The sequence below is a fragment of the Prunus avium genome, chromosome 1 (genome assembly GCF_965620075.1).
Source record: "Prunus avium chromosome 1, drPruAviu1.hap1.1, whole genome shotgun sequence".
Lineage (NCBI taxonomy): Eukaryota > Viridiplantae > Streptophyta > Magnoliopsida > Rosales > Rosaceae > Prunus > Prunus avium.
The window spans coordinates 15,840,533-15,912,621 of NC_142284.1; the positions used below are offsets into that span (position 1 = coordinate 15,840,533).

General features: G+C 37.2%; 3 protein-coding genes, 1 long non-coding RNA gene and 2 pseudogenes across 10 annotated transcripts in view; 5 read left to right on the plus strand and 1 right to left on the minus strand.

Moving 5' to 3' along the window:
* The first annotated feature begins 15,689 nt into the window (after positions 1-15,689).
* Positions 15,690-20,603, plus strand: LOC148297416 (uncharacterized; annotated as a pseudogene).
* A 4,291-nt stretch (positions 20,604-24,894) lies between these two features.
* Positions 24,895-28,286, plus strand: LOC110749178 (uncharacterized). Of its 3 annotated transcripts, XM_021949230.2 has the most exons (4): positions 24,895-25,147; positions 25,589-25,723; positions 26,263-27,100; positions 27,393-28,286. In XM_021949230.2, exons 2-3 carry the CDS (start codon positions 25,617-25,619, stop codon positions 27,062-27,064), a joined length of 909 nt encoding a protein of 302 aa, XP_021804922.2. In that variant the 5' UTR covers positions 24,895-25,147; positions 25,589-25,616; the 3' UTR covers positions 27,065-27,100; positions 27,393-28,286. The 3 variants fall into 3 exon arrangements, with proteins under 3 accessions (XP_021804922.2, XP_021804931.2, XP_021804906.2); XM_021949239.2 differs by having other exon boundaries at positions 24,895-25,723; positions 27,812-28,286; XM_021949214.2 differs by having other exon boundaries at positions 24,896-25,723; positions 27,467-28,286.
* Positions 28,287-31,054: 2,768 nt separating this feature from the next.
* On the plus strand, positions 31,055-35,223 carry LOC110749334 (protein PUTATIVE RECOMBINATION INITIATION DEFECT 1-like). Its single transcript, XM_088246931.1, is given in 6 exon segments — positions 31,055-31,447; positions 32,240-32,313; positions 33,301-33,352; positions 33,354-33,374; positions 33,376-34,360; positions 34,481-35,223. Coding segments are annotated over 5 exon segments (1,185 nt in total). The 3' UTR covers positions 34,021-34,360; positions 34,481-35,223.
* A 3,007-nt stretch (positions 35,224-38,230) lies between these two features.
* On the plus strand, positions 38,231-42,254 carry LOC110749300 (protein PUTATIVE RECOMBINATION INITIATION DEFECT 1-like; annotated as a pseudogene). The gene is made up of 6 exons (XR_015832888.1): positions 38,231-38,796; positions 38,901-38,956; positions 39,564-39,673; positions 39,776-39,945; positions 40,569-40,844; positions 41,268-42,254. The product of XR_015832888.1 is annotated as a protein PUTATIVE RECOMBINATION INITIATION DEFECT 1-like (transcript).
* A 14,689-nt stretch (positions 42,255-56,943) lies between these two features.
* Positions 56,944-58,794, minus strand: LOC110748902 (uncharacterized). Its single transcript, XM_021948877.2, has one exon. The coding sequence runs from the start codon at positions 58,792-58,794 to the stop codon at positions 56,944-56,946; it is 1,851 nt and encodes a 616-aa protein (XP_021804569.2).
* Positions 58,795-68,528: 9,734 nt separating this feature from the next.
* Positions 68,529-72,089, plus strand: part of LOC110749347 (uncharacterized) — a 4,363-nt gene continuing 802 nt past the window's right edge. For 2 of the 4 annotated variants that reach the window (XR_015836370.1, XR_002525601.2), the window contains exons 1-6: positions 68,529-69,138; positions 69,625-69,731; positions 70,145-70,211; positions 71,214-71,312; positions 71,513-71,620; positions 71,856-72,089. The exon at positions 71,856-72,089 is cut by the window's right edge. This is a non-coding gene — a long non-coding RNA (uncharacterized LOC110749347). The remainder of the gene's footprint in view (positions 69,139-69,624; positions 69,732-70,144; positions 70,212-71,213; positions 71,313-71,512; positions 71,621-71,855) is intronic. The other 2 variants (XR_015836374.1, XR_015836373.1) reach the window with 2 other exon arrangements.

The following is a 72,089-nucleotide window of genomic DNA, read 5'->3' on the forward strand; positions in this document are numbered from 1 at the left end:
GGAAAAAGCAAAAACACAAAGCTCTAGAAAATGAAAGTAACGGGCAAAAACATAAAACACCAGAAAACACGGAAAAAAGAAAAGTAAAGTGAAAGTAAAGGTGCTCCCCCTTGAAGCGATTAGGTCGAGCATGCCCGGGAAATCCGAAATGGTGTTGGCACTCTCTCTCATCAGCGTATGTCTATTTAAACCACACCTCTGCAAGCGGATGATACCCAGCATTTCTTCCTGCAAACTCAAGGATAAACATCAAAAAATTCAGAAGCAAAACAAATGGCATCCTCATGCACTCACCTTGATGATCTCAACCTTGAGCTCTCACTTGCACCACCGAATGCCCAGACAAGGGCTCCTCCAACTCCTGTCTTCCCAAACTCCACATATCATCACGGCACGGCCTCAAACTTTGCTGAGATAATACCAAACTTTTCTGAGGCAATGCCGAACAGAGCAGCGCTACTGGGAGGCATGATTGGCAGCAAGCTCACACCGACAGATCATCTGCATGTGGCACAGAGGTCTGACAAGGCAGCGGTGGAGGAGTCCCACAATTTAACTGTGCTCCACGCGGTCTCCGCTACCAATTTGGGCATGCGCCTACTAGCGAGGACAAGGGAGTGTGCCGCGATGAGCGAGGAAATAGCTTCCTTGAAGGCTATGGTGGCGGACTTGCAGAAGCGGCTCTACTGTGCCAATCAGCACGTGGAAGCACTGCAGAGGAAAAATGAGGACCATGTCGAGCTGCTGCAGATTCTGCAAGTAAGAGAAAATAGAGGCAAGCCATGATGATGATGAAGATGAAGAAGAAGAAGAAGAAGAAGAAGAAGAAGTTTTTTTGTTTTTTTTTGTTTTGTTTTTTGTTTTTTTTGTTTTTAATGCAGCGTTTGAAATAAAAATGTGTTTTAACACTCAGAAATAAACTAACTAACCATACCACGTAAATAAATAAATAAACTAACTTAACAAAACAAAAACAAAGACTATACAGAAAAGAAAACAAAGAAAATAAATAAATAAATAAAACTTAATTTAAAAACACACGAATATACAAGCAACTCACGGATGACCAGTTAAGGGCCTCAGAAAACACAGCCAGGGGATCCGGGAAGGTTGGAGGGGTCACAATGGTCCCGCTTAAAACCCAAACTTCTTAGACACCGAAGGTGTCGCCTAAAGAACTCCTAGACACTGTATTAACGGAAGTGCTCACTGGGGTTACCATAAGTCGGCTCATATGAAAAATAATTTTTTTTTTTTTTCTTTTAAAATTTTTTTAAAAATATATTCTTGTAAGAAAAAGAAACAAAAACAAATTAAGATAACATGAAACAACAAACCATAAACGAAAATGAACTAAGTACTCTAAACAAACTCAAACAAACGATATAAATTATTGTACTAAAAGAAACAAACCAAGAAACCAAAGAAAAAAAAAAAAACAGCACTTTCTATCACCTATTTATCACCATTTGGACAGATTCGTTTCTATGTTTTTCAGCTTCGACCTATGTTCAGTTTTTAGGCTATAACTTTCCAACCGTAAGTCCAAATTTTACGTTCTTTATATGGTTGGATTCAGCATAGAAAAACAAAGAACTCAACGCGGACCAAAAGGCAAAAACAACTACGAAAATAAACAGAATTCAAAGAAGAGAAAGGATTGAAATGCTCCCCCTTGAAGCGATTAGGTCGAGTGTGATGCATTTGGAGGTCGCGACTTCTCCCACTACTCCACACTTCCTATCTTTGAAGTTGCCATCTCTCTCCATTTTTATTAAGCTATCATAAATTGCTAAAACAAACACACAAACTTGAAATGGAATTAAAAGGATTAGGAAATAAAAACTAAAATGAAAAGGAAAATCAACACACATCCAATTCCATGTTTCAAAGCAACAAGCACCAATGGGTTGTGTAAGCTGGGACTTAAACCCAGTTCTCTTGCTTGTTGGGCAATTGTCCTTTTCTGTTGGACTACAAACACAACTGGTCCATTAACGTCATTAACTTTAAAACAAGAAATTGTCTAGAAAAACATGAAAATGAAAAAAATAAAAAATAAAAAATAAAACAAGTAGGGAAAAGAAATAGAACCAAACTATGTTGCCAATCCCCGGCAACGGCGCCAAAAACTTGTTGTGTGGATTTCGCTGCACCAAAATGGATTAAGCTGCATCCTCAACTTGTGATACTCGCAAGTGCACGAACCGTTGGTAGTTTAGCGTATGTAAGTGCGAGGTCGATTCCACAGGGATTGGTGATTGAATGATCCAATTTAGTTTCCCTACACAAAACAGAAATGAAAAAGAAAGGAAATAAATAAAACAAGGAAGAAAGAAATAACTAACTCAAGCAGATAAGTTCCCAAGTGCAATTAGATTAATGGATTGATTCTAGCTAAAGTATGATTAAGCCATGGTGTGTGGTCATAACCTTGTGTTCCTAATTCCCTAATTTGATCATTTGTTGTCTAACCTAAAATTAAGCATTAGGAACCCATTAAGCATAGAAGAACATTTTAAACAACCAAGTATGTATCTAATCCCTGTTGTCGAATGTCCATACATACTCTTCCTATTCATAGTTCAATTCGAATTAAAGCATGGTGTCTACTCTTAATTCAAACCAAGATAGCTAACATGCAAGCCTAAATGGTGATCAATCATTCAAACTAGCATATTAACTTATAAGCATAATGAATAAGAACAAAAACCATAATTGAAACTTGGAAACTAATCAAACTTGAAACTAAAGAAAAGAATTTACATAACAATGAAAATTAAGTAGAACTTGGAAAAACTTAAGGAGAATTTCAGCACAAAGATCTCATTATAACAATTGAAAACTAGAAAGAGAAACTAAGAGAATTTGAGGGAGAGAAGGGAAGGGAGCTCTAGAGAAGTGTTTGAGAGCTCCCCCCCTTGGGGTGTGTTTACAAGCTTGGGAAACCTCACTATATATAGGCCTAAGGAAGCTGAAAATCTGAATTAAGTATGGCTAATGCATACAACACTTGTTTTATAAAATCTGAAATGGTTGATGCACTTCACTAATGCATACAACACTTCCATTATAAAATCTGAAATGGTTGATGCACTTCACTAATAAATCCCACCAGCAGCCCTAGCTCATCTTCATGTCACCATGACCAAGCTTCCAACCAGAAATAATAGCTCATCCTGAGGTCAGCATGACCAGCAACTTCAAGGGCTTACGAATTGGGCTTCCCTTAAGCAAATTAAGACTTTAAGCACTCAAACTTGAAGTTCAGAATGTCTTCTTTCCAGCCATATATCATTTGGGCCAATCCAAGGTCGGAGGAGGAAGTTAAGGCCAAAACAAATTGCTAACTCATTTTGCGCGCTGATAAAATCCATCCTGAGCATGGCTATGTGTTTGCTAGGTAACAGACTCCATATTTATCCAATGGGGCTGAATTTTGGATATGTTATATTACACACCCATTGGAACAACTTTCATGAAGAATGTGGCCTCATCCGAGCTATGTAGGTTGCTGAAACAAAGCTTGCAATATGACCTACGAAACTGGGCTGGCAGGGGACTGTAGCCAAAATTGAGTTTGTCTTTAAGCTTTTCATCCATTCATCCAAATTAGGCCCTAACATGCATGGATTGCATCATTTACTATCCAAAGCCCTCATTATTACCTAAAGCTCAATGAACTGAAAGATAAACACAAAAAGGATTAAAAGCACAAGTTTAACTCAAAAACATAACCAAATCATAAGCTAGAAGGGTACAAAATGATATGTAAATATGCACCGATCATAACTCAAGCAAATAAGTTCCCAAGTTTAATTTAGATTAATGGATTGATTCTAGCTAAAGTATGATTAAGCCATGGTGTGTGGTCATAACCTTGTGTTCCTAATTCCCTAATTTGATCATTTGTTGTCTAACCTAAAATTAAGCATTAGGAACCCATTAAGCATAGAAGAACATTTTAAACAACCAAGCATGTATCTAATCCCTGTTGTCGAATGTCCATACATACTCTTCCTATTCATAGTTCAATTCGAATTAAAGCATGGTGTCTACTCTTAATTCAAACCAAGATAGCTAACATGCAAGCCTAAATGGTGATCAATCATTCAAACTAGCATATTAACTTATAAGCATAATGAATAAGAACAAAAACCATAATTGAAACTTGGAAACTAATTAAACTTGAATACTTAAGAAAGAATGTACATTACAAGAAAAATAAATTACAACTAAGAAAACATTAAAGAAAGCTAGAATTGAGAACTAGAAAGGAAAACTAAGAGAATTTGAGGGAGAGAAGGGAAGGGAGCTCTAGAGAAGTGTTTGAGAGCTCCCCCCCTTGGGGTGTGTTTACAAGCTTAGAGAACCTCCCTATTTATAGGCCTAGGGGAAGTGAAAATCTGAATTCAATATGGCTAATGCATACAACACTTGTTTTATAAAATCTGAAATGGTTGATGCACTTGGATTAGAAAATCTAAATTGGGTGATGCACTTGTATTAGAAAATCTTGAATTGGTTGATGCACTTCACCAATAGATCCCACCAGCAGCCCTAGCTCATCTTCATGTCACCATGACCAAGCTTCCAACCAGAAATGATAGCTCATACCTAGCTCACCATGACCAAGCATCCAACCAGCACATGCTGAGGTCAGCATGACCAGCAACTTCAAGGGCTTACAACTTGGGCTTCCCTTAAGCAAATTAAGACTTTAAGTACTCAAACTTGAAGTTCAGAATGTCTTCTTTCCAGCCATATATCATTTGGGCCAATCCAAGGTCGGAGGAGGAAGTTAAGGCCGAAACAAATTGCTAACTCATTTTCCGCGCTGATAAGATCCATCCTGAGCATGGTTCTGTGTTTGCTAGGTAACGGACTCCAGATTTATCCAATGGGGCTGAATTTTGGATATGTTATAGTACACACCAATTGGAACAACTGTCATGAAGAATGTGGCCTCATTCGAGCTATGTAGGTTGCTGAAACAAAGCTTACAATATGACCTACGAAACTGGACTGGCAGGGGGCTGTAGCCAAAATTGAGTTTGTCTTTAAGCTCTTCTTCCCTTCATCCAAATTAGGCCTTAACATGCTTGAATTGCATGAATTATGCTCTCTTGCTCTATTTGCCTACAAAACACACAAAGGAAGGCAAATAACTTAGAAGTCTAGGAAACTAAGCAAAAGAAGTAAGTAAATAGGGCATGTATATGTATGAAATTATGAGCTTAACACCTTCCCATATGTTATGTTCAATCCATTTCCTTGTTGTACTCTTTTACGGTAAAATTGGCAAGAGGTATAATATTGGGATCATCCATAGAACAAGGAGCTACACCAAAGCAACCTACCGATCTCTGTCCGAATTGTACAAGTAGTGTTACAAGCACACACAATCAGAACAAATTAACACATATACACATATACACATATACACATATACACATATACATATGCAAAGTTGTATGCAAAACCACTAGTCAAATTTGCATTTCTGCAATAAGTTGTTAATACACGGTGACGGATTGTCGACAGGTTTTATTGACATGTAATTGGTGCCTCGTTATAATCCAGAAATTTGAAAAGGAAAAAAAAACATAACATTATCCCTAGACGTGTTGAGTGGCTCTAATATATAGATATTGCAGATAAAAAAATAGGCGGGGGTTTCTTGTGATGGTTGCCAAAAAGAAAATGATGGCAAGATGAATAACCATAAGAAGAATGAGACTTTAAAGTTGAAAACAAGACATCACTATCAATATTGTAGTTGTCGACTACTGCGCTCCTAATTTGAAAATCTCCAACCCTAAACATGTTTGCTGTTATTCTTCCTTCACTGTGATAACGTGAAGAATATTTACTTCCCAACTTTCCAATCGCACACCGAATAACTATTGCCATATGCCTCTCCTTTTCGCCAAAACCCTAACCCCCAAATCCAAACCAAACCAAACCAAATCAAATCAAATTATAAAGAGACATGAATTCATTGATGCATAATAATAGAAAGCATATATTATAGCTCCCTTTCATGACTACATATAGTAAGTCCAACCGCATACAAAATTTCCATAGATCATGTTTTAAGGCACCGCGACGTATCTAATAAGTCCAATAAAACCTGAGAAATTAAATTTGTTACCTCTTCAATCGAATAGTCCTTCATAAGGTAGTGTAGGTCTTTTAAAAATTAGTTTTAACAAGCCCGTGTTATCTACATTAAGAAGACCAAATAATTATAGCTCCTTTTCATGGCTACATACAAAAACCAATGCTTGGTAAATATTAACCACACCCTCATCAACTGCCTCTAAGTTCAGAAAATAATGATGACCACAACGTTTGCGCCATGCCTTTAAAACTCTCACAAGTTACAGTTAGGCATTTTAAAATAGAACGGAGAACATTATGTAAAATTCAAACAATTAAACATTAATACAAACAAAAAAAACCCACTACAATTTGTAAAATATTAATGATTATTTCAAAAAATTGCAACAGTTATGTTATGTTCAAACCATTTCCTTGTTGTACTCTTTCACGGTGAAATTGGCAAGAGGTATAATATTGGGATCATCCATAGAATAAGGAGCTACATCAAAACAACTTACTAATCTCAAATGCCCAGCACATTGTGATCTTACTATCGTCTCTTATTAAAAAAACATAAGTAATAGTAGATAGGTTGACTAGTGTCTAGGAAGTGGACTCCATTCGACATCTCCAATGCCCAGCATTGTATCGTCTCTTATTACAAAAACATAAGTAAAAGTAGATAGGCTGACTAGTATCTAGGAAGTGGAATCCATGCAACATTTCCAATGCCCTACACATTTTTACCCTTGCATATTCTTACAAATCCTTTTTCTCCATAAGTTTCTCATCCAGAATTCAGGGCTCTCCAGTATTGTTTTCCCTTAAATATTCCATGGCTAGTTAGACACATCACGTTGAATCCCTCACCGTATCCACAATTATGGCACCAACTCCAAACATCTTCCCCACATGTCAGGCATGTCTTTCCACAGAATTCTTGGGTGTCCAAGATACCCTGGAGTTAAATAGAATTTGCATAAGCAACCAGAACGAGAACCTATAAGATTCAGGTTTGTATATGAGTTTTGGATATTTTTGGTGTACTTTTTGGGTATATAATTAGTCATTTTTTGTGTTTGGAATATTTATTTTAACTTATTATGTAGGCATAATCATTAACATAACTCACCCCTGTGTAAGACGCAAATGATTCATGGGCGGCTACGCAGCACAACACTGGCAGCTTCTTATCGAGTACCTCTTGGATGGCTTTTTCTTCATGTATGGTTTGAAAACCATTGAGGTAAATCCTCTTTGCAAAATACTGGAAGGAAGAGAAAAAAAGGAAGAAAATGTATGAATTGACACTTTTCATAAGTTACAAAGTAATGGTTTAGTGTTTGAACATTTCTTGGTATTTTGGCTGAAAAAGGCCAATCCTTCTCCAAATAGACCCCATCGCTGCACATAAGTTCTAGGGCCCTCCAAGTAGGATATGGTGTGTTCGGCTCATCACCACTACCAAGAGTTGAATCACGCTATGTGGGGAAAGGATAATCTTTCTCCCCGTGCGACACCTATACAATCCCTCAATAAAAGTTGTTGTTGTCATGGCCCAACATTGAGCCAGTGTTTGGTTTTTTGTTTTACTTCCAAATGGGTACTCGCGAACGGGTGAATAACGGTTACTCTTGGGTGGATAATAGGTATTTGTCCATAGATAACGTAACGACCCGTTAGCTTAAGGGGTGGCTAATGGGTCGACTCGTTTTTAACACAACTCATTAAGTCCGACCCAAATATTTATTTTTGTGTGTGAATTAGTATTGTGTTAACATGCAATGTACAATATTATTAGTTCTATCATTTAAGGGAGTAAAGTAAGATAGTTTAAGTTTCGAGGATCAATGTAAGATTTAATCATAGTTTCATATTGTTTGATGTCTTTACCTTTATAGGAGATTCATGTTCTCTTGTTCATGTGGTATCACATCTTAGTTTGTTCCTTTAAGCTTCCTTACTCGGTTTCTTTGGCTTTTGTATCTCTTAGCCTTCCCATATGTTATGTTCAATTCATTTCCTTGTTGTACTCTTTTACGGTAAAATTGGCAAGAGGTATAATATTGGGATCATCCATAGAACAAGGAGCTACACCAAAGTAACCTACCGATCTCTGTCCGAATTGTACAAGTAGTGTTACAAGCACACATAATCAGAACAAATTAACACATATACACATATACACATATACACATATACACATCTACATATGCAAAGTTGTGTGCAAAACCACTAGTCAAATTTACATTTTTGCAATAAGTTGTTAATACACGGTGACGGATTATCGACAGGTTTTATTGACATGTAATTGGTGCCTCGTTATAATCCAGAAATTTGAAAAGGAAAAAAAAACATAACATTATCCCTAGACGTGTTGAGTGGCTCTAATAAATAGATATTGCAGATGAAAAATAGGCGGAGGTTTCTTGTGATGGTTGCCAAAAAGAAAATGATGGCAAGAGGAATAACCATAAGAAGAATGACACTTTAAAGTTGAAAACAAGACATCACTATCAATATTGTAGTTGTTGACTACTGCGCTCCTAATTTGAAAATCTCCAACCCTAAACATGTTTGCTGTTATTCTTCCTTCGCTGTGATAACGTGAAGAATATTTACTTCCCAACTTTCCAATCGCACACCGAATAACTATTGCCATATGCCTCTCCTTTTCGCCAAAACCCTAACCCCCAAATCCAAACCAAACCAAACCAAATCAAATCAAATTATAAAGAGACATGAATTCATTGATGCATAATAATAGAAAGCATATTTTATAGTTCCCTTTCATGGCTACATACAATAAGTCCAACCGCATACAAAATTTCCATAGATCATGTTTTAAGGCACCGCGACGTATCTAATAAGTCCAATAAAACCTGAGAAATTAAATTTGTTACCTCTTCAATCGAATAGTCCTTCATAAGGTAGTGTAGGTCTTTTAAAAATTAGTTTTAACAAACCCGTGTTATCAACATTAAGAAGACCAAATAATTATAGCTCCTTTTCATGGCTACATACAAAAACCAATGCTTGGTAAATAATAACCACACCCTCATCAACTGACTCCAAGTTCAGAAAATAATGATGACCACAACGTTTGCGCCATGCCTTTAAAACTCTCACAAGTTACAGTTAGGCATTTTAAAATAGAACGGAGAACATTATGTAGAATTCAAACAATTAAACATTAATACAAAAAAAAAAAAAAAAAAACCCACTACAATTTGTAAAATATTAATGATTATTTCAAAAAATTGCAACAGTTATGTTATGTTCAAACCATTTCCTTGTTGTACTCTTTCACGGTGAAATTGGCAAGAGGTATAATATTGGGATCATCCATAGAACAAGGAGCTACACCAAAGTAACCTACCGATCTCTGTCCGAATTGTACAAGTAGTGTTACAAGCACACATAATCAGAACAAATTAACACATATACACATATACACATATACACATATACACATCTACATATGCAAAGTTGTGTGCAAAACCACTAGTCAAATTTACATTTTTGCAATAAGTTGTTAATACACGGTGACGGATTATCGACAGGTTTTATTGACATGTAATTGGTGCCTCGTTATAATCCAGAAATTTGAAAAGGAAAAAAAAACATAACATTATCCCTAGACGTGTTGAGTGGCTCTAATAAATAGATATTGCAGATGAAAAATAGGCGGAGGTTTCTTGTGATGGTTGCCAAAAAGAAAATGATGGCAAGAGGAATAACCATAAGAAGAATGACACTTTAAAGTTGAAAACAAGACATCACTATCAATATTGTAGTTGTTGACTACTGCGCTCCTAATTTGAAAATCTCCAACCCTAAACATGTTTGCTGTTATTCTTCCTTCGCTGTGATAACGTGAAGAATATTTACTTCCCAACTTTCCAATCGCACACCGAATAACTATTGCCATATGCCTCTCCTTTTCGCCAAAACCCTAACCCCCAAATCCAAACCAAACCAAACCAAATCAAATCAAATTATAAAGAGACATGAATTCATTGATGCATAATAATAGAAAGCATATTTTATAGTTCCCTTTCATGGCTACATACAATAAGTCCAACCGCATACAAAATTTCCATAGATCATGTTTTAAGGCACCGCGACGTATCTAATAAGTCCAATAAAACCTGAGAAATTAAATTTGTTACCTCTTCAATCGAATAGTCCTTCATAAGGTAGTGTAGGTCTTTTAAAAATTAGTTTTAACAAACCCGTGTTATCAACATTAAGAAGACCAAATAATTATAGCTCCTTTTCATGGCTACATACAAAAACCAATGCTTGGTAAATAATAACCACACCCTCATCAACTGACTCCAAGTTCAGAAAATAATGATGACCACAACGTTTGCGCCATGCCTTTAAAACTCTCACAAGTTACAGTTAGGCATTTTAAAATAGAACGGAGAACATTATGTAGAATTCAAACAATTAAACATTAATACAAAAAAAAAAAAAAACCCACTACAATTTGTAAAATATTAATGATTATTTCAAAAAATTGCAACAGTTATGTTATGTTCAAACCATTTCCTTGTTGTACTCTTTCACGGTGAAATTGGCAAGAGGTATAATATTGGGATCATCCATAGAACAAGGAGCTACACCAAAACAACTTACTAATCTCTGTCTGAATTGTACAAGTAGTGTTACAAGCACACACAATCAGAACAAATTAACACATACACACATATACATATACATGTACATATACAGTCGTGTTCTAGATATATCCCCTTCATCCATATGAATGCTAGAGCCATGTCGGAGCCATAAGCTATGGCACGCTCTTTAACACGACCAAGAGACGTTTGATTACCCTTTTGGGTGAAAGTGTAGTCTTCCTCCCAGTGCGTAAGGTATGTATGCAAGGTCTCAACGAACGCGGTTACCGCAAAAGCCCAACAATATGCTAAAAAGAGAGATTTTGAATTAGTATAGTCTAGGAAGAAAAGAAAGAGAGGACAAGTAATTCACTTACGTTTGTCATGCTGGTTATGGATGGGACCCATCCACGGCCTCAAGTCAACTGCTGTAATCCACAGCCTCAAGTCAATCTCTGTAATCTTTCTTGCTTGGCTCAAAGTGCTGAACCCCTATAATTTAAAATTGAGTTGGGATTTAGTAGTGGAGAAACAAAAAACAGCTTTATCAAATGGTACTTAGACAAAACCTTTAGAATCTTTTTTGAAGTTATGAATTCCATTATATGTCTTTAGAAAGAAAATGCACTGTAGAACACTTTTTGGTACATGGATCTGGCGAAACTGCAGAACCTTTTCTGTACATGCTTTCGCTGAAACCATAAGCTGATTGAAAATTGAAAATAAGAAAAAGATACCAAAAAAGGTGTACAAACTGAATGAGATTTGAAAATCAGAAAAAATATTCCTAAAAATAATAATTAATTTGATTTGACAAGAAGAAATTAATTGCCAAATTTAATCAAATTGAAGAGTTAACACAGACATGCGGTTTGGATCCGAATGTTGATCTTGTTCCAATTATTTGGAATTTACGGAGAATGGCCATGGCCATTGTGAGAAGAATTGAAAGGAGGAAAAGCGGGAGTGGTGTTGGAGAAAGAGGGAGAATGATAGACTTAATTTGGGCTTACCCTTTTCTTTTTTAATAATAATAACACTTTAAAATTTTTTCTTATATGAAAGTGTGACAGAAAAATATGACAAAAAATCCGTAATGCAAAAAAGAAAGAAAAATTATATTTCCTGTATGATTGATGTGTAAATGAATTTGGGAGAGTTGAGTGCATTTTGGATTTGCATTTGAGTTTTTGTTTTTGTTTTTTCTAAATCATTTTCTTCTTGCTTGACACATACCTCTCCAGTCTCATCTACGGCAACTCATTGAGCTTCAATATCCATGAAATCTGACATGGACACAAAACAAATTTAAAGTGTGTGTATAGAGTGTGAAGAAACAAGCATGCAAGGGTGGAACAGGAACTTTTCGACAGGTGAGTTAGCTAAAATTTCTAACCAAAATAAAAGTGTACATTAAATTATATAAACCACACTAATTCATAGTTTTATTGACTAATTTCCAATAAGCTTTAACATAAAATAGATACATATTAAATGAAACAACAACAAAAAACATTTTATCAAAATGAATATATGTTCAACAATATAATTAAAAGTGTACTTATTGAAGTTGTGCCCTGCGAACCTTGAGATAATTGAAATATTTTGTTATTCCATATAAATCGATATTGTCAATAAGTTCTTTTCAAGGTAGACAATCATAAAATCAGCTGGAAACTCATTTTTTTCATCTTGAACATTTAAAATTTCTTGGCAACAACTGAATAAGCTTCACACATACAAAGTGCAAAAATATAAATAATTAAGTTTCACATATATATTAGTTGTAAGGAACTCCTCTCAATTTTAAAGAGCCAAGTTTTTTCCAGAGAAGGAGCTCCTCCAGATTACCAATATTCATCTATTTGCCGTCTAAAAGTGTCAGGACGCAACGTATGTCACTTTCTAAAAGAAGCTCTATCAAATCAAGTGTTTGAGTGGCTGGTCAGATATCTCTATGTCAACCCTTTTGGCTTATCTAAAGAAGTTTTTGCCTAAGGGGGAGACTGGTTGGGCTCTATCAAAGCAAGTTATATTGGAAGGGTCATGTCAAAGATACAAGTTGTAAGGTTGTGTGGGGCTAGTCGATATAAACCTAGTGTTGGTTCTAAAAGTGTTACAACCCTAAACGTAGCACATAACGTGTTACGGTAATTACCATAACGACCACGACTATAAGGTCTTTACATGTCATGACATATTGCTGAGTCAATAGTATGGCATGCTAAAGATAGACAAAAAAATGGGGTTCTTAAGTGTCCTGCTCACACTTGCTTGGGAAAAGTTAGACACCATATACCCTGAATTTGGTTCTGAGTCATGCAATGTTTGTCTTGGTTTGGCTTTCGATGGGTTTAATCCTTTTGGTATAATGAACCTATCATATAGTACTTGGCCAGTTGTAATGACACTCTACAATCTTCCACCATAGTTATGTATGAAACAACCCTATGTTATGCTCTTGTTGCTTATCCCTGGTCCAAAAGAACCTGGTAATTATATAGATGTTTATCTTCAACCTTTGATCGATGAGTTGAAAACTTTGTGGGTACATGGGTTACCGACTTTTGATACTTTCAAGCAAGAGACATTTGTTATGCTCGCTGCTGTGATGTGGACAATCAATGACTTCCCTGCATATGACATGCTTTTCAGTTGGAGCACTGAAGGGAAAAAAGCACGCCCAAATTGTGCATATGGCACCGACTCTTTGAGGTTAAAGCATGCAAAAAAATTTGTTACTTGGTACATCGTTGGATGGCTGCCAATCGTTCATAAGTATTGGACATATACTTGTTCTTTCAATGGGCATACTGAGTCAAGGTTACCCCCTATTGGTATGTTAGGTGCACAATATTTGGCTTCAGTAAGTGGGTTGAGGTGGCAATTTGGAATGGGGAAGCAAATACAAACTAAGCGCAAGAGAGGTAGTACAAAGGATGTTTGTGTTAGTCCTTGGAAAAAAGAAGAAGCATATTTCTTTTATCTACCCTATTGGAAGGATCTTCTTATACAACACAATCTCGATGTCATGCACATCGAGAAAAATGTTACTGAGAATATCCTTGGAACTTTATTGGGTATGGATTGAAAGAACAAAGATTCACTTAATGCCCGATTGGACCTTAAGGAGCTTAATATTAAGGAGAAATTTCACCATAAGACTATTGGGGAACGTAATGTATTTTGTGGTACAACATTTACACTTACAAAGAATGAGAAAACATTATTGTGCAAAGTACTAGCATCAGTTAGGCTTCTAGATGGGTTTTCATCTAATATTGCTAGATGTGTGAGAGAGAAAGAGAATAAACTTGTGGGGATAAAGAGTCATGACTGTCATATCATTACGTAGTACTTACTTCCAATTGGTGTACGTTGTGCCCTCTCCACGGAAGTTGTTCCAGTTTTATTAGAGCTTAGCTCGTTTTTTCGAAACTTGTCTATGAAAGTTGGAATGGCTGTTCACTCTCATTCATTATCTAAATGAGTTGCAGTATTATTCTATGATTTGGAAAAGTTGTTACCCCCTGCATTTTTTGTCGTCATGCTACATTTACTAATTCACCTTCCTGATGAAGCTGCAATAGCTAGCCCAGTTCATTATAGGTGGATGTATCCAATTGAGAGGTATGCTTAAATGACTTGGTTTTATTCGTGGAATGATAAGTTAATTTATCTGTTTATTTTTTTTGCTAATGGTAACAAAGCCAAAAACAACAATATAGGAAGTTATTCCTCTCCAGTCTAACTATTGACAGACAACATAAGAAAATAGCCTAGTCAATCTCTGTTATGCTAGTTCAAATTGGTTGGTCAATCTCTTACTTTAGAAAAAATTAACAGTTGTGGGTAGTGACGAAATGATGATTTATTTGTATTAATCAAATATTGATCAAAAGATGCTTGTATTTGTTTTTTCTTTACATATTATATAGTAAAATTGCTATGAGTGTGGCTTCAATTTAGAACCTCCTAAAAAGAATTTCACTTCTTACCAAAAGGCACCCACCCCTGCTTTTCCTATTTCACCTCCTTCTCTCTTGTCTAATGGTTGCGAAGCTTCGTAGCCTTAGATTAATTCGTATTTATTGTATGTCTTATATAATGTATGTGCAATGTAACCTTAACATCATTCTATACTGTTTACAGGTTCTTGTATACTCTAAAAAAATATGTCCGAAACAAATCTCGTCCCGAGGGTAACATTGTTGAAGGCTATATTGTTGAAGAATGTTTATCATTTTGCGCCTTGTATCTTGGTGATGACACAGTTCACAAGCAAAATAAGCTTAGGAGAAATGTTGATGCATAAGGAAGTGACAAGCATTAAGGGTTTGAAATGTTTAAAGGACCTAGTAAATCACTTAGGAGGGTCGAATCCTTCCACCTTGACCATCAAGAGTGCGATAGGGCGCACCGACATGTCTTGTGGAACACTCCAGAAGTCCAACCTTACATCAGGTGTGATAGATAAAAATATTTTATGTATTGCAATTATTGTGCCAATTGACAAAGTAGTTGCATACTAAGTTTGATGTTAGCTTTCATGTTCATTTTTAAGGAACATGTGGAACGTGAAAAGGCCACTCGATGTCCGCGGATGACTGTTTTAGAATCTCAACGTCAAGTACACAAGTAATTTCCTCAATGGTTCCACAAACACGTAAGAATTCAATTGTCTTTTGCTATTTAATTGTTAATGTTGAATTGATTGAGATGTACAAATCTAAATAGGTTTAGTAACTTGGGAAGTAAATGTAACTCTGTAATATGTATATGTGGATGAGAACAAGGTCATCAACTTCTTTTCTTTGACATAGATATTTCCATTTAACTATTGATGTGCAGATCTACAACTAAATTCAAAATGGGGTTGGACAAGTTAGCGATGATTTACGAGCATTGGCTAGTGGCCCCAGAATATGGGTCTGTCGCTGGACCAACAGGTACATTATGAACGGTCTTCGGTTCCATGCGAAATTAGTTGTTGATGGCTTGAAGGCACAAAATAGTGGTGTATTTGTGTCTTCTCAGATTGATAGTTATGCTACTACTCGAGACCCAAACCTGAGATCTAGAATTGTTGACTACTACGGTGTACTTAAAGACATAATTGAATTAGACTATGGCCATGGACGCAATGTAGTGCTGTTTGACTGCGACTGGATTAATCCGGATCCTCGTAATTGTCTCAAAATTGATAAATTTGGATTTACATGGGTAAACTTTATGCACTTGCTTCCACCTCCAGATACATTTATTCTGGGATCACAAGCTCTACAGGTTTTCTATGTTCAACATCCAACAGAACTATAATTACATGCCGTAGTGAGAACAAGACCAAGGGATTATTTTGACATAGGAAGCATTACAAAATCTGACATTTCTGCACCTTAGACTTTGGATAATGCAATTAACGACATTGATGAGGTGGAAGGAAGATCATATGTGGAAGTCATTTGGTGAAGCAACGTAATCATAATACAATCAAATATGAGCTCAAGAATATGGTATGCATTTCTAATAAGCTTTAAACATATGAAATATATCTAATAAAGCTGCCTTTGGTGTTGAATAAACATTGAGATGACAATGGAGAAACATACCATATTAGAAATGCATACAAGAAATAGTTTTTATGAGATGACGGTAGAGACATTAATAGTGTTTTGCTTGAACATTGAGATGACAATGGAGAAACATAACACCTAAACAGTCAAGTTTGTCAATTGGTACTCAACTTTAATAGTTTTCTTTTTTAATCTTTACATACTAGCATTAACTTGCAAGATTATTAATATTGTGGGATTTTGTGACAATTTTATCTTTTGAGCAAGTATCTTCTCAGCCTCAAATTTGGGACAACACATAGTTGAAAGAACCAAGTCGAGTTTTTTTTGGAGAACTTGTATCTTCTGAGCAAGTATTTAATATTATGGGAAATTGTAGTCACCATACCACATCCTGCCCAATTTTTTTTTTGCATTCCAAATGACTTATTGGAGGTTAAATCAGTGATATGTTACAAATAATTGATTTTTGGATTGTTAAACTTGTTTGATGTGATCAGTTTGGGTTACCCCACTTCACTATAGTATGGATTAATATGTATTCATATGTTATTGGGAGGAGTATATGATTTTACCATGCAAATGTTTATACAATTTTATAGCCTTTTGAATGCTCATGTATCTATATTGGACTCTATGAAAGTAAATGAAAATATAATCGAATTTGAGCATATACTCACCTGCATGAGATCAAGAGGAGCTACTGCCAACAAGGTGATGCAATGAATGACATTATACTTTAATTCTTGGGTTTTGTTTAAAGCACATGGGAAATTATTTATGTATTGATGGTTTTTTTTTTCACTTATGTGCTATCATGTTCAAGGATTATTGTTATTCGGTTAAATGTGTTAGAAGTAGAGACATGTGGTTTAAGAAAAACAACATTCAATATATTAACTTTCACATAAATTTACAACAAAATAACCCATATTACAATCGTCTTTGAATTAAACAAAAGATATAAAAAGCTTCTATATCACAATACTGACTTGTGCCTGCGCAGTCAACGCCGCATGGCACTATAGCCAACGACACTGCCCCGTCCGTTGGATGAACCTTCCCTCTGCCGACCGAGGGCACAGCCTTGGCCCTCTCCTCGATGACCTCAACTTCGGCATCTTCACTCTCGGCACTAACAAAACTCAGTGCTTTACTATCGGTTTCCCTCTGATCGTCCGATGATTCTCAATCGAACACGTTAGGTTCACTATCAAACACGTTAGGTTCACTATCAAACGGTGACTCGCTATCGAACATCTACAAACAAAAATGAAAGGAAAACTAAATGCCATGCAAAGATTAAACTATGGAGTCCTATGGCTATCGCTACCAACGGCAACTAGACTACCGAACATTTTTCGTGATCATACGTACTCATAGTCTAGTTTAAGCCAAGAAGGTGCATTTAATCAAAAAAGAAAGCTAGAAGAGTAGAATACCTTGTTCTTATGGTGGAAGAAGTCGCCGGAACTCGCTTCGCCGTGTGCACAGTCACCTGAAATTTCCTTTTCGCCGAAGGATGTTCGCCGGAAATCGCCTCTTCACAAACTCACAAATAGCTCTCACAAACACACATGATCTCCAAATCCGGAATCCCCCCCTTTTTATACTGAAGGAATCAACTGGTACCCCTTGATAACACAACGGAAGCCATTATTACTTTGATCAACCCTCATGCCCCCGTCACGTGGCACCAATAATGAGCGGTAGCGACCTGCACGCTATGCGTAGAAGACTAAGCATCATCTGGCGCTCTCGATCCTGCTTCCCAATGAGCACGCCACACACAGAAGCCTAAGCATCATGTTACCCACCAATATGTTTGGAAAATTCTGAAAACTACCATTCGACACTGGACATTTATTGCACCAAGAGAGTAGGCTAGTATGCCTCACCATTCGGGAGAACGTTCCTACCGAACGGCACACATATATTTATGACCCATGTAAAGCCAAGAGCAGGAGTCAAAGCATAACACCAATACAGTATTTAAAAAAAAAGAGTCTAGATTTCTTACCCCAGAGAGGGTCACTGAACTGAATGCCGTGAATGGTGATGGCATCTCATACTGGGCAACACATCGTAGCGAGCCTACAACTAATTAGGGTACTGAAGATAAGAACAAATCCCCAACTAAGAAGATTTTCTCAAGTGAGAACTTGGGGGACTCCTGTTTATACCCAATTGGATTGACCAATACAGAGTTTAGACGTGGATTGAAAAGCGCCATCGGTAGGGGAATGTTCGGAACCCCATATTGTTGAGCGTAACACAAGACCCCTTATCAGGAAATTACATACATGTGGAGCCACCATAGGAAATATCAACAGTCCCACATTGAAGTTTTACACAACATGCACACCTCCTAAGACTTATAAAAGCAGGCACAAGTCCCAAAATGGAGGTAACTGAGACTTTCGGCAATTCAACCATTACTCTGTCCAGATTACTATACACTCCATACTTATTCTTACTTAAGCATCGGAGAGCCTTCGGCTGTACCACACCGGTGCCCAAGGGCTTACCGAGCGTTTTCTATCTAATAGATAAACCGCACTACCGAAGCCCTGAAGGTGCCAAAGGCCAAGACATCATTAAGTTGGGCCCAAAAGTGCTGAATCATTTTTTAGCATCAACAAGTTCATTAGGGTAGTAAGATTTTCAAGACTTGTTGTGTTGTACATGCTTGTTGGAGTCCACATTTATTGGAAGAGAGTGTGGTCTTGTTAGAGAATGGTGATTTATTCTTGTTTGATTTGGAGTCTCGTCTAAAAACCCCCCACAGTTTGAATGCAAATTTCAAATTTGATGGGACCAGATTGAAAGTGCCCTGGGATGTTGATGATGGTTCGGGTAGTTCACGAAATTATAGGTGGTTGAGTTGTGAGTTCAGTTGGCACCCTAGAGTTTTGATAGTTTGCACGTTCAGATGCAGTTTTCTTAGTTGATTTGAGGGCCCATGAGTGTAATGTGAGTTGTTTGATGAAAATTGAGATGTTGCATATGTATGCCTCCATTGCAAAGGAGCAGTTCCTCGTGCTTTCGAAGGCAGGTTCTGATGATTTTCACTTTGTTTTGGGTTCTGACACTTTGTTACTTGTTTGTGATGTGCGCAAGCCATTGATGCCGATGTTGCAATGGGCGCATGGCCTTGATAAACCAAGCTATGTTGATGTTTTAAGACTGTCAGATTTGAGGTCACAGTCGAGGTGACAAATTTAATTCTGACTCCGGTTTTTGCATTATAGTGGGGTCGTTTTGGAATTGTGAGTTTAGTATCTTTTGCTATGGACCTTCCCTCCCAGCTCCGATAGGATCAGTAGCTTCGAAAATAGCAGAACTTTGGAAATCCTTCTATGCATGGGAGCTCCCTTCAGATCTTTTATTGTCAGGCCATGAGTGCCATTGCAGAAGCTGTCTTGTAAAAGAAGAGTTTTCAAAAGACGCTCTTCCTGAATGGATTGATTGGCAGCAGAAGAAAGAAATTGTATTGGGCTTCGGCATTGTAAACAAAGATCTGTCTGCTCTGCTTTCTGAGCCAGATGAATTTGGTGGTTTTACATTGATATTTTTTTTTTTGGTCGAAAGTGGTTTTACACTGATAAGGCTTATGTACTCAGGTAAGCTTGAATTACAGAGATATTGTGCGTCGTTTGATTCTGTATAAAAGGCAGAAGAATCACATAGAGAACATTTGCTTTTTAAGGATTATTTGATGTACTCCCTAGTTGATGAGGAATACAAATTTCCTAGGAGATTTAAGTACCTTAAACTTGACTATCTCAGTGGTTATCTGAATGGTAATCTTGATGAAGTCTTAGATGACAAAATAAAAATTCCCTGTAACGATCAAGGGAAGGAACTTTTTAGCTCAGAGTTTCATGAAACTTTATGCAAAAAGTTACATGCGTGTGGTTTTGGTAAGTTTAGATCATCTCCTGCAGTTACAAGTGTTTTAAATGACATTAGCTTGCCAGCAAGCATACACGAGGTTGTTTTGAAGAGATTGTGGTCAGACTTGTCCATTGAGCTTCTGCAACTGGCCTTTTCTAACAACTCTGAAATCCTTGAAGTGCTTGTGGACAAAAATAGGGTGGCTTTGGAATTCTCTGTAATACCAGAACTATTTGATGATCTTTGCCCTGTAGAGTTGAGATTTGATGCTTGTTCCTTGAAGTTTGAACAGAAGGAATGGGAGGCATATTTTAAATTGAAGGGGGAATTCTTAAAATGGCAAAAGAGATTTGACTTGTATCAAGAATTCTGCTCTCAGATTGAATCAAAAAGCTCATAAATTTTTCACCACTGAGTTAAACCCCTCCCTTCTGTACTTGCTTTCCCTGTAATTAATTTTGATTCATTTAGATTATAGATGAGTAGAAGAAAAGTCTGCAAGCGGATTTTAACAATGCTAGGAAAAGTTCCTGTGTATACGACAGGATCATAATGTAAACAGCCTTGTCAAAGGAGAAGAAAACAGTTGATTCTATACATCCATATTCTTCATTTCTCATTAAAAATTTCTGAACGTTAACAAAGCCACATGCTTGCAAATTGCTGAAGAAACAACAAAGTTGATTTTATGCCCCAGCACGCACACGTGTATATAACCCACTGCAGCAATATCACCTACTTTCTGTGTCTCTCTCACGGTGGTTCATGCAAAACTACTGTTAGCTAGGGTAGATGTGTTTATCATTGCCGGCTTTTCAGGGAGAAGCTCTTAACAACAATGGTATGCAATTGTGCTCAAGCCTTCTTCATTTTTGCATTTTCTTCTTGGATTGGTGCTTGCCTTTCCTTCTAATTTGTGCTCAAGCCTCAAGCTCACGCTTAATATTTCGGGCATGTTGCTGTCTGTTTGTTTAATGAGAAAACGTCCAGAAAATGATTTCTAGGGATCATGATACTAGATTTCTGGCATACAATTTGCCCCATTTCCATTGTGAAAAGCAGCTAGAGAAAGGAAAAAGAAAAAAGAAAAAAAAGCTGAAGGTTGTGTACTTGATTCAAAGTAAGCTTTTATCTCTTTTACAGTTGATTTAGTTTGTCATAAGACATATCTGTAACTCTTACCGTGATGTGAAGTGCCAGATACCAATACTGATTGCCTCACATGACCAATAAATTTTCCAGCTTCACCAAATGGGTAGGCGTGCAGGGTTTTTGTGTATTATTTAATTCCAATAAATTTTACAATGTCGTATTTTCTGCAAAATTTGCAGAGTCTCAGAACTTTAAAAATACAAACTTGATCAGCGTTTTCAGTATGGAGAACATCAAATGCTGCATTCATCGAGGGTGAATAAATGAAAACTTCAGAAAAACACATATATCAAACCTAAGACATAACAGCCAATTGAGACACAATGGACTATGCCTAGTAAATTTGGTTTTCCATTGCATCGCATGACCGAAGTAGGAACAGAAATCACACCAATCAAAATAGGAAAAGCACAAAGTTTGAGATCAAACCAAGATTTACAAAGGTGAGGCGTTGAGGCGATGCCTCCCGGAGGCTAACCACAATTGTTCTCAATTTCGTATTCATTAGGAAATGCAGCTAGAAGAAGTTTATTTTAAGTAAATAAAAATATTCGTTCAAGGTTATTGTAGTGAGGAAACAAATATGTTGAAATAAGTTTTCTATGTTTCTCACAGTTTAGTTAATTTCTCATGTGTGTTGGATTCCAGCTTCACCATATGCATTGAGGTATATGTGCGTTAACTGAGTCTAGGATCTAAGATCTTCACCAAATGCAGCAAAAAATTTCACCCGGTGGTAAAGGCTTTGCTGCAAAATTTGTAAAGGTGGAAATGCCCCAGAAGTTTGAAGATAAACTGACCAGCGCTTCAATACGGACAACATCAAACGCTGCATTTGACTTGAGTCATCTTTTCGTGGATCAATGAAAATTTATCGATTCATGAAAAGAAAGATGAACTCATAAAACAAATGTCAAAGCTTGAGCGCAGCAAAGCTATGGATGAACTGTAACATAGTTCAAACCTCCTGCGCTAACCGTATGTAAGTTAAGTAAATGAACTGTGATGGGTCATCCATAGACGTAGCTTGCTATATTATTTTGCAGAGATCTGCAGAAACTCTTCTGCCATCATAATCAAAGCAGAACTTCAATGAATCCATCGCAGCAATGAAAACGATTAGCATAAACTAAGAAGAAGAGAATTAACAACAATTATATAGAGCCCCACTGCGGCAGCATCACCCACATCTCGCTCTCTCTCTCTCTCTCACTTTGGTTCATGCAAAACCACTGTTAGCTAGGGTATAAATGCTTATCATTGCCATGGCTTGTTGGGGAGAAGCTCAACGACAACAATGGTATGCAATTCGCCTTTGTCAATCTTGCATTTTCTTCTCCGATTATTCTTCGCCTTCAGCTCATGCTTAACTTTAATTTGAGTATATATGTGCTGGATTCAAAGTGATTGTAGTAAAGGAATTTTTAAAATCTTTTTATATCTTTTTCTCATCAAGAGTAAGTTTCTTATACCCTGATGTGTTGGAATATTGACAGCCTTCTCATTCCAGCTTCACCAAATGCATTGCAGGTATATGTGTAATATTTGAGTCTAGGATCTAAGATTTCACCAAAATGCATCCTTCCAACAGATTTTACCATGTGTTTTCAGCAAAATTTGCAAAGGTGGAACCACCTCAGAACTTTGAAGTTAAAAACTTGATTAGCTTGCTTTTTTCAGTAAGGAGATAGAGTCATCTCGCAGACAAAACAATGTAAAATTAAGCCTGAGCAAGCAATTAGCAACAGGCTATTGATTTGCAAAAAGGAGATAATTTTTAAGCACAAGCTAAAACTCTGCTCCTCAGTCCAAGGCGAAAAACTCTGGAATTCTATGATTTTTTATAAGACTATTCAATTGGCATGGCACTGCTGGAGTCATCTTTACTAGCTTCAGTACTATTAATTATCTGGCTTTAATGGGTTTTATTTGTCCTTCCATAGAATCAGTTGTAATTCATTGTAATATATTCCTCAAAGGAAGCCATTGAACAAACTTGTCCAGCTGCCTCAATAGGTTTGTACCACTTTCTCTTTCTCATCTAGTTTGAAGCTGTTCAGAGAACTTCTTCATCATTGAACAGTCCGACAGCTGCATGTAATATTTCTTCAGTTCAAATATTCACTCAGTTTATTACGTAAAAAATATACTGACATAATAGTTTTTACCCTTAACAATCAATTCTTCTAACCCGAAACAAGCGAAATCTTCTGTACAAAAATCCCGGAAAAAGAACATTTACATTCAGCTCAAATAATATATAATAGCTCCTATATTGTCCTACGTACACCCCTACTTCTTATCAGCCTCCTATCTACATTCAGCTTAGTAAGTCCAGCGACAGAAGTTCAACTCAATCACCTATACCGAATTTTCTGCTCCTAAACATTTGTACCTTGAACCGTTTTTTGCTTTTTCTTTCCTTCTTTTTCCTACGGCAGGGTAGCTATTACAAGCAAATTCAATTGACCAAAAATAATTGAAGTGTGGTTTCTAAGCTGCTTTACAAATAGTAGAGATAATCAGAAAAATTGAGAGACTCTATGCCTGCTAACTAGATGTAAAATTTGGTGTCCTATTGCATCACTTGACAGATATGTTGAGAATCACCAGTAGTATTGAGATCGATCGATCCCCTCCTTCCAGCTTCACTATATCAAAAGAAAGGCAATCAAAACCTTCACGCCCTCCCGGGGGTTAACAACAATTATTATTCTCAGTTTTTTGAGTTCTCTACCGCGAGCTTTCTCTAACAAAGCCTTCAAGCCCTCCCATGTCCACTGGAAAAAGGCAGAAGAAGTTTTGCAATCTGCTTGTATAACTTTTATGTTTTTTACACTAGAGTTTTTCTCGTATCTATAACTGTTTCCTGATGTGTTGGGTATCAATAGTATTGAAATGGCCTTCTCCTTCCAGCTTCTTCACCGTAAGTATATATCTGTTAATTGAGTCTAGAGGACCAAATAAGATCATCAGTTACCAAATGCAGACACAGATACTGCAAAATTTGCAAAGGAGGAACCATATATGTCAGAAGAATTTCAGAGATAAAAACTGCGATAGTCGCTTCAGCAGAGAGAAGATCAAACGCTGTGTTCGAGCCATCTTTTCACAGATGAAGGGAAACTTATTGATTCACCTAAAGAAACATAAAATCTAAAAACAAATGCCAAAGCCTGATGAGCAAGCAAGCAACAGGCTACAGAGATATTACAAAGAGAAAGAGGAAACAACCACCTGCCACCAGAAAACACAACAGCAAATTAAACACAGGAAAACAAGAAGACAAGTCTGAAAAAGGACTTCCATAATCATGTACAGGAGATAATTTTATTGCAGAAGAAATGAAGGCTCTGCTTCTCAAGCCATAAAAGGTGTTTGATATGTCCTCTGTGAGGGAGAAGCTCAAGGTGAAGGCAGGACAGTTTGTTTTTGTTTTTTTTCATTTTGGTCAATAAACGCAGGGACAGTTAGGCCACCCATTTTTGATTTCTCAAATTTAGTTGACTGTTAAATTTGGTCAAAGCTTAAATGTATTCTGCCTTCCAAAACAGAACGCTCAAACTCCATAACCTAAAAACTACACGCCCTTCAGCCTCACACCCAAATATCAGATTTTCTCTGTTTTCTTTTATTTATTTTTTTGAAGGAGAAAGAAAGAAAACAACAAATCTCCAAACAAAAATAGAAAGGAAAATAACTAGAGGTGTCTCTTCGATTTCCTTCTTCTTCTTCTTCTTCTTCTTCTTCTCTCTCTCTCTCTCTCTCAAAGTCACGAGAAACAATCTACAGGTAATTCAAATTTCTCTTCCCATCTATAAAATTCTTCAGATTTTGAAAAACAAACATATCTTTTTTTTTTTCTTCCTTGCGTTCTTTTTAAGCTACACACCCTTTTCATCCCAAACCCTTTTAAGCTTGAACACACTTCTCTTTTCCTCTGTAATTCGCAACGCTTTCTCTTAACACATTTCTCTTTCTTATTTCATTCTTTTGAGAACTTGCAGACTGTTGAAATTTCATTTTCATTTTCTGATGTTCTTGTGTTCTTTTCAACCTTTGGTCAACCCACCAGCTGAAACTCGGGCTTTCTTTCTGTTCTCCAACCCTCGTTTCTCTGGGTCAAGGGCTTTTGGTTTTCATTGATTGCCCATAATTTTGTTCTCCATTCTTGTTCCATATTGATGCAGTGCCCATAATTTCAACTGGGTTTGTCTTCCTTTTCATTTTTAGCCATTGGTTAATCTCTGCGGTCTACCCTATGCTGCCTCAGCAGAAAAACCCAGCTGGGGTTTCCCAATCTATGCATCAGCAAACAACTTCAAATAACAATCTTGAGGAACCAGATAAAAGACCCTTCTCTATAAGGTGATTGATCTTCGCATATATAATATATTTGGGAGAGAGAGTGCTTTTTCTTGTCTTTTTTATATATCTTCATCTAGTTTTTCAGATTCTATTTCATAACCTATATTTGATTTTTTTTTTTTTTTTTTTGGAGTGGAAATGCATGTTTCTGTATTTTGTTTTCAATTTTGTTCCATTAATTTGAAATACAGAATACTGTTTCTTTAATAGAACCGTGCAATTTTTGTTCTTTCTGTTTTGGGGGTTTTCAGAAGAACAAGTTTGGAGTAAACTAAATTTCCAGGTTATGAACAAATTTCGGTTCTCCCTAATTTATGAGGTCTTGCTCTTTTATTTATCAGTTCTGTGAGTGAGTTTCATGTTGATTTCCATTCGTATATATCTGATTTCGTGTATTTAATTTTTCCTTTGTTTCCTTTTGTACAATAGTATCGTGCATGTTCATTTTATGTTGAAGAATGAGTTGCACTACATTCAACTTAAAATTTTTTGCTCCAAAAATCAACTAGCCTCTCATTTATAACTATTTCTATTTGCAGACAGTATGTTCTTGCTTGTCGTCAGAAAGATGTCTTTTCTAACTGGCCATTTCCAGAAAAATACTTGCAAATTTGTCTCAATTACGGTATTAGTGATGTGTTGCCGCCCCTTGAATCCCATAATTCAGCCATCCAGTCACTCAGAGGAGCTGTAGGTTTGAATTGTACTCAACAAGATGATGAGAATGTTGATTACTCCGAAGATAAAGAACCAGATACCATTGAGCAGGAGATTGAAGATGAGTGTAAATTATACTCTGACTCTGAGGAAGCAGTATCGGCCCTTTCAATCCAACATTGCCATTTATCTCCTTCAAATAGCAGTCATAAGCATGAAGAAAACAAGACTGGCTTCAGTCCCCACGATGCTTCCAACATTATGGTTTCAACAGATCAACCTTCAACACCTTCAACTACAATACCAAGTTCACACCTTAATGTTATTCAGTGTAATAAAACATTGACTTCTTCTACGAAGCCGAGGCGTATGAAAAAACAACACAAGGGTAAGCATAAGAAGCGGTCGATGGCGAGTATTTTATCTGTAGCCAAGCCTTGTACATCAGAGGATCTCCTTAGAATTAAAAGATTGTGCTGTGTTTCGAGCGCACCTCTTGAGCAGGGGGGTGAAGGAATTGAGAATATGATCGATGTTAGGCATGATTGCAATTCTGATCTAACCAAGGATTTCTCGAGTGAAAAGCTTGAAAGAGATGATAGCGAAGAACCCAAGCTCAGTATGCTGTCCGGACAAAAAATTGTTGTGAAGTTCAAGTTTAGCGGTTGCAAATCCGATGTCTGAAGCAAAAATTAATAAAACTTGCAGATTAAATATGAGGTAGAGTCTCAGCTTCATTATCTTTCTCCTATAATTGATTGTATTTGCCCCATGTTTTATAGATTTTAGTTACAATTAATTTGATAGCACCTGTTCGTACGCATAGAGATAGAGTTTAAGTTTAAAACGATCTGAAACGACAATTGTCTTTGATTTGACATTTCATTTTAATATCTGTATTCCTAGATTGTTAATAATAAAACTGACACAGAGAAGTATTCTCAGAGCATGTACATTTGCTAGTTTCCCCTATGAACTTTAACCAAAATATTCTTCTCAACTTCTTTATCAGGCTACAGACAATGTTTATTAGCTCTGCTGCAAGTTATGCTCTATGTCAACCTACAGCTTTCTTCTTCATGGCAGGTCGCTATGTAAGAAGTTGAGGATTTTGTCGGAGGCAGTATAAATTCTTGAATCTTATGGTATAGTTTATGCAAAAATTCCAGCACTGGGAGCTTCCCAGTTGGTTTGGCATTATTCACTCAATGTGGAATGAATATAGGGTAGTTCAAGATATGAAGGTCATGAGGGACAGTAGGGATGCATCCGGTTCTTTATTTCAAACCATACCCAAGTTAAGGAAGCGCATATGGTCTCTTATCATGCTCAACATTTTGCTATGTGATGTCAACTTATTCGTTGTAGAATTTTTGTGGAGCCACCATGGTTTCTTTGTGTTTTTGGCTGAAATTGTCTTTCATTTTGAAGCTCTCTCTGCTGAGCACAATGATGGGTACTTGGAAAGAGGTCAGCTTCATGGGCTATCTGGTACAGTTTGGGATGCATGGGATTGAGATCCCCGAGTTGTCATCTCCTTTTAACATGTCATTATCTTTGCTTGATGAATACGAGGAGTGAATGAACTTTTGGTGATGCCTCAAAGACCCAAACATGCTCGTTTGAAATGTCCTCCTGTGGCTCGACCAAAACTCAATGTAGATGGTTATTCAAAACCAGATTTGAGGTGCTACTGTTGGGAATGACAAAGGCGAAGTGATGGTTGTGACGATGACCCTTTGGGCGGCACTTCCAGAATGAGATTCTGGCAATTTCATGTGAGTTGAAGCTTGAACTGGATTCGGTGTTCCATTCAATTATAGTGGAGCCCACATCTGAAATTTGAGGATGAATGCATACGTAGCTAATGATGGAAGGCATATAGCTACTGTCTCAGTTTCTTTTCTTTCCTTGTGACTATTTTCCTAGAGGTTGTAATAGGGTATCCGTCACCTTACTCCTTGGCTATAAGGTTCCTTACAATCAGATATTGATGTACGTACCCATTTCATATTATTAATTGACATTGAGAATCTTTGGAGATTGACCAGACAATAAGAGCTTCCCAGTTAATGAGGCATGCACTTGATTATAGTTTTTGTTAGAATACAACTCAACGGAATATTGATTGCCTAAATATATAACCTCAATGGCACTAGTGGCTGCTCTTAGTTTTCCAAAAACTTCTCTTAACAGTAAGAGAATATGATAGCAATATTTCCAAAATCATCACCATAAATGTTGGATAAATTTAATTTCTATTTTCTTGGTTGCTTAATTACTAGAATTGGGGAGAAACAGTACTTCACTTAAATTTGGGTTTTCCCTTGCATCACACGACATAAATTGTTGAGAATCATCATCATCCAAAAGATTTATATATAAGAAGAATTAATATGTAGTAACGACATCTGCTATAAATTCTTAAATCACCCAAATTAGAGGAAAAGTCGAATAATTTTCGAGTAAACGTGCATGTAGTAATTCTTCGATCTAACGGTCAAACTATAGAATTTCTCCAACTTCACCGCAATTTCAATTCTTATTTTACCGTTGGCTTTGAAGAACCAAGTAGGCAACTTTTCTAGCTATGAAATGCAGTGTTGTATGCTAGCATATACCTCAACTTTCATAAGATACGGCTCAAACATTTCTAATGAAACACTGATAAACTTCCGACTACTACAATGCTTTACAAATAAGATGTTTGAATGGAAAATGCAAAACCCTAAACACAAACTTGCAGCAGATTCACATGCAAATTTCCTTACGTGCAGATTAAGTGTTTGACAGACAAACGGGTGAAAATAGACGTTTAAATAAAGATTCAGTTAGGGTTTAGGGTTTGACAGACAAGAGATTAAATAATAGATGCAGCACTCTCAACTATATCTATAGTGAGGAATTTTTTGGCTGATGTTATATGGCTAGTCTTAGCCTTGCGATAAATATTGGTCCTTACTATAGGATCCCGAGCCTCTACATTTAGCATATGTACATTGAAACGCATTTAGAGCAATCTTAATCATTTGATTAATCTAATGAAGTATAATTAGTCCACGTCATCAAAATTATGTTATATTAAAAACTCACCCCTATCATTTTCCCCTTGCCCATCTTTAATGAGATCATTTGGAAAAAAAAAAAAAAAAAATCTTTAATGAGATCAAATTTATTTTTATTTTAGTGTTAATCAATACCCTGGACTTGCAGACACGCATTGCTCATGGCCGCCATTTCTCCTATGATCCAACTTCAACCCCAATTTATAGTTTTAGTCTCTGCACAAAAGATGTTCGAATTAACGTTCAGGGGCTTTGCTTATCAAAGTCCATGACATTAGGAGTCCGGGAAACTACAATAAATAAGATGAGTAACCGGTAAGTGATAAGGTACAATAGGAGAGTTTTAATTTTACGTAATTATAATGACGTGGAATAATTCAATTCGTTAGATAATGTTTGAAATTTCTCTAAATACGTATAAATACATGAATGCTAAATGTAGAGGCTCATGATGGATCCCTTACTATATACCTCATTTCTTCTTAAACTGAAAAGACTCAATTTTTATTAAGCAAATAATATAATGACACATGTAATTGGTGTAATTGGTGTTTATCATCACATTAATTGTCGTTGGTTAAGCTTGCGTAATTTAATCTACATGGTACATAAATATAAAAAATTATATTCTTCTAACAACGACTCATGTGATGATTGGTACGTTGGTGAGTGTTTTCCCCAAATCTCACCCAAGAAATAGGCCAAGTGATGTGTTGCCCGAGCGAGCCACTACCATACTAGAAAAGTCTGGTAGAATGGGAATTAGCTTGGCATGACTTATTTTTCTATGTCTTCAACAATCAAAGAACTTCACACTTTATCTAGCGGAGTGAAAACAAGACTTGAGTTAGCTGAAAAAATTAAGTAGAAAGCAAATGAACAAGATGAAAAACTTGATTCGGGCCGGCCGAGGACTAGTCAATTGAGACCAAACAACGTTTGTTCATACCAATATAGTGATGGAGTCTTTGAAATATTGTGGATGTCTATTTGAAATTGGTTTTGAGATCAACCATGATTAGCTTTGATATCAGTTATGATAAGTTGTGTATCGATGATGACTTAGACCGTCATATTCGTTGGAGTCTTGACTTATGCAATTATTGGCCCCATCCCATATTTGAGATGCTATCTTAGCCTCACAGCTAAATTTTTTTCAAATATTCATTACCCTTTGTGTGCATAACAAGAATTTCGTAAAATCTTTCGTAAAATATTTTGGAAAAAAACCAATATAAAGTGCAAATTTTAGCACAAATAAAGGAAGGAGTAAAAAGCGGATATGGGTTAATCAAGGTGGTTAGACCAGATATGCTTCCACACTACAACCGAGTTTCAATTCCCCTTCCGTAATTTAGATTAGTTTAAAATAGAATATCATTTGTATTGAAAAAAAAAGGAAAGGAGTAAAAATGCCCTCTAAATTTTGTGAACCGTTTGAGTGAATGCACAGAAGCAAAGTCTGTGCACGTGTCAACAAGAAGCAGCTAAAGGAAGCGGCTCTTTCATCTGCTTCCTTTGCTTTCTTGTATTCTGTGGCGCCAAAATTCAAACACTATTCGTGCTCGCAAAATGTACTCACAGTCACAGGAGCTCCTCCGAGACTACCATGAAAATGAAGAAGAAGAAGCTTCGAATTGTCTCCGACAACGTGCTCACAGAGCCATACACGCTCTTCCTCCGAATCAAGCAAGGCGGCTGCATCTGCTTCCCCAACCTCATCTCCCACCGTTCACGTGTCCTACGCCCTCTCTCAGCTCTCTCAGGCCATCTCCTCCCCTTCCTCCGCTCTCTCCTCGCCTTCCATCCTCACTTCCTCGTCTCGCTTCTCGTCCATGCTCTCTCTTCCTTCGACGACGACCCCAACGCACGACAAGTCGTCCATCTCATTTCCGCTCTCTGCGATTCAGCCGCTGCCTCGCTCTCTGCTGACTTCGTCGCTAGGGTTTCCGACCGCCTCTCTTCTGGTGCCTTGGCCTGGAGTCGCCGTCATCTTTATACGGTATTTCCACCATTCTCTCTTTGTTGTCTGAATTCTGGAATTGCTGTTGAGACTTAAAATTTTCCGGTTGTGATTTGTTTTCTGTTTGCTTCCTGAGAAAATAATTAGTGTTTCTCGGTAGCTAAACTGTGTATGACTGGGTACGGTAGGACGAATGTTGAGAAATTGAGCTTGATTCTTCTACTGTTTCTCATATTAAAACTCTGCTTGTTTGCAAATTTAAATATCAATTTTGAGATTTAGATACATACTTAGGGTAATGTTTATTTTCTGTTTGTTTCCTGAGATTATGAAGGAAAATTATGAATTCTGTAATTTTTCAGTAATCAAACAGCATATGATTGGTTAGGGGTTAGAAATTCGGTGGATGAATCTAATAGTTTCTTTGACATTAGATTGCTCTACTCTACCAGTGAAAATGAAATTTGAGTGGGCAAGCTAGGCCTTGAAGGTGAGAAATCCGAGTCAACAGTCACTACATGGGGGTGATCAGATTTCTTACGTTTTTTTAATTTTTAATTTTTAATTTTTTTTTTTTATGAACATCAGATTTCTGACTTTAAGCCATGACTTTCATATCCAAGTTTAATGGCTATGGTTTAGAGTCTACAATGAAGTCTCAAGAATGATAAGCATCTGTGCACCCACTGGCTTCTACTAACGAAACATTTTTCAACAAGATCTTTAAGACTTGCATGTTATTGATATCAAAACATATATATCCCTGCTAACAATTCTGCCATTCTTTAACTGCAGCTTCACTGCTTAGGGGTTTTGTTAAACTGCTAGCAGAATAATCCTTACGCTCACATTAGAGACAAATATGGCCTCATTACCAATCTTGTTGAAGGTCTTCAATTACCAAGGTAACAAATAAAGAAAACTGATGTTCCTTTTTCCATGCATTTACCACACTATAACTAAAATCCTCTATTTTATTCATTTAACACAGGTAAGAGATTCAGGGAGAAATCCTGTTTGTTCTATATAAGGTATCTGTTCTCCAATATGCATGAGAGGTTGGTGTTGGAATTGAATTTTTATTTGCCTTTTGCCCCAAGCTATTGTGCTTGTCTCTAGAGGCCCTCATGAAGACCCAAAGCGATGATGTTCGCTTGAATTGTGTAGGTCAGTATTCCACTTCTTGAAATCTTTATTGTTGTGCCTTGTAAGTTGGGTCCATTTTCCCTATAGCACAGCTCAGCAATATATGACTAGCATGGAATTGATCCTGACACCTGTTGAGGAAACAATTATAATTTTAAACCTCTCAGGTAATATATAACTCTTTGGGGGAAGTGATCCTGACACAGCATGGAATCCTCCCCATTTTACAAACACATTTCCTCATTGGTATCAGTCCTGTCTTCTCTCAACTAACAATTTCCATATCACTTGTCCAGCGTTCTTGACAATGTTGGCTCAGAGAGGACTTTTCGGGGCTGCATATGCAGTTGATTTAAACAGTAATGGTTCATCCAAAGGTGGTTCAGTTTGTCGTTTGGATGCCTAGGCTTCTTTCCCACAGAAAAGATGAAATGGAGTGTGTATCAGATGCTCGGTTCACTAGTAGGTGTTCTTATGGGAAATGATTCTGAGCAACCTATTAGATGCTACTCTATGTCTCCCATCTGACCCCATTGATTTTCTCATTCTACTTGAGCAAAAGAACTCCTGTAATTTAGAATTATCTTCTTGCCAATCTGCCATTTCGCTGATTTCATACACAAGTTCTTTATATGATGAACGGTAATTGAGCTTTTGTTTTCTAGATTCGTTTGGCTATGTTTTTTACAGTACATTTAACAATTACAACCTACTTTTCTTCACATCTTTACTATTTTTCTCCCCAGACTTGCAGATGATAAGTTAGTTTTAGCTTCTCTAGAGCAATATATTCTGATAAAACAGTACTGATCTCCAAGGTGGGATCCACTGATCCATTTACAGTAATGAGGCTGGTTTATCTTTATGGTCTTTATAGGGGTCTCGCCAAGGTTAGCTACCAAATCCCCTACAGTCCAGAAGCTGAGAGAATCCTGTTCAAGATATTAAGTGAAAACGAATGGGATTTGCATTCTGCAAGAATTAATCCAATATCATTGAAGTGGTTGTTTCAACAAGAGAAGCTCAGCACACCACTGTCATATCAGCTTCTGAAATTTAGTGGAAAGAATATAGCAAATGGCATCATTGTCCATGGAAAGAACAGTCATATGGTAAATGTTAATTTAATTGCAGAATTAATAGCAGGAGGAGATAATCATGGATCAACACTTTTAGTGCCATTATTGACACAACTTCTCGAGAAAGAAGGACATGAGAATGACATTATTTCTGTAGTGAATCTAGTGGCAACTATTATCGATATATTTCCAATTGCTTCCAACCAGTTATGCTTGCATGGTATTGGGAGTGCTCTCCGGAATCTTTTCTGCGAATCAACTTATACACAGTCCCCACAGATATCCACACCCAATTTAGTTTTAATTTTCAAAATTTTATGCTCAGTGCACCATGAAACTCTTTCTGATGATGAATGTTGGCTTGCAGTGACTATGAAGGTGACTTAATTTTGGCGATTCCAGTTTTCTTGCTGCCCCAGGAATTTAATGAGACAGTGTCTTCTTTTGTAGTTAATAAATATTATCACCACAAGAGCTGCAGACGGGTGGAATCAAGAATGTCTCTTAGTAATTGGCATTCTTTGTTTAATTTTGCATCATTCTTCCAATGAAGTGCTCATAGCACCTTCGAAAGCCATTATTTTCAGCACTTCTCTAGTCTCTACAATCAACAGCGCAATTCATGAAGCATGTCTAAAAGGACCAGCATTGGTTGACCACGATGAGGAAACAAGCTCTGGAGAAGTTTAATATTTGTGCTTCTACAGAACTTCTTCTCCTTAAGAAGGTTAGTTCCTCGTATTTCTTCTCTTTAAGAAGGTTAGTTCCTCGTATTAAATTTAGCCGTACAACTGAATTTTGCTTTTGAAACTAACTGTTTTTTTTTTCTTTCCTCCATTTCCTCCAGTTTGCACACTGTTTTACCAGGGATTGTGGACTGGAAAAATTTCTTTGATCCCCCAGATAGGGTACAGCCGATTTCCTTTTTCCGGATATTCTGCCATGACCTATGCAGACTAGTACATTTTGGATCACCTTTGGTTAAACTTGTTGCTTAATACTGCCTGTTGGAGTTGTTTACCTGAATATCTGATCAGAGGAATAGAACAGGGGAGCAGTTGGTATGCACCATGGACTACCTAATGTCTGTAATGGCTGTCCTAGAAGGCTTAATTTTCTACAGTGACCTCAATGGCTATGAATTGTGGCCTCTGCCTATCAATGATGTTGGGTTGGGGATTGCCAGGAATGCAGGGGACAAGTGTGACTACAAAGAATAATTGGAGTAGGATGATTGTGGAATAGCTGGCGATGTCTTTAGCAATCCCATGCCTAGCATCAAAAAATTTCATTAATCTTCACAAGCCTGTAATTCATGTAGCAGTTACATTGTTAAAGCTGCCGAAGGTTCTTGAGTGGATGAGATCGGTGTTTGATGATTCTTGCATATCTGGCATCAGTCAAAACCTTGCAGAAAATGATTTGAGCACAGAGATTGTGCTTTTATTTCGAGCTCTATTGAAGTCCGAGTACTTAAAGGCTGAACAAATTTCTATGCATGCACTTTTCTGTTCTGTTGATTTTGTTCGTGTCCTTTAAGGAACTAAAATGAGGTTTCCTTTTTTAATACTTCAAACATGAAAATGGGTCAGTATACTTCTGTCCAGTTTGTTTTAGAATGAAACACTGGCTGAAGGACTTTCCTTAAATTTTAGCCTTGGTCATTTCAGGCAGCATATTAAAAAGAGAGATAACGCAGTTATTTTACACATTGCAGGCCTGCAGAAAACAGAAGTACACTGACAACAGTCAAGATGAAAGTGCATAAGAGCATAAAAAAAAAAAATAAAAAAAAAAAAGCGCGGTCGCCATCCTGGACGACATGGAAGAAGTTTGTGAGTATCTCATTCACTTGATGTTATCCGAGTCTTGTCTAGACAGGGAATCTGGAGAATTAAATTTTGGGGATAAGAGATTGTTAAAAGAAATAGACCACCTCTTTTAAACATTAACAGTAACAGAGGGCGGCTCAGAAAATCATTTAATTTTCTTTATTGAATCTCCATTTCTCATTTCATTAACAGTAACAGAGGTGCACTGAGTGAGACACCTCCCATTTTGATCATTAACTGCATAAAGTGCTTAGAACTGAAGAGACATTATAGAATCAAAATACCCTTTTGTTAAACGTAAATGCATTTTATATTTTGCCTTGATTTACTTTCGTTGTCAAAGACTTAGGCGCAGAATATAAGCTGATCACAACACTTCATTAATTTTTAATAGGCTAATAAGGAATGAATGAATGAATGAATGGTACTTACTTTTCATAAAAATTCCTGAAATATTGATCACTACCAAATCAGTGGTCACTATACACAATTTCACCTAACAGTAACCGACCAAAATCGATCATTTTGGCCCCGGAAATTAACATATGAAAGTCTCTCATGGTTTTTAAGTTATCTTCAATAACCACATGTTTCTCCATCTCTTCGAGGGCAAGACGAGCAGCTTCTCTATCCGTCTGCCGCTGCTTTTTGATGAACTCATTGGCTCTCATAATTTCTGCTTCTGCAGCTCCAAGCCTCTCGTTCTTGGCTTCGGTGGTAATTGTTGTAGTGTAGAGAGCATGGTGATGTTCTGCTTTAAGGATTGTGTTGGCAAATCGAGCCTTCAACATTGCAACCCTAGCAGCCCTTCTTGGAGACAGATCATTATTCATCTCGTGATCAGATTTAGAGGCGGCTTTGACAGGAGATGCACGACAGAGATGAGGGCGTAGAACTGTGACTGGTGTTTCACAGCCACTCATGAAACTACTGCAACCTTTGGTTGAAGAAACCTCAGAAGAAGAAGTTGATGGCGTATAGAGAAGGCCATGATCAACCACTTCAACTCCCTTGTTCAAACCCAAACCACCTTGAAATTTCTTTTCCAAACCCAGCCCGTTATCAACTTTGTTTTTCTTGGAACCCAAGCCACCGTCCACTTTCTTCATTAAACCACCTTCAAGTTTCTTCTTCAAGCCTAATTTACCACCATAACCACCACGACCATTTTTCTTGAAATCACCATCTACATCAATATCGTCAGTCTTAGCTACGGTCCTTTGCCTTTTTTCCCTCTTTCTTTCTTGACCCATAAACCACGTTTGAATTTCGGAATCGAAGTCGGACGAGGAGGAGCAGCGGGCACGCTTCTCAGTCGGACGAGGAGGAGGAGGAGCAGGGAAAAGCATGTTGTTGAATTTGAATGAGATAGAAGAAAGTGGGCAAGTGAGGAATTAAGGGAGATAGAAGAGACTGAGAAATATAGAAACCCTAACCTACCGTGTGAAATCAAGGGAAGTGAAACGAGTTAATGAGGAATAAAAGCTCAAATCAATCCTTACGAGAGAGAGAGAGAGAATGAATCCTTATTTGATTAGGAAACCCAAATGAACTATAATTGTTTGCGTTGCTATATACCCAAGCAACTGGAAAAGTAGCTTTTAAATCTTCACTACCGCCTCTGTCTTCTCTCCTTTTCAATATTTTTCGGATATTTTCTTTTCTTCCTCTTTTGAGTCAAAGTCAAATCTTTTTGACAAAGTTCAAAGTAAATTCATTTGCATCGTATAAAAAAAATTCATTTGTTTCACTATCTATTTTTTTTTTTTTTGAAACATAATTTTATATCTATATTTTATTTATGTTACCTACCAATTCAAAATAATAAAAAAAACATTTTTTTTAATTTGCTTAAATGGAAAAATAGTCTTGGTGTTTTTCCTAATAAGCTAATTTTAGTCCTCGTGTTATTAATTTAGCTAATTTGTTCTATGTGTTTATATATGTTAACAAATATGGTCATTTCCGACAAAATTCAGTTTAAACTGAAGAAAAAATAAATAAATTTATTATAAATATTCATATGCAAATAATAATAAAAACTTAAATTATTAAAACCCATGTTCTTGCGTCCTGTAGCAAAAAAGAGTTAATGAAGCATGCATTAGTCAATTTAGTTTTGTGAACAGTGGCTAGCTAAGTGTGGCTAGATAAGAGAGAGAAAATGAGGCTAGTCAAATCGTTCCAATGTACAACTTTTGAAGTAAAAGTGGGTTTTAATTTAGAAAAAAATTAATTGAATATTCAAGTTTTTCTAAACTCCAAACTTTGGTTTTGAGATCAAACACGATCAGTTTTGATATAAGTTGTGATAAGTTGTGTATCGAGAGATGATGACTTAGACATCATATTTGTTGGAGTCTTGACCTATGCAATTATTGGCCCCACCCATCTTTTAGATGCTATCTTAGCCTCACTGCTAAATTTTTTTAAATATTCATTTCCCTTTGTGTGTATAACAAGAATTTCGTAAAATTTATATATAAAAAAAGGAATAAAAGTGTAAATTTTAGCACGAATAAAGGAAGGAGTAAAAAATAAATATGGATTAATCAATTGGTTAGAGCGGATGTAATCCCGACTCTACAACCGAGTTTGAATTCCCTTTCCGTAATTTAGATTAATTTAAAATAGAATATCATTTGTATTAAATTAATAAAAAGAGAAAGCAGTGAAAATGCTCTCTAATTTTTGTGAACCGTTTAGTGAATGCACAGGAGCAAAGTCTGTGCACGTGTCAACAAGAGGCAGCTAAAGGAAGCGGCTCCGTCATCGGCTTCCTTTCCTTTCCTGTATTCTCTGGCGCCAAAATTCAAACACTATTCGTGCTCGCAAAATGTACTCACAGTCACAGGAGCTCCTCCGAGACTACCATGAAAATGAAGAAGAAGAAGCTTCGAATTCCGTAGTGTCTCCTCCAACAACTTGCTCAGAGGGCCACAGATCCACGCTCTTCCTCCGAACCAAGCAAGGCGGCTCCATCTGCTTGCTCTGCTTCTCCTCCTACGCCCTCTCTCAGCTCCCTCAGGCCATCTCCTCCGAGTCTCCGACCCCCCCTTCCTCCGCTCTCTCCTCGCCTTCCACCCTCACTTCCTCGTCGCTCCTCTCGTTCATGCTCTCTCTTCCTTCGACGACGACCCCATCGCACGACAAGTCGTCCATCTCATTTCCGCTCTCTGCGATTCAGCCGTTGCCTCGCTTTCTGCTGACTTCGTTGCTAGGGTTTCCTTCCCCTTCCGCCTCTCTTCTGGTGCCTTGGCCTGGAGTCGCCGTCAGCTTTATACGGTATTTCCACCATCCGCATCTCTCCATTCTCTCTTTGTTTGTCTGTGAATTCTGGAATTGCTGTTGAGACATAGATAAACTTTTCCGGTTGTGATTTGTTTTCTGTTTGCTTCCTGAGAAAATGATTTGTGTTTCTCGGTTGCCAAACAGTGTATGACTTGTTACGGTTGGACGAATTTGGTGAAATCGAGCTTGATTCTTCTACTGTTTCTCATATTAAAATTCTGTTTGTTTGCGAATTCACATATCAATTTTAAGATTTGGATACATACTTTGGGTAATGTTATTCTGATTTTTTTTTTTTTTCCGAAGGTAATGTTATTCTGATAGTTTGGTTTCTCATGGTACAACAATACTATAGTTGAAGGATTGTTAAATAAAACCGGAAATTGCCTTACTTATATTATAATGCAAAATAGGATGGGTTACTGTTGGTTGAGATCCTTGAATAGTTTGTCATGTTTCTTTGAATTTAGATTTCTCTACTCTACAAGTCAAAATGAAATTTGAGTGGGCAAGCTAGGCCGTGAGAGTGAGAAATCTGAGTCAACAGTCACTACATGGGGGTCATCAGATTTCTTACTCTTTTTATTTTATGAACATCAGATTCCTTACTTTAAGCCATGACTTTCATATCCAAGTTTAATGGCAATGGTTTAGAGTCTACAATGAAATCTCAACAATGATAAGCCTCTGTGCACCCACTGGCTTCTACTAACGAAACTATTTTCAACAATATCTTTAAGACTTACATCTAATTGATCTCAAAAGATATATATCCCTGCTAACAATTCTGCCGTTCTTTAAATTTAGCTTCACTGCTTGGGGGTTTTGTTAAACTGCCAGCAGAATAATCCTTTCGCTCACATTAGAGACAAGTATGGCCTCATTACCAATCTTGTTGAAGGTCTTGAATTGCCAAGGTAACAAATAAAGAAAACTGAGAATAAAACATGTTCCTTCCATGCATTTAGTACATTATAACTCAAATCCTCTATTTTATATATTCCTTAAACACAGTGAAGATATTCGGGAGAAATCCTGTTTGTTCTATACCAGGTATCTGTTCTCCAATACGCATCAGAGGTTGGTGATGAAACTGATTTTTTATTTGCCTTTTGCCCCAAGCTATTGCACTTGTCTCTAGAGGCGCTCATGAAGACCCAAAGCGATGATGTCCGCTTGAATTATGTAGGTCAGTTTTCCACTTCTTTAATACTTTCTTTTTTGTGCCTTATAAGTGTGGTCCATTTTCCCTTATTTAAAGAACAGCTCAATAAGATATGACTCGCATTTTGGTCAGCTTGTTATACCCCATGTGTTTTTATTTATTTAATTTTTCAGAGTAGGTTTTCCTTTTGGGCACATAGGCATATATACACATCAAGCCTGCAAACGAACTCCCTAATTTCACAACAATTGTTTCTTGTTGATGTCAGAACATATTTTAACTGTGAAGGTGAAGGTCCTTGCAATATCTCTCATCAATAGTTGGATCAGTTAGTTCGAATGATTGTAGAACAATGCCATTAACGAGTTCCATCAATTTGTTCATATCATGACAAGATACTTCGCATCTTGAGTTTATTTAGAATCAAACGATAAAAAAATTGCAGTTCCAAGTGCTTGAGTCTTTGACTATAGAACTTACTGCCTGTAGCGGAAACAATTATAATTTTAAACCTTTCAGTTAATAAATAACTCTTTGGGGAAGTGATCCTGACATAGCATGGAATGCTCCCCATTTTACATGCACATTTCCTCATTGGTATCAGTCCTGTCTTCTCTCAACTAACAATTTCCATATTACTTGTCCAGCATTCTTTACAGTGTTGGCTAGGGAGGACTTTTCAGGGCTGCATATACAGTTGATTTAAACACCATGAGTTCATCCAAAGGAGATAGCTTTGAGCAAGCAACAGAAGATGTTAAAGATGGGAATCCAATGAATATATTGTTTACGGAGGCCATCAAAGGCCCACTGTTTTCAAGGGACAGCCATGTCCTCCTGGGAAGGCACTTCAGGCAAAGAAACCCAATTCCTAGTGGAAGAGAACATTGCAGAATATGTATTTGAAATACTAAGATTGTCAGGTTAGTAAAGTTTCAGTGCCAAATAGAACAATAACAGCCGTCCTCTGCTTGATATTTTTTGTGCTGACAGAGTTGCATTTGAGTATTGCCAAACATCAGGAAACCAGAAACTGTGCTGTTTAAGTAAGGAGTCAACAATCATCATTATTTAGAAGTATTTATTGAATTTCTATAAATTTTGCAGTGTTCCTAGTGTGGATAGCTTAAGCTTCTTCTTTTTTTGGTCATTAGATGTGTTCTTGCAAAGCTTATCTATGACTATGATTTAGTCAAACCCTTGGAAAGTCCAACTTCATGAACCCAAGCCTTAGTTCGTCGATGTGTTTTTTGTGACAAACTAGTTTCAGTAATAAGCTTTGTTGAGCTTCTTTTTTTCTTAAAACAAACAAATAAAAACAGCTAATAAGCTTTGTTGATGAACAGAATGCAAGGATCCAGTGGTCAAATCTTGTGTTCAGGTACTTGACTTATTATCAAAAGCTGACCAAGCTTTCAAATGGAGGCCTGTTGTTGGGTTTGCAACTTTGGTTCCAGTACTAAATTATGTAGCTGACATTCCTTTCCATCCAGTTGAAAATCAGACATTAAAACTCATTCTGAACTGCATATCTGATTTCCCTGGAATGGTATCCTCTTCTCATGTAACAGAGCTAGTACCTGTTCTAGCTAAGATACTTAAAAAGCATTCTGATGGGGAGATAGGCATGCTTGAGGAGACATTTATGTTGACCTGCTCAGTCCTTGTAGCTATCGTCAGAACTCCATCTGTTCATGGGAATTTGAATCTACAAATTTCAATTAAAGAAGCAATGCAACATGCTGTATTAGCTTGTCTAAGTATCTCGGAGAAGAATCCTTGTCAACTTTTGCATTCCTTGTTCCTACTTAAGGAGGCCTATAATCATGAAGGAAATTCTACTGACTCCACTGACTACGACAATTTATTGTGAATTCTGTACAAAACATTTGTTACCTTGGTTTGGAACCAACTTCAGTGAAATGGATGAGGAAACTGTCCTTGGAATATTGGAAACATTTCATTTGATACTGCTTCAGGATTCCAACAATCAAGCAGCAGATTTTTCAGAGAACCTAGTTTCGAGCAACTGGTTCGGTTTGTCGTTTGGATGCCTAGGCTTATTTCCCATAGAAAAGATGAAATGGAGGGTGTATCTGATGCTTAATTCACTGGTAGATGTTCTTATGGGAAATGATTCTGGGCAACCTATTAGAGATGCTACTTTATGTCTCCAATCTGATCCCATTGATTTGCTCTTTCTACTTGGGCAAAAGAACTCCTGTAATCTGGAATTATCTTCTTGCCAATCTGCCATTTTGCTGATTTTATTCACCTGTTCTTTATATGATGAAAGGTAATTGAGATTTTGATTTCTAGTTTCATTTGTTTTGCTTTGTTTTTTCCAGTGCATTTAACAATTACGACCTACTTTTCTTTTAATACTTTGCTTCCCAGACTTGCAGTTGATAAGTTGGTTTTAGCTTCTCTAGAGCAATATATTCTGATCAACAGTAGTGATCTCCAAGGTGGATCCACTGATCTATCTACAGTGATGAGGCTGGTTTATCTTTATGGTCTAGGGTTTAGGGAAAGAACAGTCATATGGTAAATGTTAATTCAATTGCAGAATTAATAGCAGGAGGAGATAATCATCGATCAACACTTTTGGGGTTCTTATTGACACAACTTCTGCCTATCAATGATCTTGGGTTGGGGATTGCCGGGAATGCAAGGGACAAGTGTGACTACAAAGAATAACTGGAGTAGGATGATTGTGGAAGAGCTGGCAATGTCATTAGCAGTCCCATTCCTAGCATCAAAAAACTTCATTAATCTTCACAAGCCTGCAATTCATGTAGCAGTTACATTGTTAAAGTTGCCGAAGGTTCTTGAGTGGATGAGATCGGTGTTTGATGATTCTTGCATATCTGGCATCATTCAAAACCTTGCAGAAAATAATTTGAGAACAGAGATTGTACTTTTATTCGAGCTCTATTGATATCTGAGTACTTAAAGGCGGTGCAAATTTCTATGCCATGCACTTTTCTGTTATGTTGATTTTGTTCACGTCCTTTAAGGAACTAAAATGAGGTTTCCTCTTTTAATACTTCAAACATGAAAATGGGTCATTATACTTCTGTCCAGTTTGTTTTAGAATGAAACACTGGCTGATGGACTTTCCTTAAATTTTAGCCTTGGTCATTTCAGGCAGCATATTAAAAAGAGGGATAATGCAGTTATTTTACACATTGCAGGCCTGCAGAAAACAGAAGTACACTGACAACAGTCAAGATGAAAGTGCAAAAGAGCATAAATAAAAAAAAGGCGGTCGCCATCCTGGACGACATGGGAGAAGTTTGTGAGTATCTCATTCACTTGATGTTATCCGAGTCTTGTTTAGACAGGGATTCTGGAGGATTAAATTTTGGGGACAAGAGATTGTTAAAAGAAATAGACCTTCTCTTTTAAACATTAACAGTAACAGAGGGCGGCTAAAAGAATCATTTAATTTTCTTTATTGAATCTCCATTTCTCATTTCATTAACAGTAACAGAGGTGCACTGAGTGAGACACCTCCCATTTTGATCATTAACTGCATAAAGTGCTTAGAACTGAAGAGACGTTATAGAATCAAAATACCCTTTTGTTAAACGTAAATGCATTTAATATTTTGCCTTGATTTACTTTCATTGTCAAAGACTTAGGCGCAGAATATGAGCTGATCACAACACTTCATTAATTTTTAACAGGCTAATAAGGAATGAATGAATGAATGGTACTTACCTTTCATAAAAATTCCTGAAATATTGATCACTACCAAATCAGTGATCACTATACACAATTTCACCTAACAGTAACCGACCAAAATCGATCATTTTGGCCCCAGAAATTAACATATGAAAGTCTCTCATGGTTTTGAAGTTATCTTCAATAACCACATGTTTCTCCATCTCTTCGAGGGCAAGACGAGCAGCTTCTCTATCCGTCTGCCGCTGCTTTTTGATGAACTCATTGGCTCTCATAATTTCTGCTTCTGCAGCTCCAAGCCTCTCGTTCTTGGCTTCGGTGGTAATTGTTGTAGTGTAGAGAGCATGGTGATGTTCTGCCTTAAGGATTGTGTTGGCAAACCGAGCCTTCAACATTGCAACCCTAGCAGCCCTTCTCGGAGACAGATCATTATTCATCTCGTGATCAGATTTAGAGGCGGCTTTGACAGGAGATGCACGACAGAGATGAGGGCATAGAACTGTGACTGGCGTTTCACAGCCACTCATGAAACTACTGCAACCTTGGGATGAAGAAACCTCAGAAGAAGAAGTTGATGGCGTACAGAGAAGGCCATGATCAACACCTTCAACTCCCTTGTTCAAACCCAAACCACCTTGAAATTTCTTTTCCAAACCCAGCCCGTTATCAACTCTTTTTTTCTTGAAACCCAAGCCACCGTCCACTTTCTTCATCAAACCACCTTCAAGTTTCTTCTTCAAGCCCAATTTACCACCACAGCCACCACAACCATTTTTCTTGAAATCACCACCTTCAAGTTTCTTCTTCAAGCCCAGTTTACCACCACAATTACCACGACCATTTTTCTTGGAATCACCACCTTCAAGTTTCTTCTTCGAGCCCGTTATCAATGGATTGCACGGCTGATCTGAGAGAATGCTCTCAACCCACGCTTTGGTGGTACTAGAGAAACGCATATTGTTGAATTTGAATGAGATATAGAAGAAAACCCAAATGAATGTAAGAGAGAGTGTGTGAATCCTTAGTTGAATAGGAAACCCAAGTGATATAATTGTTTGCGTTGCTATAAACCCAAGCAACTGGAAAAGTTGCTTTTAAATCTTCACGACCACCTCTCTCTTCTCTCCTTTTCAATATTTTTCGGATATTGTTTTTTTTTTCCTCCCTCTTTTGAGTCAAAGTCAAATCTATTTGACAAAGTTCAAAGCAAATTCATTTCCTTCGTATAAAAAAAAATTCATTTGTTTCACTATCTTTTTTTTTTTTTTTGAAACATTTTTTATATCTATATTTTATTTATGTTACCTACCAATTCAAAATTAAAAAAAATAAATAAATTTGCTTAAATGGCAAAATAGTTTTGGTGCTTTTCTAAATAAGCTAATTTAGTCCTCGTGTTATTAATTTTTGCTAATTTAGTCTATGTGTTTATGTATGTTAACAAATATGGTCATTTCCGTTAAAATTCTGTTTAAATTGAAGAAAAAAAAATGTAAATATATTATAAATTGATTATAAATATTCAAATTCAAATCATAATAAAAAACTTAAATTATTAAAACCCATGTCCTGTAGCAAAAAAAAAGTTAATGAAGCATACATTAGTCAATTTAGTTTTGTGAACAGTGGCTAGTTAAGTGTGGCTAGATAGGAGAGAGAAAATGAGGCTAGTCAAATCCTTCCAATGTACAACTTTTGAAGTAAAAGTGGGTTTTAATTTAGAAAAAAAATTAATTGAATATTCAAGTTTATCAAAACTCCAAACTTCGTTCATACCAATATACTAGTAAAAAAAGTGGCAACAGTCACCATTATTTGGTTACATTTGTGGCCATAACAAAAGGCATTAGTCACATTTTTTGACTTTTTTGGTGACTAAAAAGGCTTTTAGTTATTTTTTTTGCTTTATTTAGTGACTAAAGCCTTAAGTAACCCCCACAACAGTCACCAAATGTCACCAAATAATGGTAACTGTTGCCACTCTTTTTTGTAGTATAGTGATGGAATCTTTGAAATTTTGCCCATATATCTATTTGAAATTGGTTTTGAGATCAACTACGATCAGTTTTAATATCAATTGTGATAAGCTATGCACCGAGAGATGATGACTTAGACATCATGTGATAAGTTGTGTAGTGAAAAAAAGATGACTCAGACGTCATATTCATGGGAATCTTGACCTATGCCATTATTGGCCCCATCCTATCTTTGAGATGCTATCTTAGCCAAGGTCTTAAATATCAAGGATTTCAGAAATATCGGTAGTTCAAAAACACGGAAATATTGATGGAAATATCAGGAAAATATCGATATCGATAAAAACCACGGAAATTGTGATAAATACATGGAAATTTTTAATGAAACTTTATAAAAAATTTATTTAGTCAATCATCTATTATTTTGACACAAAAAGATTGGAAGGAAATGCATTGCATAGTGGGTTTGAGTGATTTAAGTTGATTATATTGCGAGCTGACAAACTCTGTGACTTAGAAAATCTGGAGTACTTAATGAAAGAAAATTAAACACCCTCTAGTAATTTATTTATCATTTTTACTATAATATTTTACACTTTATAAATTGCATGGTAAGATACATGAGTAACCTTATTTCACATTATTCACTGGACATGACACACATTCTTTTATTTATTATTTATCAAAAACTAAAAACTAATTAAAGATGTAAACCAACTTGATTTGTCATGAAAATTAGGCACTTTACCATACTTAAAAATTAATAGTGAAGATTGAAAATTAACTAAGAACATAAATAAAGTTATCCAAGGAAGAATTAAATAGGAAATAAAGAAAATGATTATAGAGATTTAAGTAATTAAGCAACAATTTGAAGGGGAATTTAGTAATGTAAATACTTATATTGAATAATAAAATAATCAATAACATTAAATGGATTAAATATGAAAGAAATAAATTATATTAAGTAATTAAATATTTGATCAACAATATAGAACAATAAGTAATTATTTCTATTTTGAGGAACATCTCGGAAGACTTATAAATATGAATTCCATAGGTACTAATTACAAAGAGACCACTAGCGTGGTGGTTAGGTGGCTCCAAAGCTTGGAAGGGGGAGGGGTTCAAACCCCTGTGTGTTGAGTTCAGGTGAATTCTTTCATTTTTGAAAGTTCATATCGTGATATTATCGATATTTATTGATAATATCGCGATATGTTGACCATTTGTAAGAAAATTAAGGGCTCGAATTAAATTTTATTATCAATGTTCCCCATTGAGCTCTCTTGAACACATTTTTAATGGTGAATTTGTTCAACTTTGGAGACATATCTCCTGATAACGGATTTGGGAGATTAGAATCCGATGTCCCTCTTCGATGCCTTAAAGGTACCTCATTCATGTACTTTGAAGAAACCCCCATGCCCAATTTTCTCGAACTCGAACCCTCATTTGGAGACCCAACAGTTTGGCCTGAACAACCATTGCTGCACTCCGATCCCGAATAAAGAGTATTTGAAAAACCATCCGAAATTTGCCGAGACGGTTTCTGATACAGAGCATTTTCGTCCACTGAAAATCTCCTAGGAACAACCACGTTCGAATTACTAGAAAACTTAATCGAAGACGACGAAGAAGAAGGGGAAGTAGATTTTCCCAAAAATTTGAAGTCTTTTTGGTATCTAATCGACCCAGTAATGATGGGTTTGTGATTTTCCTTGGCGCTTTCTCTCTTTCCTTTTTTTTCATTCTCAAACAAACCCACTTCTCTGCATCTTCTCTGCCTATTAAGGTTTGAATTTTTACGCTCGATATGATCTTTGAGCCTGTCGTTTCCAAGGTGATCGGCTAGAGTGTCGAGCTTCTTGTTTGATGATGAAGTTGAAGAGGGCCATAGTCCTCAGATGAGGCCAAGTGATCGAGCTGGGTTTCGGGTTTTCGGGTTTCGTTGAAAGGTGAACCGAATTTGCGCTAGACTGGCGAGATGGCTTGGTTTGGAGATGGGAGTTTGGTGGTGGTTTCGAGCAAAGTGGCTGAAGTTGGTAATGACATAAACCGCGAGCTTACTTCGCTGGATTTGGGTCTTCTGGGTTTGTGAGATTGCTCTGTGACGACTTGATTGTTGTCATTCTTCTTCATGATTTGTGAGAGAGGAAGGGAGAGGGAGAGAGAAATGTTTGATTACTGGTGCGATGTCAGAAGTGTGTGAAGTGTGAGAACTAGGTAATTAAATTCACACTGAATGACCAAAATAACCCTCAAAAGAGAGTCAACGTGAGTCAAATGGACGGATTAACGGATGAAATGTGGGAATTATGACGGTAGGGGGAACATTGATAATAAAATTAAATTCGAGCCCTTGATAATAAACTAGGTAATTAAATTCACACTGAATGACCAAAATAACCCTAAAAAAAGAGTCAACGTGAGTCAAATGGACGGATTAACGGATGAAATGTGGGAATTATGACGGTAGGGGGAACATTGATAATAAAATTAAATTCGAGCCCTTAATTCACTAAAAAAAAAAGGTCATGAGGTAAATTGATAGTTATGTACAAATTCAAAGGGCCATTCGACATTTTACCCCATGCTAAAATATCACTACCCAAAAAAATGATAATTTCGCCGAAATATCGGCGATATTATTGATATTTTGTTCTATGATCTTAGCCTCACAGCTAAATTTTTTTCAAATATTCATTAATCTTGGTGTGCATAACAAGAATTTCGTAAATTTTTTTGAAAAAAAACGAATATAAGTGCAAATTTTAGCACGAATAAAGAAACAAGTAAAAAGCATACATGGGGTAACCAAGCTGGTTAGAACAGATGTGCTCCCACTCCACAACTGATTTTGAGTCCCCTATCCGTAATTTAGATTAATTTAAAATAAAATATCATTTGTATTAAAAAAAGAAAAAAAAGAAAAAGGAAGGAGTAAAAATGCTCTCTAAATTTTGTGAGCCGTTTTAGTGAATGCACAGGAGCAAAGTCTGTGCACGTGTCAACGAGAAGCAGCTAAAGGAAGCGGCTCATGTGCTTCCTTTCCTTTCCTGTATTCTCTGGCGCCAAAATTCAAACAGTATTCGTGCTCGCAAAATGTACTCACAGTCACAGGAGCTCCTCCGAGACTAGTACCATGAAAATGAGGAAGAAGAAGAAGCTTCGAAGTGTCTCCGACAACGTGCTCAGAGGGCCACAAATCCACGCTCTTCCTCCGAACCAAGCAAGGCGGCTCTATCTGCTTGCTCTGCTTCTCCAACCTCATCTCCAACCCCCAATCACCGTCCACGTGTCCTGCGCCCTCTCTCAGCTCTCTCAGGCCATCTCCTCCGACCCCCCTTTCCTCCGCTCTCTCCTCGCCTTCCACCCTTACTTCCTCGTCTCGCCTCTCGTTCATGCTCTCTTCCTTCGACGACGACCCCATCACACGACAAATCGTCCATCTCATTTCCGCTCTCTGTGAATCAGCCGCTGCCTCCCTCTCTGCTGACTTCGTCGCTAGGGTTTCCTTCTGCCTCTCTTCTGGTGCCTTGGCCTGGAGTCGCCGTCAGCTTTATACGGTATTTCCACCATCCGCATCTCTCCATTCTCTCTTTGTTTGTCTGTGAATTCTGGAATTGCTGTTGAGACTTAGATAAACTTTTCAGGTTGTGATTTGTTTTCTGTTTACTTCCTGAGAAAATGATTTGTGTTTCTCGGTATCCAAACAGTGTATGCCTTGTTACGGTTGGACGAATTTGGTGAAATCGAGCTTGATTCTTCTACTGTTTCTCATATTAAAATTCTGTTTGTTTGCGAATTTACATATCAATTTTAAGATTTGGATACATACTTTGGGTAATGTTATTCTGAATTTTTTTTTTTTGGGAAGGTAATGTTATTCTGATAGTTTGGTTTCTCATGGTACAACAATACTATAGTTGAAGGATTGTTAAATTAAACCTGAAATTGACTTATTTATATTATGACGCAAAATAGGATGAGTTACTGTTGGTTGAGATCCTTGAATAGTTTGTCATGTTTCTTTGAAATTAGATTTCTTTACTCTACGAGTCAAAATGAAATTTGAGTGGGCAAGCTAGGCCTTGAGAGTGTGAAATCTGAGTCAACAGTCACTACATGGGGGTGATCAGATATTCGGGGAGAAATCCTGTTTGTTCTATACAAGGTATCTATTCTCCAATACGCATCAGAGGTTGGTGATGGAACTGATTTTTTATTTGCCTTTTGCTGATAGAGTTTCATTTGAGTATTGCCAAACAATTATCATTATTATGCTTGATAGAGTTTCACGAAACCAGAAACTGTGCTCTTTAAGTTGAGTGAACAATTATCATTATTCAGAAGTATTTATTGAATTTCTACAAATTTTTCAGTGTTCCTAGTGTAGATAGCTTAACCTTTTAAGTTTTCATTTTTATAGTCATTAGATGTGTTCTTGCAAAGCTTATTTATGACTGTATTATTAAGAAAAACCCTCAGAAAGTCCAACTTCATGAACCCAAGAATAAAACAGCTAATAAGCTTTGTTGATGAACAGAATGCAAGGATCCAGTGGTCAAACCTTGTGTTCAGGTACTTGACATATTGTCAAAAGCTGAGCAAGCTTTCAAACGGAGGCTTGTTGTTGGGTTTGCAACTTTGGTTCCAGTACTAAATTATGTAGCTGACATTCCTTTCCATCCAGTTCAAAATCAGACATTAAAACTCATTCTGAACTGCATATCTGATTTCCCTGGAATGGTATCGTCCTCTCATATAACAGCACTAGTACCTATTCTAGCAAAGATGCTTAAAAAGCATTTATAATATGTATATTTACATTGACCTGCTCGGTCCTTGTCGCTATCGTCACTCCATCTGTTCATGGGAATTTGAATCTACAAATTTCAATTAAAGAAGAAATGCAACATGCTGTATTAGCTTGTCTAAGTATCTCGGAGAAGAATCCTTGTCAAATTTTGCACTCCTTGTTCCTACTTAAGGATGCTTCCTTTTCAGTACTTCAAACATGAAAATGAGTCATTATACTTCTGTCCAGTTTGTTTTAGAATGAAAACTAGCTGATGGATTTTCCTAAAATTTTCGCCTTGGTCATTTCAGGCAGCATATTAAAAAGAGAGAGAATGCAGTTATTTTACACATTGCAGGCCTGCAGAAAACAGAAGTACACTAACAACAGTCAAGATGAAAGTGCAAAAGAGCATAAAAAAAAGGTGGTCGCCATCCTGGACGACATGGGAGAAGTTTGCGAGTATCTCATTCACTTGATGTTATCCGACTCTAGTCTAGACTTCTGGAGGATTAAATTTTGGGGATAAGAGATTGTTAGAAGAAATAGAGCTTTTCTTTAAAAATTTAACGAGGGCAGCTAAGAAAATCTCATGAGTTTAATTTTCTTTATTGAATCTCCATTTCTCATTTCATTAACGGCGGTGCACAGAGTGAGACACCAGTAGTTATGTACAGGTGCTTCCCATTTTGATCATTAACTGCATTGAGAGCTTAGAACTGAAGAGACATTACAGAATCAAAATACCCTTTTGTTAAATGTAAATGCACTTAATATTTTGAGTTGATTTAATTTCTCTGGAAGAAAGTTGGATTTTTGTTGTACTCTTGTCTAACCCAAATTGACTTTAACTGTTTTTTTTCAAGTTACTTTCATTGTCAAAAACTTAGGCGCAGAACATGATCATATATAATGATGATATAGCTGATCCAACACTTCATTAATTACCAGGCTTATAAGGAATGAATGAATGAATGATACTTTTCATAAATATTCCTGAAATATTCAGTACAAAATCAGTGATCACTATACACAATTTCACCTAACAGTAACCGACCAAAATCGATCATTTTGGCCCAGAAATTAACAAATAAAAGTCTCTCATGGTTTTGAAGTTATCTTCAATAACCACATGTTTCTCCATCTCTTCGAGGGCAAGGCGAGCAGCTTCTCTATCCTTTTGCCGCTGCTTTTTGATGAACTCATTGGCTCTCATAATTTCTGCTTCTGCAGCTCCAAGCCTCTCGTTCTTGGCTTCGGTGGTAATTGTTGTAGTGTAGAGAGCATGGTGATGTTCTGCCTTAAGGATTGTGTTGGCAAACCGAGCCTTCAACATTGCAACCCTAGCAGCCCTTCTCGGAGACAGATCATTATTGATCTCATGATTCGATGCAGAGGTGGCTTTGACAGGAGAGGCATGACAGAGATGAGGGCGTAGAACTGTGACTGGTGTTTCACAGCAACTTTGGGATTGGGATGAAGAAACCTCACAAGAAGTTGATGGGGTACAAAGAAGGCCATGATCATCACCTTCAACTTTCTTGTTCAAACCCAAAGCACTTTCAAATTTCCTTTTCACACCCAACCCATAATAAACTTCATTTTTCTCGGAAGCCAAGCCACCGTCCACTTTCTTCTTCAAACCACCTTCAAGTTTCTTCTTCAAGCCCAATTTACCACCATAACCGCTAAGACCATGCACGTCAATATCGGCCATCTTAGTTAAGATCGTCTCCCTCTTTACCTTCTTGCTTTCTTGACCCAAAAACCACGTTTCAATGTCGGAATCGAAGTCGGAAAGCGGTGGAATTGGGTCTTTCAGAGGGCCGCTGACAACTTTCCTTGAAGAAGAGAAAGTTGATGAAGACGGGAACCGGTCAGTCGTCAATTTGTTGTGCTTTTGCTGCGTAGTCGTACCATGACTAATCATTACATTCACAGAGGTTTTCGTTTTCAGTGGTTTGCACGGTTGATTTGAGAGAATGCTCTCAACCCATGCTTTGGTGGTACGAGAGAAATGCATGTTGAATTTGAATGAGATAGAAGAAAGTGAGCAAGTAAGGAATTAAGGGAGATAGAGAAATATAGAAACCCTAACTCTAAACAACTATAGAGAGTGAATTGATAGAGAGAGTGAATGCAAGCCAAGTGAAGTGAGTTGATGAGAAATAAAAACTCAAATGAATCTTTAAGACATAGCGAGAGAGTGAATCCTTAGTTGATTAGGAAACCCAAATATATATATAAAACATTCAAAATACTATAGAATTCCCTTAGTTAATATAAAAATTAAGAATTGAAATTATTAATGAAATGAGGATAATATGGTAAATTTTTTTTTTTTATATTAAAAACAAAATAAGATAATGAATCCTATTTTTATGGAACACAACAACCATTTTATCTTTTTTAATTCTAAAATTTAAAAAAAAAATAAACAATAAGAAAGACCATGTCCCAAGAGTCTAGTAAAAATTGTGGACGAACATTTTTTAAAGATATTCATTTACTTGGTTGGACACACACAATAACATACATAAATATGTTTATTACATGCTTAATTCATAAACAGATTAATCAATTCATAATAATAGCTACAAATAAAAATATTTAATATGTGCCTTTAAAATTAGGCACAAATCCTAAGAATTGGTTCATGAAGCGAATGAACATAACTTATGCCATATAGTCCATCTTTCTACTATTTTCTATCTATTTTTGTCTTCTTTTATTTTTCTGATTTTCTCTCATATTTTCTCTCATGGTCAATGGTCCACGGTGGAACGACCTCGTCAGCCCTAACTACTTGGGGGACCAGGGATGGCCTTGCCTAGAAGTTAATAAAAAGGTCAAGTCTGCCCTTGGTCACATTAATTAAGTATTCATTTAATTAGCTAATTAATGAGGCCTAAAATAATGCTTATCTCCACAAATCAAGGAATAATGGAACCATTCAATTTCCATGATTTCATCTCTCTCCTTGGATAAAAAGGGATAATTCCTTGGATAAATCAAGAGATGGCTACAAGATAATTCCCCTATTTATAGCCAAGGATAACGCACCAAAAGATAATCATTCAATAAGAGAACATGATAGCAACATTTTCAAAATCATCATCAGAAATGTTGGATTAAATTCTTTTCTATTTGGGATTTGAAATACGTCATGAGTTTCTATTAAATTAAATTGCAAGGAATGTCATGCCCTCTAAGAGTTTCCATTTAATGTGGTGGGATTTGTAATACGTCATGAGCTATATATGGAAATATTTTTTCCCCTTCAGACAGAGCTTATTAAATGCAGGGCGGTATTACAAGCTAAATAAATCGACCAAGTTGAATTAAAGTTTGGTAGATAACTAGTAGTAATTCTCTTCTAATAACAAAGTAACATAATCTTATACTCATTCATGTTTTCATTACGTACGTATGTGTTCTTTATTTATTTTTTCGTTCGGGTATATGTGGATTATATAGTTTCGAGTTTTTTTATTTATTATTTTGTGCATGTGAGTTATGAATTATTTTAACAAAAAATGTTCAAAATTCGAATTCAAAATTCGGGAGTAAAAATGCACAAAGTAAAACACTTGTAATAAGGGCCAGTGTGGTTTTTGAGGAAAAAACATCTGACCTATATATTTCACTTGTTTTAAATATTAGCGCAGTATAAGTTAACTTATTAAAATCCAAAAAAGTCCATTTTTTATGAAGTTTGTTGCAGCCAAGGAATAAAAAAGACACATTAAAATAGGAACATTCAATTATGTTGTTTAACATATTTTCATTTTGATAATATATGTGTTCTTCAGTTGCACTTAATATGTTTGTTTTATGATAAAGTTTATTGGAAATTAGTCAATGGAGCTATGAATTAACGTGGCTCATATGATTTAATGTTTAATTTTATTTCTAGAAAGACTATAGAAACTGTAAGTACAAAAAAAGGATGATCAGTAGATTTTAAGCTAATAACTTTAGATAGCCCACCCATTGAAACATTCCTAGTTCTGCCATTGCTTGTAATTTGTTTCCATTATTTCTCCCAAAGAAAAGTTTCCATTATTTAGCTTCAAGGGTAAAATAATCATAAAAACTAAGTAATAAATGAAAATGAAACATTTTGGTCATTGACTAAGTCTATACTGAAAGGCCCATTATAAAATGCAAAATCGTAAACACCAACCGTATATCCTAAAGTATTCATACGTATGAATTATTTTAACTGATGTATTCAGAGTAACATAAAGATTAACTAGCCTTTTCGCACACGCTTCCCCACTTGCGAGAGGCTTTTTTAAAAAAAATTTAAATTTATTTTAGATTTAAAAAAGATAACGGGTAGTTGTGTTCCATAAAAATATGATCCATTATCTAATTTTTCTTTTAATTTTAATTTTTTTAAATATGAAAAAGTGTGAATTTACCGTATTATCCTCATTTAATTAATAATTTCAATTCTTAATGTTTGCATTAACCAAAGGCATTTTCTGGTATTTTGAATGTTTCACCATTCTCTACCTTTTGCTTTATATATATAGATATAGATAAATGTCAGAAAAAAAATATAAGGGACCAAAGGTGATAATTTGACAAAGTTCAAGGACTATTTGTAATTAAAATAAAATAAAATAAAAAAGTGGCCCCACAAAGATAAGACGTGTGTTTCATTTTATAAATTCAATAACCAAACATCATATTAAATTAAATGTCTTTTTTTTATTTTTTGGGTCAACAAAGATATCATATAAGCCAACCGGCAAAGGCCCAAAGGGGAGCCAAACCCAACCACACAAACAGGACAGACAAAAACAAACCAAAGAATAAAAAAAGAACAGGAAACCAAACCACACTACAAGAAAAAACCATTTTGCCGACCACCATCTTTGGTCGCTAAAAGGTGACCGTTCATCGCCAAAATGTTTTGGCGACGAACTTATTTCGTCGCCTTGTTGGTCGCCTAAGGCTCTTCGCTGAAAGTATCAGGCGACGAAACTTTGTTTTCGTCGCCAAACTATTTACGCGACCAAATTATTTCGTCGCCTAACAGTAATTAATTGGTCGCCTATAAAGAAGGGTTCCCGCGAAAATGCCAAAATTTGCCGCGAACTGAGGAAGGATTGGGCGACCAATTAAATTGGTTCGTCGCCAACTTCTTTTGGCGACGACATTCGTTCGTCGCTATGTTGGTCGCCTAAGGATCTTGGCTAAAAGTATCAAGCGATGAAACATTGTTTTCGTCGCCAAACTATTTACGCGACCAAATTATTTGGTCGCCTAACAGTAATTAGTTGGTCGCGTATGCAGAAGGGTTCCCACGAAAATGCCAAAATTTGCCGCGAACTGAGGAAGGAGTGGGCGACCAATTAAATTGGTTCGTCGCCTATAGGTTCTAGTGACTACCGGATTTGGTCGCTAAAGCTTACTTAGTTGGTCGCTAAAATGTTTATTTTAAGTGTGTTTAATTATTATATTTGCCTTTATTTTGTGATAATATTAACCTTTTGTTTATTAACATATTGTAATTTCCAAAAAACAATAAATTTAGATAAATAGATGAATAGAAAATTACACGAATTAAAATTTCTCTCATTCAAAAGTACACAAGCATACTCGTCATTCAAGTACACATAACATATCCAAAAATAGTATACATAAACAAGTGAAGAACACTCCACTGAAAGACTGGAGGCCAAGCTCCATATATCTTGTCCTTGGTAAACCCAAGTTACATTATTTCTCCACTCTAAGACTAGAGACCAAGCCTGTACTATTTTGACCCCCAAAAAAGTGCTTGTGTACTATGCCTAAACACTCTGCCAAACAAAATAAGGAAATGTCAATGGTCAAGAAGATACCAAAACCAATATATATATATATATATATATATATATATATATAGAGAGAGAGAGAGAGAGAGAGAGAGAGAGAGAGAGAGAGAGAGAGAGCAAAGTTGAAATTCACAATCTTAACTAAATAAGCCACTAAAAAAGAGTTTGGATCTACATAAGGAAACTGATTACTGGTCATCAATATTTAAGAATGTTCAAGAATGGTATTTGAACAGACTTAATAAAATTTGAATTCATTTTTCATACCTCTATCAATATCGACTGTCTAAGCATACCGTTGTGATAATAACATAAATCAAATCATCACTTACCACAAATGAAGAAGGAAAACAGTTTTGAAAAACCAATGTAAAGACTAATATCATGCATATATAGGTTAATAGCACCTATAGCACAATCTAATTACCACATTGAATATTCATAGGTTAATCTCATGCAATCACATTTCTTACTTTGTTAATTTGATCAACATTTCTATAGGTATTAATATAACAAAATTGATATATATAACGGGCGTATTAGAAAACGAAAATGAAATCCTTTCACAAGATAGCTAGGGTTTCAACAGTGCAACATATTGCTGCTAACAAGTAGGAGAGAGAGAGAGAGAACCATATATTCTAGTTGAAATTTGAGCTAAAAGTAAGATGAATCTCAAGGTTTGATTCATTTTTCAGACTAACTAATCTTGATTTGGAGACAACTAGAAAGAGCATATCAACAATATCTTTCCATTTTCATCTTTATCTAAATGCAGATTCGTTCTTATATTCATGTCTTTCAAATCCAAGCGTGCATTGGGTGTGTCTTTTGTTTTTCCTTCTATGTTCAACAATGTCCCAACAATGTTATCGCATATATTCTTCTCAATATGCATTACATCCAAGTTATGTCTGATTTTCAGCTTGGACCAATACTCTAATTCGAAGAAAATGCTCTTATTTGTCCAATTTAACTCCATAGGTGTCCGCTTTCTCTTTCTGTCCAAATTATCAGGGTGTTTACCAACCTTACGCTGCATAAGTTGGTTCAACTGAAGCAAAATGTCTTCACCAGAGAATTCTCTAGGGGGATCCCTCATCTCAATGCTTCCATCAAAATTTTGACAATCTTTACGCCATGGGTGATTCTTTTTAAAGTAGCGACGGTGCCCCATATAACAAATTTTATTTCTCAACTTCGCAGACGTTGTATCCTCAAGGCATACCGGACATGCCTTATAACCTTTTGTACTCCAACAAGATAAATTTCCATAAGCAGGAAAGTCGTTGATTGTCCATATTACAGCTGCACGCATGTTAAATATAGTATTAGAAAGCTTATCATAAGTTTGGACACCTTGTTCCCACAACTCCTTTAGCTCATCAATTAACGGACGCAAATACACATCAAGTTCCTTGCCTGGTGCTTTAGGGCCTGGAATAAGCAAACTCAGTATCGAATATTGTTCTTTCATACACATCCAAGGTGGTAGATTGTATGGAACCACCATCACAGGCCACATACTATAAGATGTGCTCATATTCCCGAATGGGTTAAACCCGTCCGTTGCAAGCCCTAACCTAATATTTCGTGGATCTTCAGCAAACTGAGGGTACATCTTGTCAAACTCCTTCCATGCAATGGAATCGGCTGGATGCCTCATAATACCTTCCTCATCAACCTTTTTATCCTTATGCCACCTCATGTGACTAGCTGTATGATTTGACATAAACAATCTTTGTAATCTTGGCTTCAGAGGAATGTAGCGCAACACTTTTTGGGGTACCTTGCTTTTCTTTTTACTAGTACTAGGCTTATACCTCGGCTCATCACACACTGGACATTTATCTTTCCCTTCATGCTCTTTGTAAAACAAAGCACAATCATACACACATGCATCGATTTTTTCATGGCCCAAACCCAAATCTTTCAACATCTTATTAGCAGCATAGAACGATGAAGGAATGTTATGAGGTTTAGGAGAAATATCACTAAGTATTTCTAACATTGTATCAAATGACTTGTTACTCCAATGATTAAGTACCTTTGCATGCATGAATTGTACCATTGCTGTCAAAACTGATGCATTGCAACCAGGAAACAATTCTCGCTCAGCTTCAGCTACCAATTTCTCATACTTATCAGTTTCAACCCAATGCATATTGGTCATATCATCCCCCACATCTTCAGTACCTCCCAACATGTCATCTTCCTCTACCAAATCTTCATCTATGTCAATATCTCGAGGGAAAGCATCATTTAAAATATTAAATGTATAATCATCGAGTCGAGGTGCCTCTTGAGTAGTTGTAGGAGGTGAATCTTGTCTTTGTATCCCAAATTGTTCCCCATGATATATCCATGTGTGATAAACCACTGACATGCCATACCTCCATAAGTGTGCTTTGACAATTGGAAGAGAATGACGATTCATATTTTGGCACTTCATGCACGGACATGGAGTCTCATTTTTCTCATTCATATGATGACTTGCAACTTCCATAAATGACTCAATACCAGCCTTATACTGATTGCTTAACCTGTTTTTATTATGTACCCAGTCCCTGTTCATCTTGCACTATATACACACCAAAAAGTTTCAATTGTAAAATGATATATAACAAATTTTTTAGGACAATGCCTAACTTCAAGCATTTCAATAGTTTCATGGCAGATCACTAATCAAACTATTATACATATACATAGTTGCAAACAATTTCAAGTAGATAATGGTAAGAAGATTTTGAAGCAAATATACCTCTTAAGCAAAAAACGAGAATGTTAACAATCCATACCTCTTAAGAAAATGTAGCCTTTTAAGCAAGTATTTCAAACTGAAACGAAAACATAAAACGAACTCTGTTAGACACCATAAAGTTAGAAAAAACAGCAAATTTAGAAACCCAAAAAAAATAATGAAATCGAACAAGTTCATCTTTTTCCAAACACTAACACAAGTACGACTGTACGACCAAACTCCACCCCCCCCCCCCCCCCCCCAAAAAAACACAAAATTGAGAGAAGTAGAGTTGTTTTCTAACACCAACCAGTGATGTTATCTTTGCCTCTATTTCTCTGTTTCGAAGACCTCTGGTTTTTGGGGTGAAACCAAAAAAAGGTTGCTAGTGTCGTTCCAGACAAATTGGCCACAGAGAAACCACACTAAAAGAAGGAGGAAGAAGAAAATTGGCGGAGAGCAGAGCCGGTTCATTTATTTTGAGCTATCAGATGAGAGGAAAAAGAAGAAGAAAAAAAAAAAAAAAAAAAGAGGAGAGAAACAGAGAGGAGAGAAGGAAATAAGGAGAAGAATACACTTGGGAGCTACAGCCACAAAAATATACTAGAAGCTTGGGAGTTGCAGCCCGCAGGAGACATGGAGTAATGGGGCTTACAAAAGGAATGTGATTTTCCTTATTTTAATCCTTATGTCAGCCATGAAATATGTTTTTTACAAATCTTTTTTGTCTGGTCTTGTTCCTTTGGTGATTAGACAAAAAACAATGTAATATGATTGGCTAAGTTGTGGGCTAATATTTATTTGTAGTGCATTTGTTAACACATTTAAGGATAGGATGAAAATCAGCACTAGGCTATGGCCCAGCCAAGCCCCTCTTTAGTTCCGCCCTTGACTCCAGACATGGCCATAGACGGCTAGAGAGAACAAAATCCAATAAGAAAACAGCAAAGATAAAGATAAAGATCCACTCAAACGAGCAACACACTCAAACAAGAAGAGACTGTAACAAGCAACACACTCAAACGAGTTGAAGCACAAAATCCAACAAGAAAACAGCAAAGATAAAGATCCGCACAGCAAGCTCTATAACTCCAGGAAGAGCAGAGAATACCCAAAACGACCAGGCCGATGGGCAGCCCACGAGGGCGAGTAGATCTAAACAGGAGCACCAAAATCAAAGCCAACACCGAGCAGACTGCCGATGGAGCACCAGAAAACCACAAACCCACCAAGATTAGCCAACAGATGCTGTAGAAAAGAGGGCAAGGAGAGATTTGGGCCAGAACCAAAATAGAAAGCAAAGCAAAGGGAAGTGCGTGAGAAAAGGAAAAAAAACCCCAACAGGGGGAGAGAGAGAGGAAGGGGGGGGGGGGGGGGAGAGTTTGTGAGGAAGGAAAGGGATGGGAAACGCAACGGGAAGTGACGAGTTGGGAAGGAGTTTTTTCTTTTCTTATTATTATTATGTTTTTAAAGTTATAGTCTCAACAAAAAAAAATACTCAAATCACTAAAACGACGTAGTTTTTCAATACTTTAAAATCATAGGATCCCTCATCGTGACCAAAATATGTGGGTCGCCAAAGCCTATGAAATTATTAGGCGCGAATTTTACTTTGGAGGCCAACTTAGCGACCAAATATTTCCGTCACTTTGCAGTTCACATTTTCGCGCGCGCGCCATTAAGAAAATGGTGACCAACTACGCATTTGGTCGTGAAATTTTCACCTAGCCACCAAAACAGTTCGTCGCCCATGAATAATATTTGGACGCTAATTGGTTGACTGAAATTTTACAATATGACTCCATCTGACGAAACCTTTGGCGACCAAATTACATTATTTCGTCGCCTAGGAGTGTCTTTTGGCGACCAAATCTAGTTTGTCGCCAAACATTTGGTCGCAAAAGGGATTTTTTCTTGTAGTGCTAGCAAAAGAACAAAACAAACAAAAAGAGACACACAACAAAAGATTAAGCACCAGGCGGAGGGCAAGGAAGACCATCCCGAGATAAAATATGAACTAGAGAGGATGGAGGTCGCTCAAGCCACGACTCCAAGAACATCCCCTTCCTGGCAAGCGAGGCAACGGCATCCATAGACTGGTTCGCTTCACGGGGCACCCATGCCCAATTCTGATTTGTGAAATAGGCTTTAAGAAACCTAATATCCTTAAGGATAGGATACAACTCCCAATTACAGGAAGAAATATCCCTCTTAACAGAACTAATAGCCACTTGAGAATCAGATTCCACTACAACATTAACCAAATTCAACTCTTTAGCTCTCAAAAGACCATGTTTCAAGGCCAAAACTTCAGCCATAAGTGGAGAATGGGCACGCACCTGAGCAGCAAGACCCCCAATACAAGAACCAACAATCTTCCGAATAATAACTCCAACTCCAGCCATAGCAGAACCATATTTCCAAGAACCGTCAATATTAATCTTAACATAAGAAGAAATGGGGGGTAGCCAATGAGAAGGATGAGAAGAAGTCTGAATAGGCATACCGACAGACCCAAGAACTGGCTTCTCAGTAACATTCCAAAAATCTGACACTGCCAAACAAGCACGAGAACTAATAGCTGCAGGCACAATTGGGATATCATTATAAACAAATTTACACCGAGCCTTCCAAATATGCCAACAAGTGAAAGCAGCAACCGACAAAATCCACCTAGAATTGGGTGAAAACATACTCTCCCCTCTCAAGAGGCTGCCCAACCATCTATCCAAAGAAGTAAAACATTGCAAATCCACGCGATAGCCAATTGCGCTTCCAAACCAAACACAAGCTGTCCAAGGACAAAGGACCAGCATATGTTCAATTGATTCAGTACTCTCCAAACAAATAGGACATAAATGCGAAGAGGACAACTTACGCTTGTAGAGATTTAAGAAGGACGGGAGAATATTAGAGACCGCTCGCCAAAGAAATTGTTTCACTTTCGGAAGGGTTTTGGATTCCCAAATGATCTTCCAAGTATCAAGAGAAATGGTATGCGAAGATTGTGCCTTAGCCAGCGGACACCTGATGTTTTGATTCACAATCCAATTGTAACCCGACTTCACAGTAAAGTTACCGGACTTCACCCATGGCCAAACCAGTCGGTCACTAGAAACTGACCCCCCGATCGGAATAGCCGTAATAGCATTAAGCTCATGTTGGGAGATAAGATGAGCAATGGGTAAAAAATTCCAAACTCCCTTATCCCAATCAATTAACTCACACACCTTGATAGGAGCGTCCACCTGAACAGGGAGTCTAGGTCGCAAATAACCACCTGGGATACCTGGGATCCATTTATCAGCCCAAATTGAGGTAGAAGATCCATTTAGAATTTGCCAATAAGCTCCAGCAAGAATAATATCCCAACCTACCAGAATGCTAGACCAAGCCCACGAAGCATGGCCTCCTTTTTGAGCCTCCAAGAAGCTGCAATCAGGAAAATATAAACCTTTAAGAATCTGGACCCATAAGGCACCCGGGTTGCAAATAATCCTCCAGGCTTGCCGAGCAAGCATAGCATCATTGAAATAACCTAGGTTCTTGAACCCCATTCCTCCAGCTGCCTTAGATAAACCCATCAGCTCCCAACGCTTCCAATGAATTTTATTTCCCCCTACTGAATTATTTCCCCACCAGAAATTTGCAATAAGTGAATCAATTTCATGACATAGAGTAATTGGAAGTTTGAAACACGACATGGGGTAAGAAGGGACAGCAAAAAGAACAGCCTTTATCAAAATCTCCTTACTAGCTTGCGATAAATGCTTTTGCTTCCAACCTTGCACTTTCCCCAAAATTCGCTCTTTAATATAATTAAGAGCCTCTTTCTTAGACCTTCCCCAAATAGTAGGTAACCCCAGATATTTCCCAGGATTATTTGCTTCTTTGACCCCAAAAATCCAACTTAAATCCTTTCTAACCCAAACAGGGGTATTAGGGCTGAAAAAAATATTAGATTTGTCAAGATTGATTAATTGCCCAGAAGCCAAACAATAATTAAACAATATTTCCTCCATCACTACACAATTATGATTTGTAGCAACAAGAAAGAAAATAGAATCATCAGCAAAGAACAAGTGGGTCAACATAGGACAACGAGTATGCAGATAAATTCCCTGAAGCTGACCCAAAGAGCTATTGTAATTGATCATATTAGATAAAGCCTCACTGACAAGCAGAAACAAGTAAGGAGAAAGTGGGTCACCCTGACGGAGACCCCTAGAAGGGCAAAACTGAGGCCCAACTTTTCCATTCAACATCAGAGCAAATGAAACAGAGCTCACACACCTCATAATAAGAGAAACCCACTGATCATTAAATCCCATCTTGTACATCATAGCCTGCAAAAAATCCCACTCAAGAGTTAGGTAGGGTTTAGAGCGGTGCCTAGGGTTTGTCTCTCATGACAACTTAAGGCCTCTTCCTTGTATGACACGCAAGTTCACACAACAGCAAGTATGATGGACGAACTTGAACGTCGTTTTGGGTCTCACATGCGTCTCTCTGAGAAGGAGCGAGTGGGTATTCAAATTGCAAAGAAGGAGTGTGGGGATTTATGGAAGGGATCGCAATTCACTATGGTGGCTAGGGTTTTAACTAACCGAGTTGTTCGTAGGGAAGGTTTCATTGGTGTGTTTTTTAGGCTATGGAGAGGTGTTGATGAAGTCTCTATCAAAGAGATTGGGGACAAACATTTCTTGGTGAGGTTTTCCAATAAGCAGGATAAATTGAGAGTTCTAGACATGGAACCTTGGACTTTTCGTGAAAGTTTGGTGGTGTTGGCTGAAACACGTATGGGCACGGATGCTCGAGAGGTTGAACTTCATCATAGCACTTTGTGGGTTCAACTCCATGGCATTCCCCCCTTTAACATGACGACAATGGTCGCGTGGAAGATTGGATTACTTGTAGGTCAAGTCTGGAGATTGATTAGGCAAAGGGAGAGGAATGCATCGGCCGTTTTTTACGAGTCCGTATTCAACTTGATGTTAAACAACCATTGATGCGAGGCCCCTTTATCCAATTCCCTGATGAGGGCTCGAAGTGGGTGTCTTTTCGGTACTAACATCTCCCCGAGCATTGCTTCATTTGTGGGTGTCTTGGGCATCCTAGTCATACATGTGTTGAGAAGCTTATAGAAGGCCATCTACCGGTGGAAAGTAAGAAGGAAGTCTTACGAACTTTTGTTGGCCTCAAGGCTGAGGAGGATCTGCGAGGCCGACAGCTACCCTTTGGGGGTCGAAGTGGATTCCGCGGGGGGGTTTTGGCAATGGTAGTCCCAATTTATGAGGAAGATGGCGCAATGATGGGCCTAGTCACTCAGTGGATGCGTCGGCATCTCTGTGGGGGTGTAATGCAAGGCAATGGTGCCAGACCTATGCATGGTGGGGGGGAGTTGGAAGACACTGCTTCCTCGCCTAACAAATCGCTATATTAGGCTTCCTCTTTGGCAGACAGAATCCGTTCGTAGAGGGACGAAGAAGAGCGGGAACGACGTATTCGAGAGGAGGCATGGAATGTTGGAATGTTTGTGAGACGAAATAAGAGAGTATGCCTCTTAGGAGGAGTCGGCTACTAATATGTATGTGCAGGAGGTAGCGGAGGTGATGGGGATCATGAAGGGGTTAGACTGTCTACTGAGGATGGATAGTTGATTGATCTTAATGTGGAACATGTTACTCCTCTCCATGAGAGAACTGGTTCTATTGTACAAGGCTTTAACCTTATGATTGGTTAGGGGAATGAGCAGTTTACTGGTACCCAAGGGTCGGATCCTTTTAATCTGGGCCCTATTATAGAAAAGACAATGCTCAGACCGACCCATGGGAAGAAACAAAGGCAGAACATACGAGCCTATGCTAAGGCTACTTGAGACATGGAGGCTGTGACAAACTTTGAGACTATGCCTATACCTAATGTGAATGTCAGTGGTAGGAAGAAGGCACGACGATGCCTGAGTCTGAATCTAAATGATGATATGCTACAGGTGGTGGAGACTGGCCAAAATGGGTCTTCACAAGCGCCATGAAAATCCTTGTATGGAAATGTTAGGGTATCGGGGGTAATCTGACAGTTTCATGTCTTATGGAGCAAGTGAAGCTCCATATTCCCGACATGGTGTTGCTCTTGGAAACTAGAACTAGGAGTCATCGCTATGGTTTTCTTAAGAAAGTTTTAGGCATGAACTTTATGCATGCATTAGAGGCAAGGGGCTTAAGTGGGGTCCTTTGTCTATTTTGGAAGAAGGCTCAGCACGTGTCCTTGGTTAAATATTCAGAATTTTTTTATTGAAGTTTTGGTTACAGATAATGAGAAGGAGTATGCCTATCATTTATTTGGGATCTATGCAAGTACGAATGATAAACTTCGAAAGGCCCAATGGCTTACTCTTCAAACTCGGATCTCACGGTGTTTAGAGGCATGTTTGGTAATGAGGGATTTCAATGATATTTTGGATAACACGAAAAAGCAAGTAGGCAATAATCGCACGGAGAGGAGTATGCACAACTTCCATTCTTTTGTGGCTGATAGTCAGTTGCTTGATTTGGGCTTTGTGTGTTATCCCTTCACTTGGCGTAATAGGAGGCAGTAAGGTGGTATACATGAATGGCTGGATAGAGGGTTAGGGTCAGCTCTATGGCTCCATCACTACCCTGAGGCTACAGTCTTTCATCATGCAGTGGAAGGCTCTGACCATTCTATGCTTGTCCTTCAGACCCATGCAGTGAAAAAGAGGAGGAAAGGCGGATTTATTTACAATCCGAGATTGGGCGCTCATGAGGGTTGCAAGGCTGTGGTTGTACATCGATGGGCTAAGGAAATGTGAGGCCCCAAGTGTGATCAAGTGCATGGCTAGCTATTATGGTTTCGAAAAGGTTTATTACATTGGAAACGCAGAGAATGGAGGAACTCTCAAGTATGCATTGATGCTTTAAGGACTGACTGACTTGCGAGCTGAGTATCAAAAACTGCTTTTGATTCAAGCACTGTTAAGGAGTTGGAATTTAAGTTACAGTCAGCACTTAAGGAAGAGGAAATTTACTGGAAGTTGAAATCCATAGTGCAATGGTTGAATGAGGGGGATAAAAATACCAAAATTTTTCACACGAAGACCATAGCTTGACGTCGTCGAAATTTAATGAAGGGTTTGGAAAATGATAATAGTCAGTGATGTGAGGATATGAAGCGAATTGCATATGAGTATTTTTCTAAAATTTTACAACTAACCATCCAACACAGATCATGGAGGTAACTGAGTGTATGAATCAGAAAGTGCAGCCCCAGCAAAATGCCTCTCTGATTAACTGAGTGTACCACATCTTACCTATGCGTGGTATTCGACAAGGGGATCCTCTCTCTCCTTTTTTATTCTTAATTTGCGCGGAAGGGTTGACTGCTATGATTAATAAGGCAGAGGTGAGGCGTAGCCTTGAGGGCTTTCGTTTTTGTTCTCCAAGCATCACTGTTTCTCATTTATTCTTTGCGGATGATGCAGTCTTATTCTGTAGAGAGGAGGAAGCTGGAGTGGTTTGTTTAAAACGAATTTTATGTACTTATGAAATTGGTTTTGGTCAGCGCATTAATCTGGACAAGAGCTCTGCTCTATTTAGTCCCAAATGTCCTGACCACTTACGCAAGCAGTTGGTTGACATCCTTGGTATACAGGAAAAAGAAGGTTTTGGAAGATATCTCGGTTTACAGGCCGATTTTGGTGTTTCTAAGAAGGCTGTTTTCGAAGGGATCTGGAATTGCCTTTCTACCAAACTCATGGGCTAGTCGGAGAAATTCTTATCTTAGGCAGGCAAGGAAGTTCTGATTAAAGCTGTTTCCATGGCTTTACCGAACTACACCATGGCTTGTTTCAAATTGCCTATGAGCTTATGTAAAGAAATTGGAAGTGATATTGCCAATTTTTGGTGGAAGAATTCCAAGGACAGCCGAGGGGTTCATTGGGTGAGCTAGCAAAAGATGAGCAAGATGAAACCTGTGGGAGGTTTGGGTTTTCGGGACTTGATTTATTTTAACTTGGCCCTTCTGGGGAAAACTTGCTGGAGGATCGTCTGCTCTCCTAACTCTTTGTTGGCCCAACTTTTACAAAATAAATATTTTTCAGGGCGTGATTTCTGGTCCGTAGGTGCAGCTCATCTTGGGGATGGAAAGGGCTTGTACAAGGGTGACACATCCTTGAGGATGGTGTGAGATGGAGAGTTGGCAATGGAGAGAGTATTCGAATCCATGAAGACCGCTGGATGCCTCAACCTTATAATTTCAAGGTCTAGTCTCCTCACCTTGAGTTGCCTGTTTAGGTTAAAGATTTGATCGATCCTATCACCAAAGATTGGAGACGAGATGATGTGATACGATGGTTTACTGAGGTTGATGCAAAGCTTATACTTAATATGCCCACTAGCCCCAGAGGATGTCCTGATAAACTACCGTGGCATTTCACAAAGCATGGTGATTATACAGTAAAGTCCGATTACGATTACGAACTTGCTGAGAATTTGGACAGGAATGGTGAGCTCAATCGCAAGGGTGAAGGGGAGTGTAGTAATTAGAAGGTGCAAAAATCCTTCTGAAAAGGCATTTGGAGTTTAAAGGTAATTCCAACAATTAGATTCTTTATGTGGTAGGGTTGTGTAAACTCTCTAGCAGTGCTGGATAATTTGCGAAGACGTCATATGGATGTGGAGAATAAATGTGGGCTCTGCGAACAGGAAGGTGAGACTCAAATGCATTTATTTTTCCAGTGTGAATTTTCCTGCGCATTTCGGTTCGCTTGTCCTCTCCAATTGGATACTGCTACTGTCGAGGGCAATGATTTTGCATCCTGTTAGGCTTTTCTCAAGCGGAAATATGCAGGTTATGAACAGTATGAGGATCTTTTGCAATTACTCGCTTATGGGTTTTGGAGAATATGGAAATGTCGTAACTCTATGGTGTTCCAAGGATTACAAATCAATTCGAGTGATGCATAAGGTATAATGGTAGTGCAGGTGGGGGAATACAAGAAGGTTGTCTTACCAAAGGCTCCATTGATTAATGAGCTTCCTAAACCCCCTGACCAAACTCAACAAGTCCAGGCGGTATGGGAAAAACCCCGACACGGTTTTGTGAAAGCAAATTGTGATGGGACTTGGGTGATGCAAACAAATATGGGAGGTTTTGGGTGAGTGATTCGAGACTTCGTAGGTTGGACGATGCGAGCAGGAGGTCAAGGAGATATGAGGTTTGGGTCTGCTCTTGCAGCCGAAGTAGATGTTATTCGTGCAGTGTTGATTGCATGCCAGCAAGGAGGTTCTGTCTTTTGTTTTATATATATAGATAAATGTCGGAAAAAAAAAACATAAAAGACCAAAGGTAATAATTTGACAAACCTCAAGAACTATTTGTAATAAAATAAAATAAAATAAAAAGTGGCCCAACAAAGATAAGACGTGTGTTTCAGTTTGTAAATTCAGTTACCAAACATCATATTAAATTTAAAATCGAAAAAGAAAAAGGAAATTAAAAAATAAAAGAACCCAACTGCGGAGGAGTCCATCGCTGCAGAGTGTTGGCAGACAAAACACTACTCAGCACTGCATGGTCTTAACAGACAAAAGAATCAACCGCTCTTTTAAATTTTTCTTGCAATCTATAGGATTCTTTAGATTTTCGAACCCACGACTCTTATCTACCAAAACATAACTATTCTTTGCTCTTTCAATTCAGTCCTCCTTCTCCTTCCTTCCCCTCTAATTACTCTTTTTGGCACATCATCATCATCTCTGTAATCCGCCATTCTCTCTCTCTCTCTCTCTCTCTCTCTCTCTCTCTCTCTTGTTTGTTTCATTCACTCGAGAACTTGCAAACTCTTGCAATATCATTTTATTTCTTGAAATTATTCTACTCTTCAATTTTCAATCTTTGGTCAACCCAATAGCTTAAACTTGTGCTTTTTTCTGTTCTCTAATTGTTGTTTCTCTGGGTCAAGGGTTCTAGGATTGTTGCTGATTTCTCATAATCTTATAGAGCTTTTGCTCTAATTCTTGTTTCATATTGCTGCAATGGCTATAACTGGAACTGGGTGGTTTTTTTGTTGTGATTCTCGGTCATTGATTAATTCTGGGCTATAACTGGAATTGGGTGTGATAATCATGGTCAACTGAATATGAAACCATTCTCCATAAGGTGATTGATCTTCTCTCTCTCTCTCTTCTCTCTCTCTCTCTCTCTCTCTCTCTCTCTCTCTCTCTCTCTCTCTCTCTCTCTCTCTCTCTCTCTCACATTTGTGTGTGTATGTGTTTTTCTAATCTAGTCTTCTGGATTTTATTTCATTACTTTATACTTTTTAACAGTGGACTTCTTGAGGGGGAGTGCCTTTTGTTACATATATACGAATTTTTTTGTTACATTACATGTAGAATAAATGCAAAATAATTAATTTCAAGAATAATGAATTTTTTCTAACACTCTGTCTTTCCTTAATAGAACCGTACTTTTTTTCTATTGGAGTTAAGTAAATTCTAGGTTCTGCATCACACAGCTTATAGTTGGTGAAACTTAAATGATATCAACCTGCATTTTAAATTTCATCTGGAAGTGATGCTCCTTGGGCATGGTTTGTTGTTTTGTTTATGAACTAGTTCTGGCACACTAATTTTTTGCTCTTGGAAGTGATAATTGTCAAGAAAAAGAAGGGTGGTGAAGTTCAAGTTTAGCAGTTGCAAATCCAATAATGGCTTCAACAAAAAATAATGTGACTTGCACCATTATATACGAAGGTACAGTCTCAGCTTTATATCTTTCTCCCATAATTGGCTATGTTCACACATGAGTTTTAAACCATTTGAATGCACCTACGAGAATCACTTCATACTTGTAGAGCTTATGCATAAAATTGTCCGAAACAACCGACTTCGATTTGACATTTCAATTTGAAAAATCATGGTATACATATTTTTATATACTAAATACAGATTTCCCTGTGAAAATCTAATACAGATCTAAAGGATTCACAAACCACGTATTTTTTGAAGTTTTCCCTTTGAACTTCAACGAAAATCCTTTTGAACTTCTTGTTTATAAGACAATCAATTCAATTAAAGTAGTTCCCAATAAGGATACATGTCAGTAGTATGTGCTAGAAGTTATATGCCTGTGTTAACACACTGCCTCATTTTCCTTCATGGTGTAGATGACTGAGCAAGAAGAAATTATTATATGGTTGATGCAGTATGAATGCAAAAAACTTCGCGGTTGGTGTACGTAAAATTATTTTCTCTGTTTTTTTGGGTATGGTTCATTGCAGTGCATACATGTACCATGTCTGCAAAAGAATTATTGTTCCTTTTCTATGAGATATAATTTTATAAAAAACATTGTGATGAATAGCCACTGTGGAAACGATGTCTACCAGAGTGATACATTAGGAAAAACTAGACAAGAAAACTGATAATCACCCTATTATAAAAGGCTCATATTTACCTCTGATAATTTTGATAGAACACAAATTTTATCCTGAATGTTCAGAATAACATCAATTTTGTCTCCTAAGTTCATATCATATAGACTAGTAAAACAAACACAAAAGTGAATTCATAAGATCACAAAGAGTTACAATCTATTGGAGAAAGAAACCCGATCTTGTATGGAACTTAAAGCAGCCATAATTTTGATTGATTTCAAATTTTCAACAGGAATAAAACAATATGCAATAAAGTGAAGATTTGAAGAAAAAGTTTAACAATGAGGCAGATATGCAGCAGCACCTGTTCTAGATCAGTAAAAGGATGTCGTTAAACAGATTATTAAAATCGTTGATTAGACTTTCTTGTATCAATTGAAGATTGTAAGTTTATTTGTTAGATGACTTGAAAAGTGTAACTGATGTATAATGATTACAATACATCTTTTATCCCAGCAATAGGAAGCAATTTTGCTTCTGCCTGCATAAATTTCTCCCCGTATCACTTTATTTTTATTTCACATCCAACCATTAGAGTGTTTTCTTTTCATTCCTAGTTTCTACTTCGGTTTTCTTTTTCCTGAGATGGTATGTTTTTTTTCCTTAAAGGAGTCACTCACTATGGCCCCGCTGGAAATTGAGACTAGTCTAATTGTATCTGAAGATTAGCGTAACAAGTAAAAATAGAAACAACCGTGCACAAATTAATATTTATTGATATTATATCCAACATATCTTTAGCGAGCTTAATTATGTATTTGGGATGATGCTTTAGCTGATTTAGCAATCTCATAATCAGGATGAGGAATGGCAAATTTTTTGATTCTGCGGAAAAATATGCCTGCGAGTACTTTTCAATCTGGGCAATATTGTCAGGTTCAATCTTCATGTCATGCTTGTAAGTTCTATGGGGATGAATTGCATAGCGTAATCTGCACTTAATCTCTCGTTGAATTGAAAAGAGGAAATAATCTCTACGGTTTTCTAATAATTGATTTTGAGGAGATCAACACTCAAATACTCCTTTCTTGTAGTGTACTAATTCTTATGTTTTGTGCAGTTCATCTCATCATTAATTTTGTTCCGAATTTCTTTCAGATCTTTACACAAAGAAGATGTTTTAGCTGCTGCGGTCTACTTATTCTACAATAACTATCCTAGACACATCTCTCTTTTTGGGAATGAATGAGGATGAAGCCACAACTTGTAAGCTTCTGTTTTCACAATTTGTATGTGTTACCAGATTGCTCTGTCTTAAGGTTCTTTTCAAAGATAAAAAATAACGAAGTAAAATAAAAATCTTAATTCTTGTCCAGATTGAAATCAAGCTTATTGCTGCACAACTGAAAAAAAAATGAAAACCTTTTTTTTTCTTTTCTTTTCTTTTTTTTCTCTATTAGGAAAGATAGTTGATATATCATTGTACTCTGTTGATGTATAGGAAATTAACCATGAAATGTCTTTGAAGCTATGAGCGTCTTTGGAGGTTCAAATCTACTCGTTGTGAAGCATTTAGAGCCTATTCCGATATTTTAAAGCTAGCAGGACAGTTAGCATACTGAAGTTCACAACATAAAAGGATACCAAGAATTACAAACCAGTTGGAACCTGGAAGTCACTAAGCAAGCCTAGAGCCTAGATCTATGGTTGTAAAAGGATCAAAGGCAGTTGCAGA

Bases quoted from the DNA above. Each gene is read 5' to 3' on its own strand.
- LOC110749178 (XM_021949239.2), top strand. From the start codon at position 25,617: ATGCTGCCTCAGCAGAAAAACCCAGCTGGGGTTTCCCAATCTATGCAT. The intron at 25,724-26,262 runs GTGATTGATCTT...TTCTATTTGCAG, and splicing joins AAAAGACCCTTCTCTATAAG to ACAGTATGTTCTTGCTTGTC.
- LOC110748902 (XM_021948877.2), bottom strand. From the start codon at position 58,794: ATGAACAGGGACTGGGTACATAATAAAAACAGGTTAAGCAATCAGTAT.